This window comes from Arachis stenosperma, chromosome 1 (genome assembly GCF_014773155.1).
Source record: "Arachis stenosperma cultivar V10309 chromosome 1, arast.V10309.gnm1.PFL2, whole genome shotgun sequence".
NCBI classification, from domain to species: domain Eukaryota; kingdom Viridiplantae; phylum Streptophyta; class Magnoliopsida; order Fabales; family Fabaceae; genus Arachis; species Arachis stenosperma.
Window position 1 is genome coordinate 131,910,696 of NC_080377.1, and position 71,369 is coordinate 131,982,064.

At 32.5% G+C, this 71,369-nt stretch overlaps 7 protein-coding genes, 1 long non-coding RNA gene and 1 other non-coding gene across 12 annotated transcripts in view; 2 read left to right on the forward strand and 7 right to left on the reverse strand.

Annotated features, from left to right (window-relative positions):
* Positions 1–363: 363 nt before the first annotated feature.
* LOC130945506 (protein CHAPERONE-LIKE PROTEIN OF POR1, chloroplastic) lies at positions 364–3,137 on the reverse strand. The gene is made up of 5 exons (XM_057874216.1): positions 2,871–3,137; positions 2,689–2,774; positions 1,560–1,942; positions 868–944; positions 364–778 (listed from the first exon to the last, which is right to left on the reverse strand). Exons 1-5 carry the CDS (start codon positions 2,924–2,926, stop codon positions 628–630), a joined length of 753 nt encoding a protein of 250 aa, XP_057730199.1. The 5' UTR covers positions 2,927–3,137; the 3' UTR covers positions 364–627.
* Positions 3,138–24,942: 21,805 nt separating this feature from the next.
* LOC130946719 (protein STRICTOSIDINE SYNTHASE-LIKE 11-like) lies at positions 24,943–26,062 on the reverse strand. The gene is made up of 2 exons (XM_057875557.1): positions 25,551–26,062; positions 24,943–25,481 (listed from the first exon to the last, which is right to left on the reverse strand). Exons 1-2 carry the CDS (start codon positions 26,060–26,062, stop codon positions 24,992–24,994), a joined length of 1,002 nt encoding a protein of 333 aa, XP_057731540.1. The 3' UTR covers positions 24,943–24,991.
* A 1,340-nt stretch (positions 26,063–27,402) lies between these two features.
* LOC130935862 (phenylalanine--tRNA ligase beta subunit, cytoplasmic) lies at positions 27,403–35,094 on the reverse strand. Of its 2 annotated transcripts, none has more exons than XM_057865777.1 (20): positions 34,839–35,094; positions 34,693–34,748; positions 34,484–34,587; positions 34,210–34,339; positions 33,939–34,054; positions 33,544–33,610; positions 32,884–32,925; positions 32,657–32,698; positions 32,422–32,498; positions 31,568–31,694; positions 31,323–31,490; positions 30,775–30,903; positions 30,541–30,672; positions 30,263–30,397; positions 29,118–29,192; positions 28,896–29,003; positions 28,579–28,674; positions 28,378–28,461; positions 27,962–28,048; positions 27,403–27,783 (listed from the first exon to the last, which is right to left on the reverse strand). In XM_057865777.1, the coding sequence occupies exons 1-19, from the start codon at positions 34,894–34,896 to the stop codon at positions 27,980–27,982; spliced, it is 1,815 nt and encodes a 604-aa protein (XP_057721760.1). In that variant the 5' UTR covers positions 34,897–35,094; the 3' UTR covers positions 27,403–27,783; positions 27,962–27,979. The 2 variants fall into 2 exon arrangements, with proteins under 2 accessions (XP_057721760.1, XP_057721751.1); XM_057865768.1 differs by having other exon boundaries at positions 27,404–27,817.
* On the reverse strand, positions 29,709–29,851 carry LOC130954423 (small nucleolar RNA snoR135). Its single transcript, XR_009076304.1, has one exon. It is a non-coding gene; the product is annotated as a small nucleolar RNA snoR135 (small nucleolar RNA).
* A 461-nt stretch (positions 35,095–35,555) lies between the features above and the next one.
* On the forward strand, positions 35,556–36,751 carry LOC130935890 (H/ACA ribonucleoprotein complex subunit 2-like protein). The gene is made up of 4 exons (XM_057865804.1): positions 35,556–35,789; positions 36,007–36,076; positions 36,252–36,357; positions 36,484–36,751. Exons 1-4 carry the CDS (start codon positions 35,654–35,656, stop codon positions 36,643–36,645), a joined length of 474 nt encoding a protein of 157 aa, XP_057721787.1. The 5' UTR covers positions 35,556–35,653; the 3' UTR covers positions 36,646–36,751.
* Positions 36,752–37,038: 287 nt separating this feature from the next.
* Positions 37,039–43,691, reverse strand: LOC130935875 (inorganic pyrophosphatase TTM1). Of its 2 annotated transcripts, none has more exons than XM_057865793.1 (12): positions 43,385–43,691; positions 41,813–42,185; positions 40,496–40,610; positions 40,193–40,388; positions 39,949–40,062; positions 39,687–39,860; positions 39,092–39,286; positions 38,867–38,989; positions 38,697–38,797; positions 38,410–38,533; positions 37,770–38,036; positions 37,039–37,480 (listed from the first exon to the last, which is right to left on the reverse strand). In XM_057865793.1, the coding sequence occupies exons 2-12, from the start codon at positions 42,153–42,155 to the stop codon at positions 37,262–37,264; spliced, it is 1,971 nt and encodes a 656-aa protein (XP_057721776.1). In that variant the 5' UTR covers positions 42,156–42,185; positions 43,385–43,691; the 3' UTR covers positions 37,039–37,261. The 2 variants fall into 2 exon arrangements, with proteins under 2 accessions (XP_057721776.1, XP_057721770.1); XM_057865787.1 differs by having other exon boundaries at positions 37,041–37,480; positions 38,685–38,797; positions 43,385–43,690.
* A 13,874-nt stretch (positions 43,692–57,565) lies between these two features.
* Positions 57,566–60,605, forward strand: LOC130979847 (uncharacterized). Of its 2 annotated transcripts, none has more exons than XR_009086772.1 (2): positions 57,566–58,115; positions 58,199–60,605. It is a non-coding gene; the product is annotated as an uncharacterized LOC130979847 (long non-coding RNA). The 2 variants fall into 2 exon arrangements; XR_009086797.1 differs by having other exon boundaries at positions 58,202–60,605.
* A 789-nt stretch (positions 60,606–61,394) lies between these two features.
* On the reverse strand, positions 61,395–62,327 carry LOC130935086 (uncharacterized). Its single transcript, XM_057864654.1, has one exon. The coding sequence runs from the start codon at positions 62,325–62,327 to the stop codon at positions 61,395–61,397; it is 933 nt and encodes a 310-aa protein (XP_057720637.1).
* Positions 62,328–70,928: 8,601 nt separating this feature from the next.
* Positions 70,929–71,369, reverse strand: part of LOC130935927 (uncharacterized) — an 8,984-nt gene continuing 8,543 nt past the window's right edge. The window contains exon 14 of the mRNA XM_057865857.1: positions 70,929–71,369. This exon is cut by the window's right edge and continues 202 nt beyond it. Coding sequence (XP_057721840.1) covers positions 71,307–71,369 — 63 coding nt within the window. The 3' untranslated portion in view covers positions 70,929–71,306.

Here is a 71,369-nt window from a genome sequence, read left to right on the forward strand (position 1 = left end):
AAGAAAGCCACGGAAAATTAAAGCTAAAAGAATGCCTCTTTAATTCAGTTTGAAAAACAGTTTAATTAAAATCCTTTTAAAAAAATAACTTAAACAATAAATGACTATTAAAAATAGTTTATAAATAAGTTATTTTATATTTAAATTTTTAGTTTTAAAAATATTTATTTTATAAAAATGTGATAAAAAATAATAATATTATGAAAAAAATTATTTTTTTAACTTTCTCTATAAATTCTTAAATAGCTTCTTAAAAAACTGTAATTTAATTTTGAAAATTGCACCAATCATTAATACTTCTGTTTTTCATAAGTCAAAACTAAAAAAAATTACTTTTGAAAGTTTACAAACGGGCCTTAAGTCTTAACAAAAGTTACTTTTGGATTCATTAAACAGATTCGCATATTACTATACTCTCAAAACTAATGGCAAGAACAAAACATGATTCCAGAACATAACCAGAACTTTAAGCAAAGAATCAAGGTCTAAAAAATATCTATGCTAACAACCGCCTAGTCAAACTCTTGCTTTGATAAGCACACTCAGAAACCCAAAAGTTTTGATCACCTAGCAACTCATTAAAGAGTGCAAGACACTGACTGAAGCTATGTAAGAATTGTCTCCACTTCACTTGAGGAAAGTACAGGCGAGGAACAAGAACAAGTAAACGAATAATGATGTTAAGAGTTCGAGTGTCCAGGTTGGGCGCAGCAACATAGACGGAATGTTGGGTACCGCCAATGAACCAGAAATCCATCCGCCCACTAGGGCCCCAAACCTGTAATTGTGCAATGAAAAACAATGTTGATGGTGAATAAGAAAAAAGGGGATTAAGAAATGTTAGTTGATGCAAGATCTGCTATGTACCCAATAATGCAGGCTCTACCCAAGCTCTTTGTCTTTTCATTGAGAAAATATATGCAAGCAGCCAAAGAGATTGCGACCTGCATCAGAAGAACAATTTCGTTAGAGGAAGCAAGAAGTTGGGGTATGGAAATGAGAGACAACTGTATACATATCGGCACTGTCCTTTGATGTCTCCATTCTAATACATGAACCACACATGTAATAAATAGTTAGATAACATAATAAACCTACATAGAGTGATGAACAAACTAGAAAAAAGTAAGCATGTATCAATAAAAGGTAATATTGACATTTTATTCAAAAGAAAATTTGACTTAAAAGCATGTGTTGGCTCAATTAACCTGAAAGTCTTGTAGTTACAAAGCACAATCAGTGCAATGGCTGATCTAAGATTTCTATAATGATATATTTCTTCCTTTATCAAAAGAAAAGAAACATGTATAAGGATACTCAGACACAAGAAGTAGTCAATCAAGGTATAACACAAATCAAGAATAAGCCTAGGAAGCAAGACTATATTCAGAAAAATAATGGTACTCTTTTAAAGGATGAGGTATAGTTATGATTTTCAATTTTTTCCCCTCTATTTCAAAAATAAAATACATGTTTAGTTTGAAAAATAATCATCTGACTATATACCACACAGATATAAATAGCATAATAAAAAATAAATAAATAAATTCAAAGCAAACCTGAAAAGCAGGTCCCGTTTCAGCAGAATTCATGATACTCCAAGCACCCATGAAGGCGAAGAGAAATAATCTTCTGAGGATGACTTCAGTTGGTGGAAGCTCAACAAAATTGAGCAAGTTCTTAACCCATGGTGGAGACTCCTCTACTTTCTTCTTCAACCTGCTTTTCAAGTTGATTTTTGTTTTCTTCCTCTGTTTGAAACTAGCCATCAGTAGTTTTTCAAAAGCAGCCTCGATTGACTCTTCACTGGCCTCATGTCCAGAATATTGCTGCAACAGAAAATTTCTTGATCCCCAAATCTCTTCTTCAGATGCATCTCGACTAATACCAAGGCGTTTGTAAGGATCCCAAACGCTACGCCGAGGGAACTTTTGGACATTACCTACAAAGAAGATTTATATAAATACATAAATCAAATAGTTCAATAAGGTGGAACCAAAAAGACAGAGGAACACAGGGCACAAATGCAGAATTTATAAGCTCATATTCAGCTTTCATGTTAGGCAACAGAACAATCCAATATTCACTGAAAAGCTACCAGAAAAGAAAACAGTACTAGGGAAGTGGAAATTGCACAATAGATCAAATTACAATCTCTCATTTCAAAGAATGTAAACTTATAAAGTAATGATGCCAATCTACTCAGGCATAGCTGCAGCAACTCTCATCCTCCTTCATAAAGCAGTAGAGGCCTCCGTGCACGCACACTCACATAAAATGAAAGTAAACCTTAACAATGCTAACATAGCCTCCCTCTTAGATGCCCCTTTCTAAATTCCCCTTGTTATTGGTTTAGCTAAATCCATAGCTTGCCTTGTTCCACTTTAAGCACCACAACACCAACACAAAACAGGACCTAAAGGCTTACCAATCAAAAGGTTCCTACGAATAGAGCAGTGAGAAGAGATAGATTTTGCCCTAGGAACATGATAGATTCCCCAACCAAATGAAACCCAATCAAAGCTTAATTATCACACTATCAATTTTACTAAATGTCATCCAATCCTGCACAAGAGAAACATGTAATGTATACATAAAACCATGCACAACTAATCAGCAATTAGTGTAAACATAAGCACATATGCAAATGAATCCAAATTCGGATGTTAATTAAGAACACGAAGAAACCTCCATAAGGCGTATCAACCGCACATCTGGTACGAATTGGAACATAGCAAAACTTTGTCCGCTTCCCCGTATTTCCTCGCAGCAACCTGAACAAACCCAAAACGCACAAACATAAATTAAATTAGATTAAAAAATCAAAACTTTCTTTTCCAAGAAAAACAACACAGAGAGAGAGAAAGTACAATTTATTGTGGAGGAAGGAGGTGGAATTAGAAGGGGAAAGAGTAAGAGAGAGCATGGTTGCAAGTTGTGATGAAGAGGGAAAATGGATGGGCTAATTGAAATTGAAGAGCATGGTGGGAGGTGAAGGGGAGGGGCTAAACGGTAAATATGGAAAAGATGGAGCTTGGGCTTTTGCCGCTTTGGTTCGACCACCACCACAAGTGGTGTGTCCGTGTGTGTTTGGTTAGGTGGGTCGAAGAAGAACAAGACGGAAAGAGAAAGAAACGATAACAGATGACGACTCTTATTTTAGTTTGTGTGAAAGCTCGCTATCTGCTATGATGCGCACTAGGTGTATACTGCGTATATTACAATGTCTTTTTATTTATTATTATTATTATTATTTTGAAAAATATTCGGAATCTTAAATTATATTTTTAATATTAAATAAAGAAAATTTTTGAAACTTTTGATCTTTTTAATATTTTCAAACATTAAATATATACATAAATTCTTATCCATTTAAGAATTACAAGAGTAATTAGAAAATAATTAGAATTTTTAATCCCCTATTTTTAATTATCTCATTTTGTACTTATCACTCTTCATGTTCTTATAAAAAAGTATTATATGTATATTAAAAATTAATTATTATATATTTATGTACAAATATATATATTATTAAACTTATTTTTAATATGTATTTTATACTTTAATATATATTTTATATTAATAATTAATTTTAGTAGGTAATTTCAATATTCATATAGTATAATTTTTTTTTTATAATACTAATGTAAAAATAAGAAGGAAAAAAAATTATAATATTGATGGGCTTGTTTGGATGAAAAATTTTTTTTCGAGTTATTCTTTTTTAAAAGATTTTATAAAAAAATAAAAAAAATTATCTTTAGATATCTAATAAAAAGATCTTTTTATTTATTAATTATGTTTGAGTATAACAATATAAAGATATTTTTTGTTTATTTATTATATAAAAAATATTTTTTAAAAAAAATCTTTTAAAAAAGAATACAAATTATAACTTCTCAAAAAAAAATATTTTTTATTTTTTTAGTGTTTTTATTTAGAAATTTGCCAAACACGCTAAAAAATTTAAAAACAAATTTTTATTGAAAAAAAATATATTTTTTTATCAAGATAATATCGTCCAAACAAGCACTTATTCGATTGAATTTTTTTATATAATTTTAAACAAATTAATTTTTTAAAAAAATCTATAGTCATACTATATATATACCAAAACCAATTATTAAAATCAGATATTAGCATAAAATATATATATAAACATATAATAGTTAATTTTAGTGTACAAATAGTATTTTTGTAAATGCTTATACTATGTGTACATCAAAATCAACCACTAAAATCAGTCATTAAAACCAACTACTAATATAAAATAAATATTAAAATATAAATACATATTAAAAATAAATTAAATCACATATACATATATTTATATATAAATACATTAATAATTTATTTTAATATCCGAATAGCATTTTTGTTTTGTAAAACATAATTTCCATCACGATAAAATTGTACGAAGCTAAAAAAGTTTCATAAGAAAAGAAATGTATGAATTATAAAGTAATAGTAATAATAAAAATAATAATAACAAATATAATACATAAAAATTCATAACAATAAAATTGTTTAAAATTAAAAAAAAATCAATAAAAAAAATAGCATGCGTCAAAGAGAAGTAAACGATTAAAAAAATTACATGAATAAAAATTATTAAGAATTTCATAGAAAGATATCAAAACATACCTGAGAATCCAATAAAGAAAAAGAACATTAGAAAAAACACCATTCATCATGTGTATAAGATAAATACAAAAAAAGAATAATTTTAATTTTTAATATATATCGTAAATAATTTTATAGGATCATTTAATTAGATTTATATATTTAAATAATATGTTAGATAATAAATTTAAAAATAATTATTTTTATAATATAATAATATAGTTAATTATCTGTATAAAACTTTTTTAACTAATAATATACTAAAATTAAATTCCTAAATTAATTTGAGCTAACTTTTTTAACAAATGATAATTAACTTTCTGAATTTACTTTTTAATTCTAAAATCTAATTTATATATTTTATATTTTATATTTTATATTTTAGATTTTCTAAAAAATAAAGATAAAAAAGTTATAATAAAAAATTGACTAATATTAATTTATTAAAAGTTAATTAATTTTTTATACTTATTTTTTTTTAATATTAATTGATACAATGGGGATTGAAAAGTTAAAACTAATCAATAAGGTAGCATTTGTTTTAAGGTATTAAAACGGAAATAGAGAAATTGTATCATGTTTGTTAATTTAAAGATTGGTATCAAAATTTTAGTATCTGTTTTCAAAAGTTCAGTATTTCAGTATCTCTGAAAAGTAGAGACACAAAAAATTGAAATTTTTGTGAACCACAACTGAAACTTTAATAATATTTTATACTTAAATTATCCCATTTCAATTAATTAATTTCAACTTTACTCTTTGTACAAATTAAATTAAAGCTTAATTCTTATTTCAATCTCTGTCTTCCACTTGGCCACTTTACACCAAATATAATACTCAAACTTATTTCAATTTTTATCTCTTAATTTTAATGTTAGCCTCTCAATCTTTATCTTTCTTCCAAAAAAAGATGAAAACCCATATGTACGTCATTTTGTGAAATTGTTATTTAAAAATTATTAGATAATTTGATAAATTTAATTAAATTATTATTTAATAATTTTTAATTATTATTTTATATAAAAAATATATATGTGTGAATTTTTAACTAAAAGATAATGAAGAACTTAATTTTGATGCGGTACAATTTTGTTAGAGAATTAATAAAAGATGTAGTTAATTATATTTAACTAGTAATTAATTTTTTTATTTTTTTTTTAAATATAAATTCAAATGATTATGAAAATATTCAAAATCTAATAAAAAATATCAAAAATTTAAACAAAAATATCTAACCGTAATAATATATAATAAACATTTAAAATCATTGTAAAATTATTTTAAATATTTTAAAATTCATTTAAAATTCAAAATTAGTTTAGAAGTTTTAAAATTTATTTTAAAAATTCAAAATTATCTTAAAATTTTCAAGATTCATTTTAAAAATATTAATAAAAAGAAACACCCGAAATGTAACAAAAAAAGCATCTAAAAACCACACAAAAAAGATATATCCAAAATCATTTTAAAAATTAAAAGACCTAACAAAATAAGACATCTAAAAAATATTGAAAAAATTTAAAAATAAAAAAAACATCTAAACTTATTAAAAAAAATCCAAAGCTCAAAATAAAGAAATATAAAAAACATAAGAAAAAGCAAACATTCGTAATTTAAGAAAAAGAAGCATCCAAATCTAGCAAAAAAAATAATCCAAAACCAAATAGAAGAAAAAAAACATCTAAATCGTAACAAGACCTAACAAAAAAATAATATCCAAAAACTTTTAAAATTTTTTTGAAAAAATGTCAATTCAAATTATTCAAAAAAACCTCAAAAATCTAAAAATATCATCTAAAACTATTTAAAAAATTCAAAAATTCATTTTAACAATTCCAAATTTTATTTTAAAAATTAGATACATAACAGAACGAAACATACATCCAAATTTTTTGGATGCTAGCATAAAAACATCTAAAATTAAAGACAAAAAAATCCAAAAACATATACAACAACACGTTTGAAGAAGCGGCGACAGATGCGAGATGGAGAAAAAGAAGAAGGAGGAAGAAGAAGAAGAAAGTCATCGCCGACGACCAACGACTCACGCGAATGAAGGGGGACAGGCGGCTGCAACTCGCTTGGTGACGATGATGAGGTGGGGAATGTCGCTATGTGGACGACACGAGTGTCTTACTCACTGTTTCTTCCTTCGTGAACAGCAGTGAAGGCAGTGGCTGCAGCTGATTCCATCACGGAGGAAGGGCGACAGATCTCCGAACGATGCAGTGGTGGCTTTTTTCCCTTTGCGAAGGCTCCTGCGTCAACTATTACAAGAAAAACGCTAAATATCATCGAATTTACCCTCAGATTCATCAAATAAATCCATCGGTAATCAATTTATCGACAGACTTACCGTCCTCTTAGAGTTGACGGTATAAACGTCGCCAAGAACTTATTACTGGCAGATTTTTTTCGTCCGATATTAATTACCAGCGGATTTTCTGTCAGAATTTTCAATAAATTTATCAAGACTGGTTTGATGATTACCATTGAATTAATCCGATGAAAACTTTAGCACCATTACACGTGTTTCGACACCAAGTTACCATTGGATTTATCTGACGATAAATCTTACGGTAATATTTTTTATTTTTTTATTTTTTTGCACAGTTAGGCGATAATTAGTAGTCAAATTAAAACTCTTGCTAACAAAATTGCTAGCAGAAATCTAAAATTAGTTAAAATTAACAAATTATTTTATTAAAAATAAATTGTCTGAATATAAGCAAATGTCATAGAAGTAGAGTACAATGAAGCAAACAAAAAAAAAAAATAAAACCCTAACCCCTACAAACCCTAGTAATTGTAATTGTCATATTGATCCCTCTGTTAGGGCGGCGGAGTAGGAGCTGACGGCGGTGCCCTACCAGCAGCGTTATCGCTGAAATCAGCAATGTCGCTGCCTCCAGCGCGCATTTGCTGGTTGTACGCCTTCATCTACTCTTGCAACCGATCGAGGTACTCCAGCTTTTTCATTAGGTCCAAGCTGATTGTAACGGCTCCTCCCATGCATGCAAGAATGTCATGTACCTCTGCTCAGACAGCTCTATTGTTGGTGAAACTCCTGTGTTAGCTTCTACAACTCCTCCCTCAAGTTGAAAACTTGCTAGGGATCGGTAGGGTTGGTAGTAGAGGCAGAGGCAAAGAAAGTCGCCAACGCGAAGGAGCGGAAGCCACTGGCGAAGAATGACCCCAACCCAAAGCAGTGATTCTTGTGGGGTTCAAAGGCAGTCTCGCGCAAAACCCTATCAGGATCTACCACAGAGATCTCGGATTCAACTTTGTCGTTTCCACTAGGCGTCTGAGATTGCTGGGTCGCGGCCTCCAACTGTTGCGTGTAATCCTCCTGTGTCACACACATTGTGATTAGGATAATAGTTAATTGACTTTAAACCAAATAAATTTGAAACCTAGAATTAATTTAAACTCACATAATGGACCGCAGACCGCTCATTAGCAAATCTCTCGTTGTTGGCCTTCAAAATATGGGTTGAAGGTCTCTGCCAATGTTACTCCACGGTCCAACGACTTAGACTACAAATTAATATATCAACCAATAAAATAAATGAATAAATTAACTAACTAATTCAAGTAATTACTAAAAATTTAAATAATGACAAAATTCTTACCAGTCTACTTTTCCTCTTCATGAAGGTCGCCGACCCACCCGTATACTTTAACGACCTGGGTGAAGCCCTGTTAGCGATGTTCATCAGACGTTTGAACCCTTCAACATTGTTAAAATAGGCTTCTAGTTCCTTTTTTATGGCTGGAAGGATCCACGATGTTAGGTGGTCACGCCTCTTATAAACGTTGCTTATCATCTGCTGAAGTCGTTTAACTGCCCGGTGGTCGTAGATCTTCTTGATCATGAGATTATGTTTCACATCTCATATGAATTTTAACTGTACAAAGTGATTCAATAACATTAGTTAGTCAGAATAAAATACAGTTTAAATATAGTTAATTAATCTAACATTGTTGAGTTTTTACCACCCACTTCTAAAATCATCGATCTCTGGTCTCAGCCAGAATTTGCGTGTAGGTCGGTCACAGGTGGTCATTGACTTAATGACCTCGGAGATCTCCTGTGTACAAGCATTATTATTTGGTGCAGATCTATCAGAGAAAAAAAATCTAACATTAATAAACACATAGAAATGCATAAACTTAAGATTAACAAACTTAACCTTAAAAAACTGTATGTACTCATGCTTGCATGCCATCGCCAAATCCTCAACCGGATAATAGGCACTGGTGGAGGGGCATCCTATTAGGGGCATTGGAGGAATCACCCACCACAATCTCTATCAATGGATCTACAGAGGGCACAACAGAAGGAGGCACATAGTTCGAGTTTTGGACTATGATGAATTGCTGGTCCGCTGGACCCGCCTGTGACGTCATAAGGGTCGATGAGGTAGTTGGGGAAGAGGGTGAGGACTGAACAATCGCAGGAGATTCGATGGAAACTTTCCTTCTACCACGACCACGAGACCAACTAGGTCTACCTCTACTACTTGTCGTCATGTCTGCAAAAAGAATGTATTACTAGCACTAATCAAAACACAATTAAATTCACCAACTCTAAACGTATTAATACACTCAATACAGTAAACATATTAATAACATAAAAAATATATTAATAATATAACAAACACCAATAAATAATAATATAAGAAAAAACTCAAAAAATAACAAATAATTATAACAAAAATGAGAAAAAATATGAATAACAAATAATTATTTTAATTGTAAGTTAGGAAGTCAAACTTAAGTATGAATAATTCAATATTTAAGATTATATTGCAATGTTACAATCACACGAAGAAACTCAAGAAAGAAAATTGTACATGGACATAATCCAAAACACTTAAAAGAAGAATTTTAAGGAAGAACCAATTCATATCACAATTAATATAAATATTTATCAACCCTAAATATAATTTTAAAACTTTCAAAAATATAATTTTAATTTTTTAATTTTACTCAAAATCTTATTAAAATTTTAATAGAATCTCTCCTAAAATTTGGATTTTTCCACCCTTCAAGGGTTTCGTCTAAACCAAATATCCTTCCAAACTAATATAGAAGGGTTAAAATCCTAATTCACACACCAAACAAACCAATTATTCAAACCAATGAAATTTACGTCAAAAATTAAATCAAAAAATTTTCACAAAGCCCATGATTTTTCAATCTAACAAAAATAAGTAAAAACAAAACACAAATAATAATCAAATAAGTCAGAATAAATCGTAAATTATTATATGATAACCAAGACATAAATCCTAAATTAACATGACCAAAAATTAACATGATCCTAAATCATAAATTATAATTAAGCACGGTATGTTCTGATATTTTAATATAACAGTTAACACGCACAAACCTACAAACCAAGCATGATTCTTGAACCAACATTCTCAGATATCCTGATTCCTAAAAAAAATATATAATACTCCAACTAACTCATAATCATTCAACAACCACAACCCTCACTAATAAAATTCCTAACACTAATAGAATAACAAACTAACATGTAACTCATCAACAATTCAAGAAATTCTTTTTTTAAGATGGAGAGTGATGATGTACCTGAATCTTGAGCGGTGACGGTGTTGGAACGGCAACGAAGGGGCTGGGCTGGGTAGAGAGAAATGGAGAAGAGGTTTTGAGAGAGAGAGAGAGAGAGAGAGAGAGAGAGAGAGAGAGAGAGAGAGAGAGAGAGAGAGAGAGAGAGAGAGAGAGAGAGAGAGTTTTCGAAATGAAGGGGGAGAGGGTCCACACTCTCAATTTTAGAGCTAATTACCATCAAATTCCACCCAAAACGTAATGTTTAACTAAAATGTGTTACCGTCAGAACAATTCGACGGTAAATCTGACGAAAAAATTCGTGCCTATTCCATAGCTTTTTCCTCCAAATATTACCCATGAATTTACTGTCGAATACGTGAATCCATCAGTAATAATTTGACGTAACGAACTTCACAACAAACCTTCCATAAATCTGTTGGTAAACCGACGGTAACTCAAGACGCTAAAGTCGACAGTAAATTCAATGGTACTCGACATTTTTCTTGTAATGAATAGCAGTGGTTGCGATGGATTGTAACGAGGATGACAGATGACGAAATTTGGGAGGGTGTGACGACGATATGGTGGCAGTGCGACGAACATCCACGTGAAGGGGGTAGGATACAAGACAACACGTCGTGGGGGCTTGGGAGAGAAAGATTAGGATTTGTGTAGTGATTCTTTTACTGTGAGTGAGATTGTAATTAAAATTAGAGTAGTTTTTTAATAGTAGATTTTTGTTATAGTAGGCCGGCCTTTTTTACAATTAGTTGATTGTAGTTGTTGGCTGCACTTTTAATTAGTTTTTTATATTTTTTTTATATTCATAAAAATAAAAATAATTATACTGTATAAAATATTTTATATTAAATTAGACTCAGAATAAAATGACAAAGAATGGTATCACTTGTATATTTTTAATCATCATCTATTATCAAATTTAAAATAGAATGAATATTTAGTAAAATGTGGGTGATTATGATTTTTTCCTTCCACTTTTCGGTTACTTTATGGAATGAGAATGGAGTTTTGCTGGATTTTGTTAAGAAGAGATATTCTTTATCTCTTTCATATTTTTATTGGGTTCTATATTTAGTTGCCTCTATGAAAAAAAATGAATTTCAACATGTATCTATAGATATTATCTTTGAAAATTTTTAAAACAATTATAGAATAAAATAATGTAATATAATCTAACACAATTTAATATATAATTTAATTTACACTACTACAAGAAAAATGTTCAGAATCATCAGATGTACCGTCGAATTTAGAGTCAGACGTTAGCGGCGAGTTTTCTGTCGGATGTCCCATCGAATTTGGCAATAAATTTGTCACCATAAAATATTACCGTCAAAGTTGATGTTCAAACGATAATGTTGACGGTAAAATTTGGAGGAGAAAAAAAGAAATTTTAGCGCGCTAGTTACCGTCGGATGTACCGATGAGTAAATCCGACACCGAACCTTGTTTAGTGAAATGTTGTGTTTTGTTTACACGCACCACATTACCGTCGGATTAATCCGCCGATAAATCCGACAGTAATTGCATCTTAAATTCGAACCGCGAACCCTCTTCTCCTTCATTTCGAATTCATTTTCTCTCTCTAATTTTTCACCTCCCCCCCTCTCTCTCTCTCTCTCTCTCTCTCTCTCTCTCTCTCTCTCTCTCTCTCTAAATTCTCACCTCTCAGTTTCTCTCTAGCCCATGCCGCTGCTACAAAGGTCGCCACCGTTGCTCCAACCGCCTTTGCCGCCACTATTGCCCTACCTTGCCCCTGTTGGAAAGACCGCTGCTGCCGCTGCTTGAAATGCCTCTTTCTCTCTTGTCTGTTCTCGCCGCTGCTACCCTGCCGCCACTGGAAAGCCCGCCGCCACCGCTGCTTGAAATGCCAACTTCTGTCTCCTCTCTTTTAATTGCTTTGTATTTCAGGTTTTCATTGAATCTGTTTTTCTCTTTATCTAGTTTTTGTTTAGTTAATCTTAATTTCATTTAGTTTGTTAATTTTTAGTAATTATTTTACTTAAATTAATTTCTATTTTAGTGGATTTTAGGTGGTTAGAAATTTTCATTGAATCTGTTTTTTACGTTGTTTAATTTCTGCTTAGTTAATCTTAATTCATTTAGTTAATTAATTTTTAATAATTAGTTTAGGTAGATTAATTTAGTTGGTTTGGTTAGGATAATTTAGTTAGATTGATAGGTTCTGATCTCAACTCAATGTGTTTGGAACTATTATCTGAGATTGCTGATTCTTGTTGTTAGGATTATTTGAATTGGACTGAATTACTAATTTTGCGTTGTACTGTTAATTTGGTTGAGAAATTGTTGCTGAATTTGTTTGGACAATGCTTAATTATTTTGATGATTCACTGGTTGTTGTTGCTTTGTTAGGAAATTACTATTTTAATGCTTATTTTGCTAATTCATATTGCTACTGAAACTGTTGATTTGTGCTGATTAATTGTGGCGTTCTGCTGTATGCATTGCTAGTGATGTTTCATAATGTTAGTTTGTGCTTTTCTTGACTTTGAATTTCAAATTCTTTGGATTGTTAATTGTGGCGTTCTGTCGTATGCATTGCTAGTGATGTTTCATAATGTTAGTTTGTGCTTTCTTGACTTTGAATTTCAAATTCTTTGGATTGTTAAAATGCTTTGAAAAATTAGAATACTTTGAAAAATTGTTAGAATGCTTTGAAAGTTATAATGTTTTAAAATTTTTTAACAAAGTTAGAATGCTTTGAGTTAGAATGCTTTGTTAGAATGATTTGAGAGTTAGAATACTTTAAAATAGAAAATAAGATAGAAAAATAAGATAAAATAAAATTAGAATACTTTGAAAGTCTAATTTAATTATTTTGAAACTAAAATACTATATAATTTTCTTTTTTATTTACTAAACTAAACCACTTTTAAATTATTCGTTATTTCTTGGTTTCTTCTTATGTTATTATTTATTAGTATTATTATGTTATTAATATGTTATTAATATATTCGTCGTACAGACATGACAACAGGTGTAACAGCCCAGACCACCCGCTAGCACGATATTGTCCGCTTTGATACACAAGATCTCACGGTTTTGCCTTTGACGATAGAGATGATAGCCGAAACCCCCCACACTCACTCGCCAAAACGCGTTATGCTAGGGAGAGGTATCCACACCCTTATAAGGCATGCTTCGTTCCCCTCCCCAACCGATGTGGGACCTTACAATCCACTCCCTAAGGAAGTCCAACGCCCTCGCTGGCACATCGATCTGGGCTCTGGCTCTGATACCATCTGTAACAGCCCAGACCATCCGCTAGCATGATATTGTCTACTTTGGCACACAAGGCCTCACGGTTTTGCCTTTGACGATAGGGATGATAGCAGAAACCATCCACACTCACTCGACAAAACGCGTCATGCTAGGAAGATGTATCCACACCCTTATAAGGCATGCTTCGTTCCCCTCCCCAACCGATGTGGGACCTTACAACAGACAGCTGAGGTAGGTCGAGTGAGACACGTGGTCGTGGTAGAGGGCAGGTTTCCACCGAATCCCCCAGGGCTGCCCAGTCATCGCCCTCTATCCCGGCTATCTTGTCAACCCCTGTGACGTCACAGGCAGATCCATCAAACCAGCAATTTATCATGGTCCCAACCCCAAACTGGGTTCCTTCTTCTACTATGTCCCCTGCAGATATAGTGATGACATCGACAGATCCTTAGTAGGTGATACTTCTAATGCCCCCGAGTAGGATGCGCCTTCACCACCACTCATCATCTGGTTGAGAATTTTGCCTAATAGCATGAAGTCGTGAGTTTAATTTTTTAATATTAAATTTATTTATCTTGAGTTTGTTTATCTTATGAGTTTGTTAATGTGCACTTTTTTCTCTGATAGGTTTGCACCGAACACCAATGCTTGCACATAGGAGATATCCGAGGTCATTAAGTCCATGTACGACCATCCGTGACCGACTTACACGCAGATCTCGGCTGAGACCAGAAAGCGCTTGTTTTAGAAGTGGGCGCTAAGAACCCAATTTGGTTAGAATTAATTTACTGTATTTAAACTATATTTTATTCTAGATAACTAATGTTGGTGAATCACTATATGCAATTGAAATTCATGTGGGATGTAGAGCATAACCTCATGATCCAGAAGATCTATGACCACCGGGCAGCCAAATGTTTTTAGTAGATAATGAGCGATGTTCGTTAGAGGTAAGACTACCTGACATCGTGGATTTGTCCAAAATTCAAGCGTGACCTGGAGGCTCATTTTATTAGAGATAACGATGGGTTCAAGCGTTACCGTCTGACGAATATCGCCAACAGGGCTTCGCCTAGGTTGTTGAGGTATACGGGTAGGTTGGCCATCTTCATGAAGACGAAGATGAGACTGGTAATAATTTTGGCATTGTTTTATGTTATAGTAGTAAGTTGATTTAGTTTTTTAATTTGTTCAATTATTTTATAAGTTACTTGTGATGGTTTCAGTGGCTAAGAGAATGGGGGGGTTGAATCTTAGCCCCTTATTTACTTAGTAACACTTGCTTGTCTTTTAAGCAACTTCTGGTGATTTTTTGTCTCGTCCCTAGCCACGAGATTTTTTCTTTTTGTCTCATCACTTGACACGAGATATTTTGCAGTTTTATCTCCTGGGTAGCAGAAACAGAAAATGAAGTAGAAGAGAAGAAAAATAACACCCAGATATATCCTGGTTCAGCTGCTAAGTGCAGTGTAGCCTACATCCAGTCTCCATCACAAATATGATGGAATTTCACTATAATCATTCTTGATTACAAGCACCAATTCTCCCTAGGAACTACCTTTCCTATCTGGGACAAGTCCAGAATCTAATCCCAAACTGAACTTGACTTGGTCACTGCCAAGATTTCAACTGTAAAGTGCTAACCCAACTTACAAGGGGATTCTCACAGAATCATGAAACACAACACAGATGTACAAAGGAACTTTAAGGACATCTATGACTTTTTCTTTTAATTTTGCACTCTCTACCTTTTTCCGCTCTATGGATTTTTCATACAAACCTCACTGTTTGCCTTTTTCCATGAGACTCAAGACATGACAAAATTAAACATAAAAATTACAAAATAGAATACATTGAAGGAGAAGAAAAATCTGTTAGCTCAGGTAGCTCTGAGAATTCTGTGCCTTACACTCTCACACTTTCTCCTTGCTTCAAGACGTGGCTGTTCTCTCTTTTTATAGAAGGGGGAAGCCTCCACAGTTGAAACCAAAAACCAAGCCAACTTCTTCTTCTCTAAGAAACAGAACCGGTTCGGCCAGATAGAGAGAAGAGATAACTCATGCAAAATCCAATATGCAATTACCTCTAGTCCTTCCTTGGTCATCAATCTTCATCAATCCGAGCGCTCCATCCTTGGCTTGCTCTCCAAGATGAATTTCTAGCCCTTGATGCTTCATGATGATGATATCTGCTCCACTTTTTCTCCCTCCCTCACGTAGCCACCCTAGCTACCTTCTGTGATGAGTGAACCCAAAAGTAGAGACAAGCTATCCCAAAGATATTCTCCTTGCTGGTCGAAATCTTCCTTATCCATTTTTGGTATGGAGAAGCTGAGATCTCATCACCATATCTTTCCTTTCATGGTTGCAGATCTTAACCACTACATTTTTTATGTTTTCTTGCCATCAGCTCGATGGTCTTGATGCATGTAGCTCCTTCTTTCTTTTGGTAGCTCAACTTAGCTTCCATAGTTTCCTGTGATATGATCGAAAGGAAGAAAGAAATGATAGAGAGAGAAGAAAGAGTAGGAAGAAAAGTAATTAAGTGTGTTTGAATAAATTAAATAAAATGTGTTACTTTTACTTCCCTTTGATTTAAGTAGCGTGCCTTCATTAAGGCCAACCATCTAATCAATCATGATTTCTCTCTCATAGTTCTAAGAACTGCAATAACTCTTCTCAATAAAATTTTTGAGTTCCATCACATGATTAAAGAAGAGATCTGTTGGAAGCAATGAAACTTTGTTTTCTTTGCTTAATGGTTTCGGACCAATCATGCTTGCCTCCAAGCAATTTTAATTTTGGGCTTGTAACAACAAAATTCAATCTGGCCCAATTTTCTCTTGATTTCGGACCAATCTTCAATGGTCTAGTAACAAGTATTTAAGTTGGGCCTGTATCACAAAATCTGACCCAAATACCACAACAAATATTTAGCTATAGAATCAATTTAATTTTTATATCAATGCTGAATATGTTTTCAATATAGTTGGGCTTGTAACATTTTTCTTTTATTTCCGTCCCAAACATACCTGCATAGCAAAAATTAATTTATTAACATATGTGAATTAATATTTTTTGCTATTAATCAAAGTAATAATATTTAGTCATCACAAATATTAGCTTAGAGTTTTTCAAACTCATCAACTTGTTCTAAACTTTACCATTAGAGACTAACTGTGATCGATGCGAAATGCATGCTTCCATTTGGATTAAGTTAAAGGGTACTTCATTTTGTACCTTTATCTATATATGCTATACCTGCATGCAAATGGGTGTTGAATTCTTTGGATATGCATGGCTTAATTAGCATTTAATTGGTTCAACTGTATGGACTCTTGAAATATATTAAAAATATATATGATTTTTTTTTTCTATCCAATTGCATAGGCAGTCAAATAATGCACACTTAGGAAATAGTTTCTTTTTGATTCCGTGGTTTATTCTTCTTAAATGACTTGCATAACACATATTAGTATTTTACATGTAGAAGATCAAAGTTTGTGAGATTGAGGGATTGCCAATAGACTAAAATGTATTTATAGCTTCTCCTAACCTGATCAAGCATGGTGGGGCTACAGATTTAATATGGTTTAGGGTGTCAAGCCCATGAACCCCAAGGGAGAAGCTTACCAAATAATGCTATCAACTTTTTTTCTGCATGATAATGATGATGATTATGGCTATTTCTATTTTTGTATGAAAATAAGCAGGAAGAATTTTGTACTTTATGATGGAAATAATTGTCAAGGTTTGAGCTGATATTAAATGAAGTTTTGTAGTTGACTAATCTATCAATAGGTTATTGTTTCCCATAGAGATTGTGACAACTGCAGCTGAACTTGGGATAAAAATAAAAAAGCTAAACGCTACCAAAGTTGAAGAATCTGAACAAATGAAAACAAAAGTGGTTTACAACCCAGAGCTGAATCTGTCTTCTATAAAACCTGGCAAAGGTAACCTAAAATATTCCTTGTATTTCCCTTGCTACTTGCTTTAGGCAAGTTGAAATGTGGCATTCGAAACTTCATACTGATTAATTTCTTTTTGTAGATCTCTCGAATATGAATTTAGATGACCTTCAAAAATTTGCAAATATTATGAAGAGGAAATGATATTATGTGTTTTTCATCAGATCAGTCTTGTTGGAAAAGCTATTTTATTGATCCCTACTCTTTCTTTGTATTAGTTAGTTGGAATTTACCTTTGCAATACTAGGATTATTGTGAGCAATTCTGTGATACTTGAAATTAGGTTAAAAAATGAAATTACAAAGTTAAACATGTGTGACCAAGTGTCTATATATTGGAAATGTTGATTCCTTAACGATGGTACGAAGAAAACTATATTCATTTCAGAAAATTTATTTCTTTTTCTTAAACTAAATGCATTCAGTTTAGCTTGACCTTGTTATTGCTTTATAAAATGGTATAATCGTTAATTTTTATTCTAATAGTCCAATTTGTTAATATAAAAATTTGTTTGGATGCTATGATAATTATTAAGGATTAACCATTAAAAACGCTCCCGAATCATTCAAACGCTTTCAAAAATGTACTTGAATTTTACTATTGACAAAAATGTCTTTAAATAATTTAAAAACGCGACAAAAATGTCTGACCGTTTCAAAAAATGCCTTAGAAATTAAACTTTGATGTGGTTTTTGCAAGCATAATTAAAAAAATGAGATATTATTATTCTTAAAATTTAGTGATTTTTTTAAGTATATATTTATTTTGTGATTTTTTAAAAGTATTATTAGTTAAAAAAATTACAAAAAAATTATATACTTAATGAAAAATCACTAAATTTTAAGGATAATAATATTTTATTTTTTTAATTATGTTTGCAAAAATTATATCAAAATTCAATTTCTAATGTATTTTTACATATTTAATATTAGATAATCTTGCAAACAAATTAACATTAAATATGTATTTCTCAAAAAATACATTATAAATTAAATTTTGATGTGATTTTTTGCAAGTATGATTAAAAAAATGAGATATTATTATTCTTAAAATTTGATGATTTTTTGTTAAGTATATATTATTTTGTGATTTTTTTAAAAATATTATTAGTTGTTAACAAAAAAATTATAAAAAATATATACTTAACGAAAAATCACCAAATTTTAAGTATAATAATACTTGTAAAAATTTGCATCAAAATTCAAATTTTAAGGTATTTTTTAAAAATATATATTTACTGGTATTTTTGTTGTGTTTTAAAATTATTTAAAGACATTTTTGTTAATAGTAAAATTCGAATGTATTTTTGTCAATGTTTAAATTATTCGGAGGCATTTTTGGTGATTAATCCTAATTATTAATTAATTATATTGATAGTTGGTTTGTTCTTTGATGAAAAGAGTACCATTGTTCATGAAAATTTATAAAATTTGGGTCTCCAATTTTTATCATCACAACAAATGCATTTTAATTCCATCTGATTTGGTGATTCAAGAATTAAAAGTCTCAAATTGAATTAAAGAATATGACAATGATTAAAAATACATAAATTACTAATTTTTATAAAATATCTAGAACTGTCTTGCCATTTTAAAATTAAATTATTGTGCATTATTTTAATTAATTATTTTTAAAAAAGAATGCATAGTATAAATTTTGGAATGATAATTTTTGTAAATTTATAGAATAAAAAAATTATTGAAGTTGAAATTAACACACTATAAAAAGAGGAAATAAATAATAGTCTCTAAAAAATTCTTCCAAATTTGGGCTATAATTGTTCTTCGTATTGGCATAATTTTCCATAATTTTTATACATTTCTGATTCTTGGAAAACGACTTTTTTTTTTCACGTATTGAAGAACGTTTACGTGAAGGTGTTAGGTTTGCCAATGGTTTAAGTGTACACAGGTCTTCATCCAAAAAATTTAAACTGATTTTCAAATTCACCAAGAATCGAACTCTTGATTTTTCAGACTTAAAGTTCTTTTATCATGTCATGATATCATTCATCCCAAAAACTTCAGCTAATGAGAAAAAGTAACATTAATAATTATATCTCTAATATTTTTTAAATCTCTATTGTATACATTGTACAAACATTCTATTGGCTCCCTATACTTTCTCTTTTATTATATATTGAATGTTTGGCCCAATTGTTACCTTTTTTTTCACGCTGTATCGTTGGGTTTGCTGTTTTAAAAAAAATTTGTTTATTTTATTATATTGAATGCTTGACCCAATTGTTACCTTTTTTTTTTACGCTGCATCGTTGGGATTGCAGTTTTTTTTTTTTAAAAAAATCAAACTTATTATAAATTGCAAAATTTGTTTTGAGTGAGTGTTGAAATTGGATATTCCATTTTTTATCAAAATGTTTTAGCCACGGGACTATTAATGAATTATTGGTGATATATGTGCAAGAAAAAAGATTAGTGCAGAAATTTGGTAAAAGTAGACTATTAGTGATAAATGAGTAGTAAAAAGCAAGTTCATAAGAAGAAAGGAAAGAATTTTGCATCCCATTTTATAAAAAAAAAGGTGTATAATATTTCTTTTGCAATAAAAAAGGACACACAAAAGAGTGTCCAAAATTTAAAACTTGATTTGAGAAGAAATGTACTAACTTTTACAATTTTATTCTTTTAGTATGTTTTAAATCTAATTTTATTGAAATATGTTATGACACTTAGTGAATTGATTCTGGTACTAAAATTCATATTTTAAATATCATGCAGGATTTCATAAAAAAAAAAAAAAGAAAATCGATAGAAGGTGAACTACACATTTATATGAACAATCGGATGCGTTCACATGTGAAAACTGTTAGAACATTTAAGCTTGTATTAAGTATTGGTTATATTTTAGATTTAGAAATAATTTTTTATGTTCCAAATTCCTCTAAAAATTTGATTTTTTTTTTATCTAAACTTGTAAAACAAAAATTTTATATATATTTTTATGATGATACTGTTGATATTATACAAATTTTAATATTATTGAACGTGATACTTTAATTGGTGATTTATTCAATGTTCATTTAACTAATAATGTTCCATCAGGTTTAATGGTTATGCATGGCAATGTTATGAATGAAAAATTCTCCATATTATGACATCGTAGGTTGGGACACATCTCCATTAGTAGAATGAAAAAATTAGTAAATGATAGGATTCTTAAACCTCTAGACTTTATTAAATTTGATACTTGTGTGGATTGTATTAAGGAAAGCAAACCTAAAAGTCTAAAAAAGTGCTAAGAGAAATTCTGACATATTAGAAATAATTCACACTGACATATGTTGTCTTAATATGTCCTCAACTGGTCAGAAATACTTCATCTCTTTTATTGATGATTATTTATGATATGTGTATCTCTATATACTTCATAATAAATATGAGACATTTGACGCTTTTAAAGATTATAAAGTTGAACTAGAGAAATAATGTAAAAAGCAAATTAAGACCATGAGATAAGATAGAGGTGGAGAATTTTATGGGAAATATACTGAAAGTGGATAAGGACTTGATCCATTTGCAAAGTATCTTCAAGAATATGGTATTGTGGCACAATACACCATGTCTGACACACCAAATCAAAATGGTGTAGGTGAAAAAAGAAATAGGATTTTGTTGGATATGGTGAGAAGTATGTTTAGCAACTCTAATCTTCTTTTATCTTTGTGGAGTGAAGCCCTTAAGATAGCTGCATATATATTAAATAGAGTTCCAACCAAGGTAGTTGCTAAAATGTCATTTGAACTACGCAAAGGTTGAAAATCTAGTTTTAATCATATATGTATTTGGGGTTGTCCTGCTTAAGTTTGGGTTTATAATCCACAAAAAAAGAAGTTAGACCCAAGGACAATAAATGTTTATTTTATAGGTTATACAAAAAAATCTAAGGGTTATTGGTTTTATTGTCCCTCCCATTCAAGTAAAATAGTTAAAAACTATAAATGCAAGCTTTTTAGAGCATGATGTGAAAAGTGGGAGAAATCATTTTCTTAAAGGTTATTGAGAATAATAATATTTGTCAAACTTCTTTATATACAAGAGTGATTGTTCAATATAATGCCCATACAGATAGGGTCAATGTAGAATAACCTATTACTGATGTTTCATATTATGAAGATAATATTTTAGTAGATCATATAGTGAAAAATTAAACTCTATAATGAAAATGTTGTTCAAGAACACATTGTTCAAGAATAACTTCAAGAAGAGAGAGAACTTGTTATGCCACTATCTGTACAAGAGGTTGATGATGCAATATTAAAAAGATCAACTAGAATAAGACAACTTACAATTTCTAGTAACTATATAGTGTATCTTGTTGAATCTGACTATAATGTTTGTGATGAAAAAGATTCAATGACGTTTTTCACAAGCAATAAAAAGTCATAATTCCAATTTATAGCTAGATGTTATGAATGATGAAATGAATTTTATGGCAAATAATTAAATTTGGGATCTCGTAGAATTTCCTGATAGAAAAAAGACATTAGTTGTAAATGGGTCTTTAAGGCCAAAAAGAATTCATCAAACAATATTGAGTACTACAAGATTCAACTTGTTGCTAAAGGAATTACTCAAAGTGAAGGAGTTGACTACAAAAAAATATTTTTTCCTATTTATAAAAAAGACTCTTTTCACATCATTATATCATTGGTAGCACACTTTAGCATGAAATTGTATCTAATAGATGTGAAAACGATCTTCCTTAATGGAGATTTAGAAAAAGATGTCTATATAAGACAAGCTAAAGAGTTAATCTCAAGTGCTAGTAAGGAGTTAGTTTGCAAGTTTAACAGAGCAATATATGATCTTAAGCAGGTTTCTTGACAGTGGTATTTAAAGTTTTACAATGAGATTTCTTCATTTGGTTTCATTCAAAATATTTTTACTTAATGTATATACCACAAAATTAGTGGGAGTAAGATCATATTTCTCATCTTATATATAGATGATATTTTACTTGCAACAAATGACTTGGGATTGTTATATGAAGTGAAATAATTTCTCTTTAAACATTTTGATATGAAAAATATGGGTGACGCATCTTATGTCATTAGTATAAAGATTCATAGAGATAAACATAAAGGAATTTTAGATTTATCTCAAGAAACCTATATTAATAAAGTTTTTGAGAAGTTTAAAATATATAATTATTCACCAAGTGTTTGTACCTATTGTGAAAGGTGATAAGTTCTCCTTAGATCAATTTCCTAAAAATGAACTTGAAAAGGAATAGATAAAAAATATTTTATACTTTAGTCATTGGAAGACTAATGTATACTCAGGTCTGTACAAGCCCTGACATTGATTTTATTGTTGACATGTTAGGAAGATATCAAAATAATAAGGAATTATCCATTGGAGTGCTACAAAGAAGGTCTTAAGATATCTTCAAGGGACTAAGGACTTCATGTTTATATATAGAACATAGTTGTCAGAACCGAACCGGTCAAGTCATTGGGTCACTGGGTCACTGGTTCAACTAGTGGGTCACTGGTTGAACCGGTTGACTCGGTATTATGCAAATAAAAAATAAAAATAGTCAAAAACCTAAAATTAAATTTTGAAATACATATTTTTACTAACATTTTAAGAACAATTAAGTCGAATTCTATAAATAACTAATACAAAAATAGACATATAATTAGTTCATACTACTATATAATATCTTAATTAGACACAATAAGAATAACAATCTATGAATTATATCCAAAGAATAATTTTAAAGTCTAAATATTTTTATATAATTAAATAATTATATAAATTTTTTTTCTCAGAATAAATAATTTTTATTTAATTTTTATATTCATTAATATTTTTTATTTTAAAATTAATTAATCTGTACTTCAATCAAAAAATAATTAATTTAAAAAATATTGAGTTAAGTATTTCCATGTATATATATATATATATATATATATATATATATATATATATGTATTAGTTATAAAATATTGAAATATATATTATAAAAAGCATTAACAAGACTAAAGAAATGGGTTAGTGCAGTGGTTGTCAACTTGGTCTTCAATTCAAAAGACCCAAGTTCGACTTCTACTCCCCGCAATGTATTTTTTCAAATTTCACAACTCGCATGCTGACGTCATCGGCATGCGGGTTGACCGTTGACTGGATCGGTTCGTGTCGGTTTAAGAAGGTTTAATCGGTTCGTACCGGTTTTGACCGGTTCATTTCCTTAAATGGTCAATATACTAAACCGGACCGGTACAAAGTCCGGTTCATTGGTTTTTCGGTCGAACCGATCGGTCCAATCCGGTTTTTACAACTATGATATAGAAGAACTGACAATTTAAAAATTGTTGGAGACTCAGATTCAGACTTGGCGGAATGTGTTGATTCTAGAAAGTCAACGCCAGGATACATCTTTATACTTACTGATGGAGTAGCATTTTAGAAGATTGCAAAACAATCACTTGTAGTCACTTCTATCATGGAAGCCGAGTTTATTGGTTGGTTTGAGGCTGCATCACAAGGTGTTTGGTTAAACAATTTCATCTCTAAGTTTAAGATTATGGATTGTATCTCTAGGCCATTGTGAATATATTGTGACAATTCTGTTGCTGTATTTATGGCTAAAAATAATAGAAATAGTAGTCGAAGTAAGCACATCGACATTAAGTACTTAACCATTAAAGATCGAATTAGGTCTAATGAGATACATATAAAGCATATTAGTACTAAATATATGATAGCTGATCCTTTGACAAAAAATATGCCACTAAGATTGTTTAAGGATCATATTACTATTATGGATTTATGTTCGTTACTTATATGACTTATGTTGTATTATATGACATATTTAGATATGAAATTCTTCTTATTATTTATTTTTCAGTTGGCTAGTATATATGTACATATATGATTGAAAATGACAAATAAAATTTTGCGAAGGATCTAAAATAAGCATTGGACTTATTTATACAAAAATATCGTATGAAGAATTTATTCAATTAGAAAATGTTATATTGCAGTACATGAAAGATAATACTCAATTAATGAGAATCTACTGCTATAATTTGTGTAATTTATCTTAATTATTTAAGCATAGTATGTAATTATAGATTATATGTAACAAAGATTGGACTAAATAAAAAAATGTTAAAATTTTTATTTTATTTATAGTCTAATTTATTAATATAAAAATTAGTTTAAATTGTATTGACAGTAAAATTATTTTTTATGAAAAGAACATGTCTGTTGATAAAAATTTATAAAATTTGAATCTCCAACCAATTTTAATCATCACAATAAATAAACACATTCCGATTATATCGACTTAGTGATTCAAAAATTAAAAATCTCAAATTAAATTAATGAATATAACAATGGCTGAAAATACTTAAATTCCTGATTTTGATTTTTATAAAATATCTAACGTGGACCGGCATTAATTTATAAGTTGTTGTTGAGATCTATAAGTGACAATAAGAAGAGCAAGAGGTTTTTCAGTGCTACTCCTTGGATTCATCAAGATTTTCTTTTTTATTTATAAGAATTTTGCTCATACTTTTCATAATTAGGGTGTAAAAACGACAGCATAGGAAGCAAAGAGGGATCCTCCATAGAGCGTCCCATTAAACTCTTGAACTTCACTGACTGCTTGTGTACGATACTCATCTACAAGAGGCAGAATCTGTAAAGGAATCCCGGAATCGCTGATTCTGATTCCTGAGGCCATAAAAGGAGGCAGCGGAGGTGGAGGTGGTCCTAAGGGATTGTTAACTGCCACCCAAAACTGGTTCCTGGGGTTCCTCTTGATGTTATCTGGGCTTCCCGGAATTCGCGCAAATATATCCGATGTGTTTGCTCTTTGTCCTTTGAGCCAGAATCGCTGGATTCTTCTTCCCGAGAATTCAGTAACAAGGACAAATGATCCATCACCGCTCACTGCCACCCCGGCTGCAAAAGCAAGACCACGGAGCAACTCCGTGGTTTGGTTGGTGCTTGGGTCATATCTGAATAGGCTTCCAGAACTATCTCTGCTGTTTATCAATGCTGTCAAATTTCTGCAAAAATTACATGTCAATTTGAGAAATAATAAATCCTTCAACTTAAAGAATGAAGTAATTAATTACCTGATCTGAAAATTTGCACTAGACTGTGCAAAATAAACGATTCCAGTTTGAGGGTCGACGTCCAACGCGTCTGTAAAGCGAAGAGGAGTGCCTTGTACAGCATCAACAAGCTGGGTTGGAGGCCCTCCATTGGGACCAATCTTGACCAAACCAAAATAGGCATCAGCAACATACAATTCGTTTGTCTGATGATTGAAACCCAACCCCAAAGGCCTCCCACAGGTTGTTTGGAGGTCTGAGAAGTCAGTAAGGCCATCACATACTTGCTTGTTCCTCGTCGGGGAAGAGTAACCATATTCCACAAAACTACCATTTCGTGGTCCGGTAGCTACATATTTAAAAATCCTTCCATCAGAAGAACCAACATAAGGCCCTCCGCCGTTTCGATCAAATGCCAGGGACTCGGGGCCTCTCAACGGATTTGGTAGCTGGAGTTGGTTGAGTAAATAGGCTGCTGATGGGAAACACGTGAAAAATAGGAGGATCAAACTTGTTAAGATACCCATCACCATAGTAACGTTTGATGTGATTCACAGAGCCTTTGAAACCAGTAATATTTATAGGCATGCATGCAAATATGCAATGCTCTTACGTGAAACCTTAATAAGAGTAAGATTATGGACCCAACAAAAGCAACAACCTCGTGAAAAGAACACACAGGACAGCAAGAGATTCATGTAAGAAAAGATCATGGTTTGTTATGAGTTAGGAATTTTAGTTGGAGTAATATATGGGAAAAGTTCAAATGTACAATATGTGCATTATGGCAAAGAAGGAAAATGTGAATAATCAATGATAGGGATTATGGAGATTGGAGAGTAGAGAGTCAGCAGTAACAAGCTACTAGCTAGCTTGATTGAGACTTGCTCTTCAAGGAGGTTTCTCTTGTGACGCCCTCGCATGAATTGATCTTCGTCTTTAGAGTGTGAAAGCATGTTCAAATTTTCCAACATTTAATTGATATGACTTATTTTTGCAAAATATTATAACGAGATGTAATTGTTGCTTATATGCTAGCTAAAAACCTGCTGACAACATAAACTTTCTTTTTTCATAATATAAGACTAAATTATTGTTAATTTAAGTTGTCCCACGCCTATATGGGGAAGCTTCCAAAATCACCATAAATGTGACTATGTGAGTACACTTAATATAGGGCTGGCTGTGGCTGGTATTAATATTGCTTTTCATTATTTAAAATCTCAACAACTTAAAAGTTATCCCCATTCATTATTCAGTTTTGCAAAATTATGTAACTAATAACATGTTTTTGAGTGAAAAGGAAAAGAATGTTATATGCTCTGCTTTTGTGTATATCTTTCTTGTGTATTTTTCATTTTGTTAATAAGAAATTAAAAAAGAAAAATTGTTTTAGTGTATAACAATACAAAAAATGCGACCAATTGATGCCAATCCATTTACACTAGATTACTGTATACATAATATAATAATATAATAATATATAATGAGAATACAAAAGGATTTATAAAATACTTATCATTTTAACTAATTTTGACAATTGCTATTATTATGTATATTTAATAAATAGAATAATAAATTTATAATATTTGAATGCCTATTAATACACTGTTGTAAATAAAAGCGCAAATACAAAACATGTACCAGCATTTGGCCAAGTAATACCAAGATGCATGACATCATTACCCTCACGAGACTTGTCATTAATGTTGAGTAATACGATGTAAACGCTGTTAAGACCTTTCGAAAACATTTAATATGAAGCGAGAAGAAAAATCGGTTAACAAAAGTGTCTTCAACTTAATAATGATGATTAACAGGATTCATCTTCACTAAGTAAAAAGATGCCAAGGCATTGAGTTTAGCAATATTCCTCAATTATATTCCAAGGATATTATCATATTAAGCAATAATGAGAAAAAGTAACAGATTAATAAATGCTGTTGCATATGAGACATGACATGTGACTACTCACTCTGTATTAACAAGAATTTCAAACTCATCAAAATCTCGTCTTGGCTTCTAGGCCAACCATAATCTTTTCCAACAATCGCTCCATAATTCACAGTAGAAACTATCCCACCCAGTCATTTATAGCTTCTAATGTTAAACAATGAACTAAGAAACAAGAAAATGTTACAATTGTATAATTTAATCAGCAAGCCAAACTCAGTTCCCCATCAAGCAAGTGTAAGAAGCTGATGTCACTGAAGCACTTGAACTTATTGATTCCCAGTTTCAAAAGGAACAGTGCCTTCAAAAGAGAACACAGAAAATGGCAACTTAACCTACAAATATGTCAAAATATCAGCCAACCAAACTTTATCAGCGGGTGGAGATAATTTGATAGTGGGAACAGGGAAATGGGGGGAAACATGGGTCATGAACAGCATCATACAGACAACGATGAAATAGTTGTGGAAGACACTCACATTTGCTGTAAATGATCATTATAATAGGCTTTCAATGTTAAGTTCAACAAAGGAGCACGGATCAGGAATGTCAAAATTGTTCAATACCTGAAATAACGCATAACATGTAAACTCAATAGTATTAGAGGAATATAACTCCAAAATACATGTACATTTGTACGTCAGTTAGAAATATAAATATAAAGTGTATGATGCCAATTCAAAAACAAACTGAACAACTAAGCATCCATTGTGCAATTCTTATTTATTTATTTATTTTTGTGGTGATATAACAATCTAAAAATAGTTCCGTTGACCATTAGATAGGGTTGACATACACAATAAAATAATTAGCAAAACATTAACGGGAATGCAAAAGTTATGCCAACAACTGGAGATATTACGATCAAGATGACAATTTTAGGGATCACGGATACCTCTGGGTGGACAATGCCAAAAGTGCCAATGTGCTTTCCCTTGTAAATGATTCTAGCTTGTCTACCCGCAAGAAACTCAGGCTCCTTCAATAAGCAGTAAAAAAGCAATCCAAAGCAAGTTAATTTTCTTTAAAAGAAAAAGGGGCAGAACACATGCAAATACATACACAGAATGTATGCTGTAAACACCATTACACTTACATCTGATCGCTCAATATAGTAACCTGATTTATCACCGGATGAAACAAAGGGAACCCCATTCTTTTCCATTACTCTGTCCACCAAACCATGAACAACCTGCATAACATTGGGTGAAATATGAGGGGCAGTGACATTTGCTTTAGAATCTAGATATCAAACATTTATTACAGTTAAAAAGAAAGAAAGTATGATAAATCCTAAACCTTTTAGGAAAACAATTTAATTTACTCTCAAGTTTCATCAAACAACCAAAGACGACACATCCAATATTGTATGTTCAGAACTTATATTTAAAGAGCAAAGAGCCAAATCTGAACCTCAAATCCTGCATTAGCACCGCAGTATAGTGCAGCAAGTTGGCGAAGATTTTTTGCACCAACGTCATTGTTGTCATCTAAAACTGATATATCCCCTACTTCAAAAATCTGAACCAAAATGTTAAGATCTGAAGGTCACACTTCTATCATAGAAAACATGATTACCATAAGCTGGTGATACAAAAATCAAGGATCCACCATCGAAGGGAAGAAAAATAATACCTTTATGGGCTTTGGATGATCCTTGTTATGAGCCACAGTTTTCAAGATGCCAGGCATAAGACTGGTCCGTACAGCCTGAACATGTTACTATAAAAGTTAAAATTAATTGAACTTAAGAGAAAACCTTAACAACTAAATTGTCATATCACTCTAACGAAACAGACATCCAACCATATGCTTGAACTTTTTCTTTCCAAAAAGAAATTTGACATTGAAACCAAAGGAACAGATTAACAGATATAGACTTGGGAGCATGTTGGGTTTGGCTGCAACTCAAGTCCTACCTTATTACTTGTTGGCATTACACAATTCCAAGAAAGTAAGCAACTTGCTAAACTTAATAGTTTACTCTCAAGTAAATCTACTACTACCCGGAATGGCAATGTCAAATAATCATTAATGATGTGAAAACCAGTCAATCACAACAAGAAAAAAGGATCAGAAAACTTTGACAAACTTAGTTGTAGACTGGATGGTTTAATGCAGCAGCACTGCCATCTTGTCATTCAGTATGTGACTCTGATTTATTTCAATTCTTATATAATAAAATTTTGCATTATTGCATCTCTAAGTACAAAAGGAAAGGAAAGAAAATGTAGGGAAAATGATTGTTGAGATTATCAACAGGAAAAATGAACCACAACTGCCCATTTTCTCATAGTAATCTTGCAGGGAAATCTTTCAGAAGAGTGCATTGAATTCAGCACAGCCCTGATACACACAATCCCTGCACTCTCAACTGCTTTTGCTTCCAAATTAAGATCAAATAATCATAATTAAAATACAAAAACAAATTCACAAAAGAACTCGGGGATCATGAAAGAACCACAAAGTAAGCTATAGGCACGAGGGAAGTAGGAAAGCACAAGTATATATAAAATTAACAGCATTGTAACCAGACAAATCATGAAATAAATAATGAACAACGACAATTAATAGTGAGCAGAAGTAATAACAGAAATAAATGGCTATCTGAAGAGCTATGTATGAGAAACAGTGAAAACCATTAGTAGTTCACATAACTTCATGTGGATAGAGGACCATACAGATTACTAACATGTGGATCTATAATCGCAGTGAGATAAAATTGTCGTTATAATACTGAATAAAAACACTGTCAGTGAACAAGGATAAGGTGTATACACCTCAAAGTCTGAAGACCTAGGGTTTCCAATGATAACTGCTTTTGATGTATCATCTTTGCGGTTTAGCATGGCAAAGTTTTCCTTTTTCGAGCAAAGTATAAATGTCAAGACCTCTGTGAACCCAACCATTGCCACCTGAAAGAAGTTCAGAAATACAGGGACTCAGATAACAAGGCACTTTCGATAATTAACAAACATCATCCATAAATAATACTCTGATTTTATGTATTCTGACACTGATACAGTCACAGGTGTCAAGATGATATATTTATTCTAACCTCTTTTCTGATCAGATCACTAAGCTCATTCAGAGGAAGTAGCTTCAATGAAGCAGCCAATCTCTTTGAGCCCTTATTATCTACTATTGCTTTATCCTTGATAGCATTGAATCCATAAGCAATTGCAACATCCTATGCACAGAAAAACCAAAATAAAAAAGGTGTTCTAACTACATATACATGTAAAGGATCCAATTTTCATTCATGAATGATCAATACTATTATTGCCAATACCTCCATAACATCACACGGGTGAAGAATATCACTTCTAGTAGGGGGTACAGATACAACAAATTTAGCCTGCTTATTATCAGATGTAGACTGTTTGGCATGCAATTGCATCCTATTTAAGAGCTTAGTGACCTGAAGAAAAGGAAGAAAGATTAATGAAATTAGAAAAATTACTGAAATATCATTTGTTTCATTTGGAAAAAAATGAGAGCACTGAATATTGCATTAGAGAGGATACATTCGGATAAAAAGACCACCTATTAGAACTTAATTCATGACATCAACAACTGAAAAACTCAACCACATATAAGGTAAATGCATATATAGATAAAACAAGAGTATAAAATCATCACATAAAAGTATACTAACCTACAAAATAAAAAAATAGAAGCATTACAAGTACTCTTTGCGTGAGATAAGAGAGAAGTGTTAAAAAAAGCATTAAAGAATTGCCAATAATCAATTTGAAAGAGCAGCAGGAAGAAAACACTTTGTACGAGGCCCCAAATTTCTTGTAATATTTATATTAGCAAGTTACAGGAAATAACTACCTCTTCTGCTTCCAAGGATACCCCAATTAATCCATTGACATAAGGTAGAGAAACCTCCATATTATAGATGGATAAGTCAGGGTATATATGTGACTTTCCATCAGGATAAACCACTTCTACTGGTTCAATGACAAATTTATTTGCACAATATTCCGAGAAGGTTGTGACCTAAAAAAATAGTTGATCAGCAAACTCACAATTGTACATAAACAAAATGCAGAGAGTAGCATACAATAAAACTTTACCATTGTGTTTAAAACAATCTTTGCCTTTGTTAAGTCAGTAGCAGTACATTCAATAAATACATTCTTTGTCTCCAGAGTGATGGCCGAATGTGCACCGTTGATAATTGGAGGCAAAGATAAAACAGTTCTGTCAAAATATTATAGTATATCAAAAATTTAATTCAATAACGATAGGTTGGAAGAGCATATGAGCAACTTAAAAGGTTTGGTACCGTGAGTGTTATTCAAAGATAATCTATGAGATCACGTTCCTGTATAGACTATACACTTATACAGGCATCAAAGCCCAGCGTGGAAGATGTAAACCGGTCACCATAGTCTACCAGGAGATCTCACAGCAGTGCATTTGTTTCAGATTCTTAAAAAGATGATTTTATAACAAACATTTTTATACAGAATAAAATTCTAGAAACATTTCTCTGAAGCTACTGTTTAAGATACTATTTAAAACAGTTTTTCTTTTTCTTTCAAGATTATAAATATCTTTTTTTAAATTAAATAAGAAATATAGAGAAACATGAAAGAAGTTAATTTTTACAGCAAAAAATGTTTTGTCTAGTGTGTGTGTGTGTTTTGTTTTGTTTTGGGTGGGGGGGTGCTATCTTATGTGAATGAGTGACATTAAAATTAAAATGAATCAAGATGTGACAAATTCACTTTGCATATGGAGCTACGCATGTGTAACAGCATACTGAATGGAGATGAGAACTATAAATTTGTCATTATAACTATAAAAATCCCATAACATTGAAGACAAAACAACTTTGACAGGACTCAGCATTGGGGTACCCCAATATGAGCCAATAGATTTCAAATCTTTGTAAATTTAAAATGTCCTTATATAAAAGTAGTACCTGTTACGGTCATATATAACAGGAAAAACAGGGGAGTCCTCAATTATATGCAAGAATTTCTTCAGCTTCAAATCTGACTGTCAAACATGAACAACACATCTCGGAATAATCATGATCTAAAAGGAACCATGGATAATCAACATAGTTAAGTGGATGCCAATGCATAAACCAACTTGAGCTAGGTTTATAATATGTTTCAATGTATGCAGCAAGGAGATACTACACAAAAACTCACTTTGTAGAACTCCATCAGCTCATCAGCCCTGAAGCTCCTTTCCTAGCATGGAAAGAAAACTTTAATTATTAGTTGCCGTTGGTACTCAAAATTTTTAAGTATGCTTTCCATTAAATCATGCAAGTATAAACTAAATCATACACCTTTCCAATAAAGACGTGGTAAGAGTATTTGATTTCAAAACATGCTTACCAACAAATTGAATGCAAAAAAAAAAAAAAAAGTACCTGCTTCAGCGGGGTAAAATTTACACTTGACGGTGGTAAAGCCTGTAGAAACACATGTCTAAAGTCACTGATGCTACAGATATAATCAAAGTACATGAGAAAATAGTTATTAACTAATATTTCAGTTGGTCAACTGATTTTGTGAGAATTCAGACAGTTTTGGTATATAAACACCACATCACAACATGAAGAAGCAACCACCATGCTTCCTTTGATACCAACAAGCTTCAAAACATAGTGATGTGTTAACGATTCTAAAGAGATCACATTATGATGCAAGGTTAGGCTATATTCGGGAACGGAATTCACACCCATAAATCCACAACGACAGATCAATTCAGTAAAACATTTTCTTACACCTCACATTTATAATGATGAAGTAAGATGTGAGGTAACAATAATAATATTCCATTACATCACAAGAAAGAAAAACTAAGTTTTATTTGAAATTTTAAGCAGATTTTTGCAGAAGGCCCCTCCAAGAAAGCCCATGCCACAGCTGGATGTTTAATCACAAAAACCGACATACCCAAGTAACAAGTTCCTTTTCGAAAGGGCACAAGGTAGCTTCAAACTTAGCACCCAAACTATTAAATTCGTGAGTTGTCTATCAAGAGTACAATAAAATTTTCCTCGTTATATAATTTAATAGGTACCAACCTCATAGGTGAAAGGTTCTTTCAATGTATCCAGATCATGAGTGCCAATAGCAACAAGGGTTCTTCTCCTGAAAAATAGATGACGAAGATGAAAACAAAGCAACTGAAAATCGATTCTTAAGTTAGTGGTGCAGTCAAGTGAGAAGACCGAAACCTAAAACATAAAGATAAGCATGCAACCCAATAAAGAAAGAAACCACCAAAAGGTGAAAATCTAAGGTAATCCAACACAATCCCGAAACTTATATGAAAGCTAGCAACATAAAGAGAGTAAGACCAAGGAAGATATTACTATATTTAGAATACACATGCAACTTCAAGCAAACAAAGCAAGGAGAAAAAGGCCAGCACTTAAACTCACTCAAGCAAACAAATCTGTGAGTCAAACCATATTACCTACAAATGTTTTGGTGAAGCTTGTCTTGGAGATCGATAAAGCTGTTGTATCTTGCTTTATCAAAAGTAATACCTCTTAACACGGCACACACAATGTATGGACGAATCTGAGATGTCTGCAATAATTCAATAAACCATAAGAACTTAAGAGGCGTCACATTTTCAGCTCAGCAAAAAATGCCCAAGCTCAATCGTTTTTCCTTAGGGAAAAAGAAGAAAAAATAAAAAATAGTTAAGGACTAATTCATGCATAACATAACATAATAACTACCTCAGGCTTAACATGCATTTTGAGCATTGCATCTTTACTAACATCTGCCAATTTGTAAGTGGGGATCTGCTGACACTCACAGAATACTCGAAGGGCCTGTGCAAGCCCTTCAAGGCACAACAAATCATATCTGAACAATAGCCCCAAAAATTAAATAAACAAAAGCAAGTTATCACCAATTCTCAACTTCATGAATTAATTATTAATGAACAATTACAATCAACACTCTTGAGTAAAAACCTTTTCTTTTGTTCAAATTTGTTATGATATATACCTATTGGCGGGAACTTCAATTTTGTAGATGACTTCTTCATCCTCGTCAGCATCTTCTTCTGCTTCCAAATGCTTCTCTTTCCTCACAATCGCCTTCTCCGTCGTCTGATACAATCACACTGTGTTCATCAGATTACCATATTCATCACTAAAAAATCCAAAATTAACTCATAAAAAAAAGAAAACGACGCATTGCTCAAAGCTCCTTACGACGTCATCCAGCTCGATCCCAAAGCTGAAGCACAAGTCTTCGAATTCCTCTTGCGCTGGAAAAAAAAAAAGTGTCAGCGCTAATGCGAGCTATGATTTGAAAAAAAAAAAAAAGTGGTTTTTTTTTTGTCAAAATGGAGGCTCACTGTAGGTTCTTCCTAGAGCCGCAAACAGGCGATCCCGCCCCACACTGATGGTAGGCATTCTTACTTCCTAGTTCTCACTTCTTACTCTGCAAATGCGATGAGATGCCACACTCCTAGTCCTCTCGACGTAGACGAATCCCAAAAACACCGTGTGTTTAGGTTTTTCTTATATGGGCCGGGTCATGCCATCTCGGCCCATTGGGCCCTTGTTTATGGGCTTCGGTTAATCTCGTCTCGTTAATCAGTAAAAAAAAAGGATCGTTGGTCGGCCAGAATCCTCTGCTTTGGTTGTTCACTGGAATTTAGTAGCAATGGTGGGGATTCAATCAGAAGCCTTCAGCCTGCCATTGGAGAGCCAGAAGATCGGGAATTATCCTCAAGCTGTTGTCCTCAGAAGCAGAGTTCCCTTGGTTTATTCCCCTTCGCCGGCGCGAAGAATCAACCGCCGGAGTCTCCGAAGCGTCATGCGTCATGCGAGCAGCAGGAGGGAGAGGCGATGAGGCGCAACTTACGGGTAGTTTCGGCCTTTTCAGGGAGTGATTTTTTTTTTTTTTGGGCCTTAGGGAGTGATTTGAATTTCTGGTGTTGTTTTCGAGCGTGTTCGGTGCGGGTCGGTCATATCCGGCCCATACCCAGACCAAAAAAAAAGTTGGTCATGGTTACGCGCCAGGCGCGTGTTGTTTTGGTGTCAAACCCTAATTAAACCCTGACCTAGGAGGTTCTTTCTCTTTCACCTTCACTTCCACCATCGTCTTCGCGGCACAGAGAGAGAGAGAGAGAGAGAGAGAGAGAGAGAGAGAGAGAGAGAGAGAGAGATGGGGAGTGACAGCGAAGCAGAGAAGTCGGTGCATAAGGAGAAGGAGAGGAAGAAGATGCTTGCGCTTGCTCCTATTGCGAAGCCCCTTGCTGGCAAGAAGCTCTGCAAGCGAACCTTGAAGCTTGTTCGTAAGGGTATCGCTATGCTATGCTTAATGCTTTGTTGTGGTTCTTCTTTGATGCTGCTCTCTAAAATTTTAGCCCTTAGTAGGAAAAAATTAACATTTTTTCAGCTTCTACCGTATGTATCCCATCTTCTGTTATTAAAATGATGGAGAATGTGTGCTGTAAATTTTTTTCTGTTGTTGGAATCTGCAATGTAATGAAGATGCTGTTGGTTGATTGGTTTCAGCTGCTGAACATAAGTGCTTGAAGAGAGGAGTAAAGGAAGTTGTCAAAAGCATAAGGCGTGGTCATAAAGGGTAAGTTTGTTAGTATTACATTATTTCATGAACTTTCTCTTTTTCATAAAGGGAAGATAAAAAAAACACGTACTCAATCGGGTTATGTGAATTCTGGTTTTTCATTTTGTGGTTTTTCATTGAGCAAAAGGAATGTAGTTTGCCTAATTTTGATGTGTTTGTTCTGTGAGTGCAGAGTGTGTGTTATAGCTGGGAACATATCACCCATTGATGTGATCACTCACGTTCCTATCTTGTGTGAAGAGGCTGACATTCCCTATGTTTATGTCCCCTCCAAAGAAGTATGTACCTTACCCATACTTTTGTTTTTATGTCTTATAGATTATATTGTTATTGTTATTGGAATTATTACAACTATAGGAAGAAAAGAAGTGTTGTTCAAAGATGCTGTGTTCATGAATGTTCAGGATCTTGCAAGTGCTGGAGCAACAAAGAGGCCTACTTGCTGTGTGTTGGTGATGACCAAGCCTGCAAAGGGAGAACTGGAGAAAGGGGAGCAAGAGAAACTGAAGTCAGATTATGATCAAGTTGTAACTGAAATTAATGAGATTGCAGCTTCGCTTTTTTGAAATCAGTAATACATGTATTTATGCCCGCTGTACCAGTTGGCAGTTGGGTTAACGTTATCAGTAGTGTACCTTTTGCAATCAATTTATTTGGCGTCGTTTTTCTAGATGGGTTAATATCTGTGTGGATTGTAGATTCTACTTGCCACTATTTTTCCTTTTTATTTGGTTTGCTTTCTTTTTGCTTCTTTCAATGGATCAACTGAAGCCATGGTTATCGCCATTGAATTTGGTAAGGTTTTTGGTTCATTAAAACATCTTTTGACTGAAATACTTAACAATTTTTCATTAGCAAACCTGGAACGATACATTCGTATGGAATGAGCAATGAATTCTTGTACTTCTTGCTTACTCAGCAAACTTGGTAAGATCAAATGGGTAGTGTAAAGCCCATTAAGATGAAGTTTAATACTTGACTCCACAAAAAAAAGTTTATGAATTATTTTAAGAACAAATATATTGACAATCAAAATATACCACCATCATTCCCATTGTCGTTACACATAGATGGTTGTGTTTACTGTTTACAGACACATTTGGCATATACTTATTACTTATTAGGCTTCCTTCTCAACGTGTCAAGTAATGGGGAAAAATTACATATTTACGTATATCTGTATTATTTTTGGGATGTGAAACCCCTGAACAAGAAGACACCAACAGCACCAATGGCCAAAGTCAGAACCAGGGGGATGGCAATGGTTTCCACTTCGTGCATTCTGTTTGTCTGGTCTGTCCTTCCCTGTCGCGACCTTTCTCCGCAGTATTCGTGCAACAGAGTACTTAGAGAGTCTAGTTGATGTATAATTTGCCGCTGTCCTCGTGCAACAAGCAAAACCTATTAAACATTAAACGACAATAGAACAGTGTTTTATTGCTTCAAGTTGATGTTTTCAGCATAGCAGTTAGCGAAATGTTAAACCATGTCACTATGACTTAAAATCTAAACATCATCACGCCCATATATCCTATTATCCAACTCATATAATTCCCTTTCTATAAGTATTTTAAATAGACCAATATCATGCTCAAGAGATTATATAATGTTCTCATCTAGGTCTCATATGGCATCAGTTATAGAATGCATAAACTGCCATATGAATTTGTAAGGGTATATAGTGATCTACCTCTTCCATCAGGGGAGTATCCCTGGCTAATTGGGAAGACGATGAAGAATGAGGCAGCAATGATCTTGTCAATGAACCATTTCCCAATCCAGTTACAAAAAGAGAAGTGTGACCTGAGCCATTGCAGGCTTCAGCAGGCAAGGCTATGTTCTGTTGACTGGCTTTTCTGGATGCAAACTTTGAATTTAGCTCCTCAATACGATTCGTGAACTCATCCATTCTTTCAGTTAATGTGGATATTTGTTCAGAAAGCTGAGTGATGACTCCCTGAACAACTCAAAAGCAAATAGCAGCGTATGACTCAAAGATGTGGATAAAGAAAAATAGTCAAGAAACGATAATAACAATAACAACCAAGTCTCATTACACCAAGTTCGGTTAGTTACACAAAGCAAACAACACCAGTTTCCTAGTGTAATTTTGTCCACATGGATAGGAAAGTAAGAAACAGAAAAATAAGCCTTACTAATGATGGATTCCAGCTATTATATTTCTTTGCAACTTATCACAGAAAAAGGAAAATAAAAATAAACTTGATTAATTTCCCACGAAGTTCAATACAGTTTGCTACGCATACCATCTAAGGTTCATTGCCATTATGTAGTACAATTGCATGTCATTCGATATAAATATATCTTACTTGGTTGGCAACTGGCGCAGGTGATTCAAGAGCTCTCCCATCAAATCTTCTGTTATTTATGGCTAGTCTAGTCAACTTAGATAGATGCTTCTCTCTCTGAGTTGAAAATGAGTGAGAAATACCACTACAGAAGACAAACATGAGAAAAACATCACAAGGCCATACTTCAACTTTATTTCAGTAGGATTTATAGATTCTTATGATAAACAAGAAAAACAAGTAGATATATCAGTATTCTCTTCATGGCAACAAAAATATATAAAGAAATTAAGCACCGATTCAGATACTTCATTCTCCTATCAGCAGAAGCTCGAGAAAGGGCTTCTTTAGGGCTTGAAACCATATCATCATCAATGCTGAGCTTTGTCTTAAGATCCTCTGGCAGTGCCTGCACTTTGGATAAATCAGTATACAAGTATAGCTCGGGGGGAAACCAAATGTAGCAGAAGAATCATACCATTACATCATTAACAAGCTTTTCTAGCTGAATTTGTTCTATGTAAGTGCGAGGAACATATGAACCATCCAATCCCAGTTTCTCTGCAACAAGTTTAACATAGTTTCTATCTTTCCCTTGAACCTTCAAAACAAAACAAAATGAAACAACTATCAGAGTTGCCGACAAGAAAGTAGACAAAAACATGAGAACAGGTGTGAACATTTATACAATATCTTGTTATACCTGAACATATAGGCGGTTAACTTGTTCGAGCCAATCAGTTTTTACAGTCACCTTATCATCGGAAAAGACATGGCTGCTTCGTTTTAGTATAGCTGCAATTGTGTAACCCAATGCCATCAACCCTCCTAGAAGGCGCACACTGACCTCAAATGTTATTCTGGGTGATATTATGAATGGAATATCTGTGACCCATTCCTGAAAAGAAGAAATGTCTATTAATATAAAGGATATTCCTAACAGCGGGATCAAAGAAAACTACTTATCTTAAATCTGACAGCCAAATATTATCAAGGAAGCATTGCATTGCCAAATTAGTTTAAAAGAAAATAAAGTATACCTTCTTCAACATTGTCTCAACAATAATATAAGTATATAGAGATTAATTTTGATGTACTGACAAAGAGTAAATAGATTTGCACAGTCATCTAATAAGATTCGTGTGTTTATATGACTTTAAGTAATGAGTTTGAAAATTAGTTATTTTAACTAATGTGGCAATACACGATTGGTTGTATGTGTCTTACATAGTGCATGAAAATTGAATTTAAGTTTACAAATACAAGAATCCAAAAGGTTAAGTTTTCGATCACCAAACCTCAAACATGAGATTATACTTCCCATCGCGGTTTCTCATCCTCAGGTATGATTGACATGCTTCAGGGTCTTCCCCTGGGGGTAGAAGATATATGTCATATGTTTCCTCTCTCGTCTCAGTATGCTCAGCAGCAATAACTGACTTGATTTGATCCTCTGTCACAGCTTTTAGTGACTAAAGAAGTATTTTAAAAAATCAGGAATCGTCAACAAGACGCTTGAAAACAAAAACACCGGACTATGATAATATGGCATAGTTTCACCTTCAATATGTAGGTGGGATTCTGGAATCCAGAGAACGGATTAAACTTGTTAATAATTTTTATATGTGCTGTTTGAAGATCAGGCTCAATAAAAGCTTTATACATAGGATATACCTACAATAAAAAATGAATTAAAAAAAAGAAAAGTAAAAATCAAAGCAGATACCTCTTACTTCACAATCATGTTTTACAAAATACAATTAGAAAGAAAATAAAAATATCTAACATGGGATCAGTGTAAAACCGTTTCAGAGATTTGATGAATGATTTCTTCAGGCTCTTGACCAGCACGTTGAATGTCACGCAGCACACGCTTGACAAGGTCAAAGTGAACTCCCCCAGTGACCGAAACTCGAAGATCAAGCAAAGGTCGTAATTTTTCACTTAAGGCATAAATGCCTTCTATGATGACAATACGGGAACTAGGGACTTCAACAGTCCTGTAAGCAAAATATAACAAATGCAATCAACAAAGATATTAGTAGTATGATGAAAATACATTTGATTTAAAATATTCTATCAAAGAGGACATTCAAAGGTACACAACCTGTAACCTACGCGAGAACTAGTCTTGAAATCATATATTGGAACCTGTACTGCTTTCCCTTCTTTAAGACCCATTATATTTTCAAGCAAAGTATCATAATCCGTCAAACGAGGGTCTGTTTCAAAATATCATGACATTAGAAATATGGGTCATATCACATATGGCATCCCCTCCTAATTCTTGCTTATTAACTACAATAATAAACAAGTAAAAAGTATTTTAAGGCAAAAAGAAATGAGTATAGCATATGTAGATACTAAGGGAAACTCATGTATTGCATATACATATAGACATGCTTGTTACTCTGATTTTTTCCTAGGATATGTAAATGTATAGGTTATGGCATATAGATCATCCAATATTGGGTTCTGCAGAAAAAAAAATGATATCGAGGGATTCTTATTGTGGATCACACTTAATTTAACTAACTTGATTACATTATCAACTAATCACTAACTAACTAATTTAATCAATTAGTTAATTAAGGGTTTGTTTGGGTGAGCTTCTAAGAAAAGATCTTTTTTCAAAAGATCTTGTAAAAAAGTAAAAATAATTGTGTTTGGATATCTCATGCAAAAAGATCTTTTTTATTTATCAATTATGTTTGGGTATAACCATATAAAAGTACTTTGTTGTTTATTTATTACGTGAAAAATATCTTTTCTTTAAAGCAAAAAGATCTTTTAAAAAAAATGTAAATTGTAGCTTCCCAAAGAAAATGTTTTTTTTTTTCCCTAGTGCTTTTATTTTACTACTAGAAATTTACCAAATACGCTACAAAATAAAAAAAGATATTTTTTCATTGAAAAAATATCATTTTTTATCAACTTAATGGCGCCCAAATAAGCGCTAAGCTTGATCCACAATACTTCTACACCTATCAATAAATGCAGAGATTAGAAAGCTGCTCTATCTAAGTGCAGTGGCTTTAGGATTATCTTCTCGAATGCACGAAAGGGATGGCTAAGGAGAGTGTGGATGCTACGCTAGATAACAAAATGCTACTTTTAGCTAATAACCAAATAGCTTGAGATCAATCCATGGAAAACTAATAAAAACTTGCCTTTCTGGACAAGGAGAATTCAGAAAAGAAATTCATTGTGATCATTCGAGTCTTGCGTTTAGAATTTAAATATTACAAAAGGACAGAAAAAAATGATAACCTTATGCCCACCATGCAGTTATGCAAAAACCATGAAGGGAAAAGAAGTAATCCTTCTTTATAGTTTATGTTCAATCTTGATTTTATTCTCTTACTATGTTCACAATCAAAATTGTAATAAATTATACACAACAACGACAACAGAGAGACCTTACCATCAAAATTGCCATCTATGATTCGACTAGAATCGTTATAATTGTCCATTGTGATGACGGCTAAGCTTGGCATAAAATTGTTGACCTTCTCAGTGAAAACAGTTTTGCCTGCTCCAGAGGGACCTGCAAGTCCTACTAATATGATCCCATCATTCTTTTGAGCCAACAACTGGCATGCACGAATCACGATGAAAAATCCTTTCTCAAACGACAAGGAATCCTGGATTGGAACAATTTCATAGCGATCACAATCCTTTCTTTTAACCAGTTGAACTTGGTCCCGTAGTAGGCCATAACGCCTCGTACGAGGCGAATCAGCACCAGAAGCTGGGTCTTGGGCCATTAAGGAAACCAAGGATGTTCACTCCATATGCTGCAGAAAATGGAAGAGAGCAATGAAAAACTCAATGGCAGAGGCCGAAAAAAACAGGGACAAATTATGACTTGAAACTGCAAATTCCTATGGAATCAAGGGGTCACATTATCATATATCAAAGATATATTGTAGAAACAAAATATAATTTAATTCCCGCAGTGAATTTACAAAATCACCAGATCATAAACACTTTCCTGGTCCAAAATTCTGAATCCCTACAAAGAAAATAATTATAAGTTCATAACAACAATTTATTTGGGGAGGGTAGCCAAAAACACACACACACACACACACTAGAGTAATTGACCTGAATCAAAGGACTCATGAAGTCATAGTTATAAGAATCAAACCAGTAATTGACCCAGTCGATCACTGGTTCAACCGGTGGTCACTGATTCACCCGGTTGACTCGGTCATAATTAAATAAAAATGTAAAATTATAAAGTTAAAATTAAAATCAAAAGTTAAAACTTAAAATGCATGCCTTCACAAATATATTAATAACAATCAAGTATTAATTTTTAGACATAACTAATGATCCAAAAGGAGATAATCAACTAGTTACCAGTACAAAATACTTTCTCAATTCAAATGAATAAGAGAGGCCAAAAGATAACACAATCAGTAAATCAAATCCATGGGATGATCTCAAAGTCCACATCTATATCTTCATAAGACAAATTTGAAGCTTGACTAACATTTCTTTTATTTTGATTTGTATCTATATTTATATTTGTGTATTCTTCACAAAACAATACCAAGAATAATTCATAACAGCAACTGAGTTGTGATGAAACATTTTAAAAATTCTAGCAAAAAAAGAAAAACAAACAGAGAGCATGGGAACAACAATTTAACTGAACAATTTTGTTCTGAGTTGCAGAGAACATGAACCTCATTTTCAACAACAAATTCAACTATGATAATTTTCAGTAAAAAAGATTTAGCTCAAAAGATGATTTACAGCAACAAAAAATTTAGCTAAGTGATTATTTCAGCAAGACAACAACAGATTCAATCTTCAGTGATGATAGTCAATAACAAATTCAACTCTGTGATGATTTTCAGCCACAAAAAAATTAGTTCAATGATATTTTCAGCAACAAATACAACTTTCAGCACAAAATCAAGGTGCACAGATGAATTACAGCAACAAGATTGAGCATGAAAGAACAGGGTAATTTGTTGGAACTCACCAAATCGGGGACTATGGCGAGGCTCGAAGCAAGAAGACGACAACGATTACCGGCCCCGGGACGTGCTGCTTCTTCCGCCACCGGTGATGAGCGCAGGGAAGGCGCGCGACTGAGTGCGAGACGGTGACGAGACAAAGAGCGACTACGACGACCAACCCGGACCTGCAGCTTATGCAAAGTGCAAAGTTCGAATTCGAACCTTTGAAAAAGTGGAAAATTCGGAGAGATTGAACGGTGCTGTGCTGTGCAGAGTGGAAGATCCTTTTGATTTTTGTTTTGCTGTAAAAATTTCCGGCACCTGTCGGATTCTGCGATTTTCTTTTTCTTTTTTTTTTCTTTTCTTCAATTTTTTAAAGAGAATTAAAAAAGGACACGTGGAAAGAATTTATGGGTTAATACAAAACATCCGAAGGACTCGAGGTCAGAGGAGTCTTCCTGATCCTGATCGTCCCGACCAATCCAACAATGCCTTAATAATCTACTTAAGCTTTTACTTTTGGCTTTTTTTTTTTGTGTATCAAAAGTAAATAATAGAATTTGTGTTCTTTCTCTTGCGAGTTGAGAGTACTAAGCTTAATTAAGCTGCTTACAAACTGTAAAATAAGTGGAATAGTTTGGTGGTTAAGTGAAATGTAAAGAGAGACTTGAGATTAGAAAAGGAAACGAAGAATGTTTAACAATTTAAAAGTTGTAAATACAAAAAATTAAAAATTAATTAGTTATTACTTTAAAAATGCGTATTTCGTGTGTTAAAAAAATGATTACATATTGTGAAAAGATTAATATTTTAATAAAATATATTTAATTACTTATGGATTTAAATGTTTTAATAATTAATTATTTTGTTAAGAAAATATGTAAAATAATTTATATATATACATATATATATATATATATATATATATATATATATATATATATATATGCACAAAAGTATTAAAATTTTATTTTATCGTAATATTAAAATGGTATGATTATTTAAATGGTAGTCATTATCTTGCATTTACTTTTTTTTTTCATAAGACTTATGAAAATATATTTAACAAAATTAGTCTTTCCTAATTTTAATATTTGTTTTTTTGTTATGGTCCGGATTGGGTGGGCTGAAACCCAACCAAATCAGCATCCAACTATCTAATGCAGTCTTGCTCCATCCCATTACACCACGACCAGGATGGATTCATTCAATAAGCAGTGGAGGCAAGTGCCCAATAAGATTTATGACAAACCCAGAAATTAGTACCGCAACGAATTAGTCATTGACTTGTCAAATTGAAGAATACTGTAAAAAAAAGATTTATAAAGTTCTTGAGTAGTTTCTAATACTGTTAATTTATCCCATTATATTTGTTATAAAATAAATAAATAAATAAATATAAAATAAAAATATATAAATAAAAAACTCTAATATTAATATTCAATGAGATTATTATATTAATATAATTAAAGTTATTAATATATATTCACTAATATTATATATTGCAGCGTACATCAATATAAAAAAAAAGTGTTTTATATTGATCTTATGTATCATATCTCAAACTATGCTATTCTATTTATACACATATAAGTGACATTATTTTCAAACCTCATTAAATACAATTTCTTTCAATAATACGAGCCTCTCAATATTGAAAAATTCAGCTATCCATATTGAAAGAAGTCATGAACATCCATATCACAACACTCCCTCTTAAATATTCATTTAGGATTATGTCTCGTTAGAACTTTACTAAAGAAAAATCCAATGAGAAAAAACTTTAGTGAAAAAAAAGAGTATAATATCCTTTATGATGGGAACTGTCTCGTTAAAAATCTTGTCAAGAAAAATTCAATAAGAATAAAAACTTGACCAAAGAAAAAAGAGTACAACATCCCCCTCTTGTTGAAATTATTTAATATCTCAAAATCGGTACATCTCAATCTGATGTACCAATCTTTCAAAGAAGGATTTTGGAAGTGACTTTGTAAATAAATCTGTCAAATTATTACTTGAGCTGATCTGTTGGACATCAATTGTTCCTTGATTTTGAAGGTCATGAGTGAAGAAGAATTTGGAAGAAATATAATTTGTTCTATCACCTTTGATATATCTACCCTTAAGTTGAACAATGCATGCTGTATTATTTTCAAATAGAATACTTGGAGCTATTTTATGATCAATCAATCCACATGATAACATAATATATTGGATTAAACTTCTAAACTAAAAGCACTCGCGACTTGCTTCATGTATCGCTAGTATTTTAGCATGATTAGAGGATGTTGTTGCTATCGTCTGTTTTGTGGACCTCCATCATATAACTGTATCACAATATGTGAATAAGTATCCTATTTGAGATCTTTCTTTGTGTGGATCAGACAAGTAACTTGCATCTACATAGCCAACTAATTGTAACTTTGATTCATATGGATATAACAATCCCATATTAATTGTTCCATGAAGATATTGAAAGATTTGTTTGATTCTATTCCACTCTTTTGGTTAAAGAGGAACTATACCTTGCTAGTAAATTCATAGTAAATAATATATCAGGTCATGTATTATTAACAAGATGCATTATTAGTGCTCCAATAACACTGAGATATGGTACTTTAGGATCAAAGATATCTTCATTTTCTTCTTTCGGACAAAAGTGATCATTTTCCACATCCAAAAACCTACGACCATTGGGGTACTTAATAGATGTGATCTATCCATATAAAATCTCTTCAAGATCTTTTCTATGTATATTGTTTGATGAATAAAGATCTCATTTTTTATATGCTCGATCTGTAGGTCGAGACAAAATTTAGTCTTTCCAAGATTTTTCATTCAAACTCTTCTTTTAAAGTTTTTATAATTGTTAAAATTTCTTCAGGGGTTCCAATAATATTTAAATCGTTAACGTACACAGCAATTATAATGAATTCAGATACAGATTTCTTTATGAAAACACATGGGCAGATATCATCATTCTTGAATCCATTTTCGACCAGATACTCAGTAAGACGATTATACCACATTCGTTCAGATTGTTTTAGATCATATAAAGATCTTTACAATTTGACTGAGTGTAACCCCTACGAATATGCATTGGATGGTTTAGATATCTTTAGTCCTTCAGGAATTTTCATATAGATATCATGATCTAATAATCCGTATAAATAAGTTGTCACGACATCCATTAGATGCATGTGTAGTTTATGCTATGCAGATAAAGATTAAATAACGCAATGTTATTGCATCTACTACAGGAAAATATGTCTCTTCATAATCTATACCGAGTCTTTGTAAAAAACCCTGTGCCACAAGTTGAGCTTTATTTGTAGCGTATAACTTCATTTTTCTCGTTTTGTTTTTCTACAAATACCCATCTGTATCCAATAAGTTTTACATCTTTTGTTGTACGGACTACAGGTCCAAAGACTTCACGTTTTGCAAGTGAGTCTAACTCAGCCTTTATAGCTTCTTTCCATTTTGGCCAACCATTCCTTTGTCGACATTCTTCAACTGTTCTTGGCTCAAGATCCTTACTTTCATGCATGATGTGTAATGCCACATTATATGCAAATATTTCATTGACATTTATTTTATTTTAGTTCTATTTTTCTCCTGTAAAGACATAATTTATCAAGATCTCATCATTTTCACAATTTTTTTTTTGTTTTTGAGGTACCTGAACATCTTCTAGTTACATCAGAGTTTTGGACAACTGCAGGTGTCTTTACTATGTCTTTATTTTTTTCAACAGGAATAATATTCATCTCTTTTCTTTTTCGATAATTTTTATCTTCGGAACCGATAGGTCTACCATGCTTCTAGCGTGAATTTGTTTCGGTAACCATTTATCCAACTGAGACATCACTTTGAATTGGGACATTTTTAGGTGGTATATATGATATAGTTATCCTTTTCATATCAGAAAATGTATCAGGCAATTCATTTTCTATCATTTGCAAATGCATAATCTTTTGAACTTCTAGTTCACATTGCCCTGATCGAGGATCAAAATAGATCAAGGATGATGCATTTCAATCAAGTTCCTTTTCAATAAGCTTATTCTCTCCCGCCAATGTAAAAAATTTTGATCCATCAAAATGACAATCTTTAAATCGGGCTTTAAATATATCTCACTACAAGAAAAATGTTGAATAACGTCATATTTACCGTCAATTTAGCAGCGGATGTTAGCGGCGAGTTTAATGGCGGATTTACCGGCAGATGTGGCAATAAATTCGTCGAATAAAAAGGTTACCATCGGATTTGATATTCCGACAGTAAATTTATCAGTAATAATTGGAGGAAAAACAAGAAACTTTGGTGTTGAGATTACCGTGGGATTTACCATCGGATTTATCTGCCGATAAATCTCAATTAATGGAACGTTGCGTTTTGGTCATACACAATGCATTAGCGTCGGATTTATCCATCTATAAATTTGATGGTAAACCTGATCTAAATTAAAAATGCGCAGCCCCCTCCCCTCACTTTCAAAATCACCATTCTCTCTCCCCTATTCTCCCCTCTCTTCTCTTTCCCCTGTAACATCTTCCGGCAGCACCTCCGGTCACCCTCTACTAGCGCTGTCCACCTCCATTCTCCTCCAACGTCTACGTCAAGTTGTCTAGATCGTGTTTTGTTGCCTCAAACGAAGTTGCTACATTTGTCTCCGCCACCATTGGAAGAGCTAATGTTGCCGCTCCCTCTGTCGCCGGAGTTGTGTCTCTCCTTCGTCGTCTAGGTAGGTTGCCCTCATCCTTCTCCCTATTCCATTTGTTTTTTATTTTTTTTAATAAAAAACCGTAACCCCCTTTTTTACCCTAACCCCATTTTCATCTGCGGTTCCACCTCTCTCTTCCCCTCTCCGCGAACCATAGAATCACAACCGACAAGTCCTCCATTCTCTCCTATTTCTTCCTCTCGGTCCAAATCATCGCTACCGCTACCTTGCTTCTGCTGCACCCAACCTCACCGAGACCGACATCAGCAGAACACGGCCCTGCTTTCCTCTCTCTAGTGACCTCCCTATCACCGCAACCTTCACCAACAGCAGCTGTCACAGTGCAGCTGCTACCTCCTCTCTCCACTGTTTTCTTATTTGTTTGTTCTTCACTTAGGTTTTTCCCAAGTTCCTTCTAATTTTCTGTATTCCAATTAAGTAAGATTTATTTAGATTTCAATTTTTAGTTAGTAAATGGATTGCTTATGATTGTTTTCTACTGTTGCTAGGTTGCTTTAGAATAGGGTTAGTATTGGTTCATAGATAATTAATCATGCTATTAGGATTCTTGCATTTGAATTTCATTTGGTTTGAACTAGAATTGAGCCTTTAGTTAATTTTAAATTCTTGTGATTGAGTTGATTATACCTTTTTAAATTCTGTTATTTAATTTTACTTTCATTAACTTAATTGATTTCTAGTTTATTAATCATATTCTAATTTTCTGTTACTCTATTTAGGTGGTTATGTGATGTGTGAGTATCTTATACCCTTTTTCTTAGCATTTTCTAGTTGTTTTTAGTTATATTTTATTAAATTTATTGTATGTTTTAGTGCAAAATTCATCTTTGGATGCTACTTTGCGTTTTTGTTTTATTTCTATAATTTTAGGTGATTTTTGGACGAGTTTGGCATAATCTTGTTCAGAGACAAAGAAAGGATAGTAGATGTTGTCAATCCTAACCTCCGTACATTCCAACGAGCATATCATGAGTTACAGAGATTCAATTGATGCGGTCTTAACGGCTTTGGAAAGCTAACTTTCAGAGCTTTCCATCAATATATAATAGTCTATACTTTTCTTTTGAAATCAATGCCCAAAACAAGCGTTGAACGTCCACATCTAGCGTTTAATGCCCAAGAAGGATTGACCTCCCAAGTTGAACGCCCAAAACTAGCGTTCAACGCCATCCAGGGAGCAAAAGCCAGCGTGCTCACCCCCATCTCCACGTTTAACGCCCAGTTTCCAAGTTGAACGCCAGTCTTAAGCCCAAACACTCACCAAATTGGCTCCAAAGTGAATTTTAGCACTCCTTGGTTTATTTTATTTTCTTTTTATAATTTTTTTATGGGAATTAATATCTTTTTCAGTCTAGTAATTATTGGATTAGTATATATAGGAGTAGATCACCCATGTTTAGGATCTTCTTCCGAATCATCACATATTACTTTTCTTTTCTGTAAAGTTATGAGCAACTAAACCTCCTGGTTAAGGTTAGGAGCTCTGCTTATCTTTATGGATTAATATCATTACTATTCTATTTTAATATATGTTTGATTTAGTTCTAAGGTTTGTTTTTGTTCTTCATCTAAAAGAGACTGGAGGGAACGGACCCCCTTTTTTCTACATGAGTTCTTGTGATACTAGGAACAAGTCGCTTGAGCTACAGCTTGAAAACACTCCTTCTAGATCGAGATCATCTGGGCTAATTGGGATATATGACATATGATCTCGTCAGTTTTGGGTGATTGAGGTTTCTATGGCGCTAAACTAGTTTTCTGAACTTCACCTTCTGATCCGAAAGATCTGACCTTGTCTGTGGCGTTTTAAGTAGGATTGGGGGAGATTAATTTACTAAACGGATAGGTTTTAATCACTTACAGTTTGCCATAGAATGAATCATTCATTGTTAAAATAGTGGGTAAGAAATATTAATTCGGAAGGGTAATCATCTCCGAGACCTTAACTATTCTCTCATTATTATTCCTACACCAATTTTTTTACTGCTTTCTTTATTATTTTGTTTTATGCGAGTTCAACATTTACAACCTTTTCTCTATTCACCTAACTAAAATCTGTAGGACAATCATTGCTTGCTCAATCTAACAATTCTCGTGAGATCGACCTTCACTCATCTGAGGTATTACTTGTACGACTCGGTGCACTTGCCGGTTCAGTTGTTCTAATTTCGCGCACCATTAGGTTAGGATAATTTAGTTTACTTTAGATTCTTAGGTTTTGCATTGTTGATGGAAGTGTTTGAGATTATTCTGAGTTTGCTGATTTATGATGGATTCACTGATTGCTGTAAAATTGTTGCTTTATTCATTTGAACCAACTTGATTGAATTTATATTCAATTAATGGATATGTTGCTAGAAAGTGTTGAATTCTTGCTCTGCTTCTTGATTCTTACTGCTGGACTTATTGAATTGTTTTGAATTGCTCACTATGTTAATTTTGCTGAGAATTTGATGCTGACTTTTGGCATTCTGCTATTTTGGCTTTGTTTCTTGATTGATATTCATCGTTGGATTGAGATTGCAATTATAATTTGGTGCTGACTTTTGGCATTGCTTGATGATCTTGTGATTTATTGAACTGGAATTGCAAATTATATAGGAATTACTTTTTGGATCTTTAGCTTTATGATTTATCATTGTTTAGCTTCCATGTAAGCGGTAGATTCCATTCATGAATGAAGTAGTTTCAAAATGGAAGAAAAGAGATTAAAAAAATTGTTTAGTTCATCTTCTATATTTAAAATTCTTGTTTGTGAACTTCCAACTAAAAATTATAAACAAAATATTATAAGAAATTCTAAAACTTTAAATATTGTTAGTTTAGAAATTATTAAATTTAAATATTTAAAATTATATAGTGAATTTTCAAAAAAAATTTAAAATATTAAAATTTAAGTTTATCGTCGGATTTATTGAAAAAAATTCGACGATCACAAGCTCCAGAATTTTGTAATTAAAAGTTTATATCCACCGCTAAATTATCCGGTAATTAGCGGCGAACGAAAAAATCCGCCGATAAACAGTTACCGGCGAGATTTATATTTTAGATTTATTCCGCCACTAAATATGACGATATTCAGTGTTTTTCTTGTAGTGTCTCTAGTTTGTATCTCAAAATACCGCACTATAGAGGGAGAATCATATCCAACATATATCCCCAATTATCTTTGGGTCCCATTTTAGTGCAATAAGACAGGGCAATTGGAATATATATCGCACACCCGAATATTCTCAAATAGAAAATATTTGGCTGCTAGCCAAAAGCTAATTGTAGATGAGAGAATATATTAACTTGTTGGCCTTTAGTGAATAAATGCGGTAGCATGTAAAATGGCATGCCCCCAAGCAGAGATTGGGAGATTTGTTCTTATAAGTAAGGGTCTAATAATTAATTGGAGCCATTTAGTAAGTGACTCTGTTAGTCTATTTTGTGTATGAACATGAACTACTGGATATTTAATACTTATACCATTGGCCATATAATAAGCATCGAAAGGTTGAGAGGTGAATTCACCAGCATTATCAAGACAAATTATTTTGATTGGATTTTCTAGAAACTGTGCTTTTAATCGAATAATCTGAACAAGTAATCTCGCAAATGCTATATTGCGAGAAGACAATAAACATACATGTGACCATCTCGAGAATGTATCTAATAGGACTATAAAATATCTAAAAGATCCACATGATGAATTAATATGTCCACATATATCACCTTGAATCATTTCTAGGAATTCAAGAGACTCAAATCTAATCTTTACTGGTGATGACCTTAAAATTAACTTTCACTGAGGACATGCAGCACAATAAAATTCACTAGATTTAAGAATCTTCTGATTCTTTAATGAATGTCCATAAAATTTTCAATAATTCTCCGCATCATGGTTGTTTCAGGATGACCCAATCGATCATGTCAATTTATGAATTCATTTGGGCTAGTAAACTTCTGGTTTACAACGACATCTGATTCAATTGCATTAATTTTAGTATAATATAACCCAGATGAAAATGAGAATAACTTTTTCTAATGTAACATTTTTATTTGAATCATGAGTTGTGATATATAAGTACTCATGATTTTCCTCATTCATTATTTCTATATGATATCCATTTTAGCGAATATCTTTAAAACTCAATAAGTTCCTTAGAAACTTAGTAGATAATAGTGCATTATTTGTTATAAATTTGTTCCTCAAAAAAATATAATTATAGTTCTTTCAAAGCCTTCTATCATATTGTATGAGCCAATAATTGTATTAACACATTTTTCTTTTGGTACAAAATGAATAAAATATATATTATTTTTGACAATGATATGTGAACTTGTATTATCTGTAAGGCAAATATCTTCATTATATGTCCTTACCATTTTTTTCAGGGACAAATAATAATAATACGATCATAACATAAAATAAGTAAAGGTACATGCACAGTAAAATTATATTTCTAATTGGAACTGTTTGTCTAAATTAAATGACACTGTATATAAAAATAATATCATATGCTAAAAGTTTTACTATTATTATTGTTATTATTATTATTCTAGAACTTGACAAATTTAGTTATTTAGAAACTTTTAAACATAAATATTAATATTTTATTAAACATTATTTATATATATCATACTTAAAATTCAAATACATAAATGATAAAACTTAACAAAAAATTTCTTACAAAAGTAAACTTTAATTTCTTTTAATAACGAATAATTTTTTAATGATATTGTAAAAATTATTATATTATACTGTCTTAAAATAAGAATAAATAACCATTTTTGACTATGAAAGATTTTTTTTGGTAATTTGACCATAAAAAATTTGGATACTGACAAAACTTAAACTAAATAAATTTTATATTTATAAAAGATGAATTATGTTCGACAAAAATGTCTAATTATTAAATTTTTATTAATTATGCTTAAAAAACACATTAAATTTCAAAATTAACTCTACCACTAATCATCTTCAACCTTCAATCTTTTGCTATGCTTCCTCTTTCATTTTCTTCTTCTTCTTTTTTTATTACAGAAACAAAATGAAAAATAAAAGAACCTTAAATTAAAATTTATCTCTATTCTCACAAGGCTTTGCTTCCCAAATCAAATAACAAAGGGATGAAATTGAACAATTCCTCCAAACTCAGGTACGTACCAAATTATTCATTTTTTTAATTATTATTCTTTTTGTGGGATAAAAGTTCAAAACAACCACTCATAAGGCTTTCACGGTCAGCACCATCATTTTCATCAGTTCCAGTTTGCTCTAAACTCTCCTCATGGTCTCCATTTACTTTTGGCGACCGTTGATGCAAACGATTTTTCTCCTTATCTGAGTAGGGTTTAGGAGTTGCGGCGAGTATTGGCAAAGAAAAAGCAGAGGCACTACCTAGTGCTGTTGACTGCCGCGGAAGAGGTGGTGGCACAGTGGCTAAAGGATAAGGAGGCAGAGGTTAAGAAGGTCACATGACGGAACACTGAACTAGAGGCACGTGCCATGCAGCTTCCGACGAAGGCGCATGTCTGAATAATTGTGGACAGATTTGAAAAGGAAATAGATTTGGGTTTAGGGTTCTTTTGTTTTCTATTTTGTTTATGTAATGGAAGAAGAGGAAGAAGAAGAAGAAAAAATGAAGAAGGAGGCATATGTGGAGGTTGAAGGTTGAAGATAATTGGTGATATGGTTAATTTTAGAATTTAGTGTGATTTTTAAACAAAATTAATAAAAATTTAATAGTTGGATATTTTTGTTGAACATAATTATCTTTCGTGAATATAAAGTTTAATTAGTTCTTTCATAATCAGTTTTATCAGTGTCTAAATCTTTAATGGTCAAAAATGACTATTTATTACTTAAAATAATATGTTTTTAAATTAGAAGAAAAGTAAAAACAATCAAATATGACTAGTATTCACTTTGGAAATTAATATACCTCTTAAATACGTCTCTTGTTCATTTTCTTTCTTATTTGTTCTGGTTTTAGGCCACCAAACCCCTGTTATCTAAACAAAAATCTCTCATTACAAGATTTGTTTCGAATATTTTATTTTAGGATAATCATCTTTTTTTTAGCACTAGCTAGAATAAGAATTTTTAACTCTATTTAAAAGTAGACGCTCAAGTTCACACCAATCAAAGGAGTTAAACTCCAAATTAGTCTTTGAGATTTACGAAATGCATTAATTTGGCCTCTAACTTTCTAATTACACTACGTATATTTCCAAGATTGAATAAAATGCACCTAAGTGGTCCCTTACCTATTTTCCGGTGAAATTGCTTGCTGCCGAGAGTGGCCTGGCATATTGGATTGTCTAACGGTTATATGAGGTGGCAGTCGAAACTGTACAACCTAGTTTGGTCCCTTATCTCCTTTTCAACCCTAACTGCAGTAGTAGCTCATCACTTCTTCGTCTTCTTCTTCTTATTCTTCTTCTTCCCTGTGTGTTCATTTTTTTGTCGTTGTTGTGTTGTTTGGAACGATGGTTGGACGTGCAAATGAATGTTAGGGGGAGTTCTACTCGATCAACAACAGGGACGGAAAGTCGGAATAGAGCCTCTTGAGTGCCAGAGTGGTGTGGGTGTGGGTGCCGCCCTGTGCTCCAATAGTCTGGAATAAATACCCACCCAAATAAGCTTTTCTTTGGATGTCCGAATTACAACGTGAGCTTTTCTTTAAGAATTGTTATTGAGTTCTTGTATGCTAATTCATAAATTTGCTGCATACAAAATAGTGAAAAAAGATGGTGTGAATTTTTTTTATGGACAGACATTGTAAAATAAGATGATAATAGAAATTTTGAAGACACCAAAGCTAATAATAATGAACAAGTGAGCGTCAATCTAGCTTTCAGGATTGGAAATATTTGGAAGCTAAATTAAGTACCCATAAATGTATAATATAAATGTTAGGATTGTTGTTTTTTTTTTCTTGTTAGTTGTTATTTTAATTGTGATGGTAAAAATTTGACAATGTTATTTATGAATGATGAAAGTATTTGTTTATGAATGTATAGTCACTCTATCTTTTATTGGTGTGGTCTGTTTTGATAGATTACAAAACTAAAAACCAAAACTGAATAAATACAACAAGTAAATAAAAAATAGCAGTTTTTGATTATAATAAATAGACTGTAAATGTAACATATAAAGATAAACAACATAGAGCAGCTACCACAAAATAAACACAAGAAGATCTCTAAGTTTAAAGAGTCATTGTAAAGTATTTACTACAAAAAAAAACACCATACAGTCTGGTTATGTGCTATTCTTAAATGGAAATAACAAAAAAAAAAAATAACCAATGCCCTAATTCCATATATAATCAAACATCATCAGCAAGTGTATCCAATATCAGGTATTTTTTTTCCTTGGTGCTTTGAATCCTGGAGTTGGAACAAACTTCAGAAAACTGGCCAACCTAAAAGATGTTGCTACACTTGCTCCTTGCTTGGGATCAACACTACCGATGACTACTAGAGGTGAGGTCCTCCTTTTTGTTGGCAACTTATGTGGTCTTATTGGTGGTGGTTGTGGTGCCTAATTAAGGTTAGGAAACTTATTGTTAGTTTAGATTAGTGTAAATAAGGAGCTACGAGAAAAAATAAAAAACAAATTGGAGGAATAAACTGTACCTCATCTTGTGTTCCACCATAGTTTGGTTGAGATAAGTCAATCTCTGCAGCTTCGGGTGCAACCACTGGTGGTGGAAGATTTTCTATGATAGTAACAGCAACATGAGGAGGATTTTAGATACCTACATAAGGAGGAGTCTCAACCGCTTGTGGTGTTTCATTGGTAGTGTTGCTTGCTTCAGTTGCACTCTCAGTAGCAGTAGCTTTGGACTTGGCAGCCTCCGCAGCAGTCGCTGCAGCTGCAACCTCGTCAGCTATCTTCTTTGTACATCTCCTCTTGGTATGACCCTTTACTCCACAATATATGCATGTGAATGACTTCAGGTGTCTCTTTAGACTAACAGTTGGCTTAGCTTTCTTATTTCCATGAGTACCCTCATCAGCATCCTTCGTTTATTTGGTTGTGAGTTTTTCTGGCTTCCATTTAACGTTAGGAGCTTGTGGTTGATTATAGACTAATTTTTTTCACAGAGTTTGGCCTGGGAGAGGATTGATGTGATGTGCATATGACTTTTTTTATTCGCCCATGTAAGCGTAGCACAAGCATGAGCACAAGAAATACCTACAATTAATTAATTAAATCTAGACCGATTCACATTCTGTTTCAAGTAAAGCAAAAAAAAAAAATTAACAGTGAAAATAACCATGTTGTAAAAAAAAAAAAAAGGTCGCCTGTTAACATCTAGAACTGGCAGGTGCATAGTCTTTTGCCTAGATCCCCAACCATGTTTGTTGGGTGTCCATGCACCTCAAACTTTTTGTAACCTTCATCTCCAGTCTATATAGGGATCCAATCTTTGATTCTTTCCTAACTTTTTCTAACCAGTTCGAAACAATAGGAGGAAGTTTTCAACCATGGTTGTTCAACTTTACCTTGTTCTTTACAATTAATCTCATAACGAACATCCTTACCTCTTCAAGTAATGTGATGATTGGCTTGCTCCTATCCTCCTTGATCCGTTCATTGAAAATTTCACATGCATTATTGCAAATATTATCCAGCTTTGGCTTGTGGCTGAATTGAGACTTTGTCCATGATTGCTTCGGCCACTTGTTAAGATATGTCCATGCTTCCTCACTCACCTTCTTTATCTTGTCCATGTTGTCCATGGAGTCTTGGAATGTGGTTGACCTAGCACACTCCCAGAGGAGTCTCCTGTAAGACCCAAAACTTTTGAAAAGTCTTATTATAAACTAAGTTTAAATTATATATTTATTTACAATTTTAATTTCAGAAATTATTTTATTAAAAATAATTAAAGGCATTTTTGATTAATTAGATTTGAAGTAAAATAAGGTTTTATCCAAATTCTATAATTATGGATTATTTTTCTATTTACGATTTAAAGTTTTAAAAATTTGAAAATAATAAAGTTTGACTATTTAAATTATAATTTTATCTAATTTTATAATTTTTGAATTATTTTCTATATTTAAATTATAAAGTTAATAATCATGAAATAATAAAAATTTTATATAATATGATTTAAATAATTGATATTTTTATAATTTAATACTTTAAATTTTAGGAATAAAGAAAATTAATCTTATCATTTTATAATTTTAATTAAAATATTTGATTTCAAATTAATTAATATTTTGATACAACAAATAATATTTTTGAAATAATTTCAAGAATTTAATTAAATTCTAATTTATTACTCTATACCCTAATTTTATTAAAATTATCTTATTCTAATTAAATATAAAATCCCCAATTACAATACACAAAATTTAACCTTAACTTTTACCAAATTAAACCCTAATCCCCCCAAAACACGAACAGCAGCCGCAGCCCCCCCCCCCCCCCCCCCTTTTCCAATAAAACATACGCACACACATCAGAAAAAGTAAAAGAAAGAAAGAAGAAAGGGAAGAGAGGAGAGGGGAGCCGCGGGAAATGAAAGGAAGACGGGAAGAGGAAGGACGGCGCCGGCGGGCGTCACTGCCGCTGCGCCGCCGTGTTGCACAGAGGATGGAGAGAGCGCGAAGAGCAGAGGGAAGAGAGAAAAAGAACGCGCGCGAGGAAGTTTAGCCGTGGGAAAAGGAGGCGCGCGTTTGACCCGTCACCGCCGGTCCGTCCATCCCGACCTGTCATCGACGCGAGGAAGACCAGAATCGAGGGAGAGAGAGAGAGAGCCACACGAGGAGGAGAAGTCACCGTCGCCGTTTATCCTCCTCGCTGCCAGATGCCGTCGCCGTTTGCGAGAGGGAGAGAGACGCGCTACAAGGGAGCTGCCGCCGTGGAGTGTGTCGCCGTTGTGAAGCTGCCGCCACCAGATCCGCCGCTGCCGAAGCTTATGGTCGAGCCTTTGCCGCTGGATCTCCACCCTGCTGCTGTTGCCGCCAGAAACCGCCACTGAAGCCTGTGTCGTTTGGTAAGCTCTAACACTACTTCAGCTTTCTTATCCGTTAAGTTCACCTTTACCGTGAGAGTTGTTGCTGAGGCTGTTTGTGCTAGGAGTTTATCGCGAGTTGCCGCTGCCGGAGCCACCACCGGAGCTACTTCCGTTCAGTTCAGCTGTTCTTCCTTATTATAATAGGTATCTCTATTTCGAAACCCTTATCGCTAGTTATAAGAGTTTTCTGTTATGTTTGGTTATAAACTGGTTCTGGTAACGTAGGTTCCCCCTTTGTATCTTGCATGTCACTTTTAAGTTGCTGTGATTGCTGCGAAAGTGATCATGGACTGAGGTTTCGGGCCGAGAGAAAAGAGTTCCATTGACGTATTTGGTTTATGATTTTGACTTGTTGAGGTAGGGGCTTTATATAAAAACTAATTTATTTTAAATTGGAGATTTTTTATTGGTTTGGTTTTGAAATGATTTTAATACTTGAAAGTCTAAATTTCGTTTTATTGGAATCTGATTTGGTTTTGAACCCATTAGAAAGGGTTGAGGATTGGTTTGGTTGGGACCAAAAAGGGTGGCAAAGTCCAAGTTTTAAGGGAGGTGTTGCCAAATTTTCTATAAAATCTGAAACTTTTTTGAAATGTTATTTAGAAAAGTTTTGAATTTGAGAAATCGTATTATACGATTTATTAAGAAAATGGTTATGTTTCGAATTTAATTTATTTGAGAAAAACATATGTCTCGAGTTTGATTTATTCAGAAAAGAATTTCTTTACGATTTTAAATTACTTAAGAAAAGTATTATATTCTAATATCAATTTTATATAAACATGGCTTATATTTTGATTGAATGATGCCATTTTGTGATATTTTGGAAAAAGTTGAAAGAATTGGTTTCAAGAAAAAAATTTGGATTGGATCTTGGGATTTAAATTGTTTCGAAACTTCTAAATCATATGTTTTGGTTTTGATTTGGTTTAGAAACTTCCTTTAAAAAATTCAAATTAAGAGCACAATGATTTCTAAGAATCTTTACTAAATTTAAGAAAATAAGGTCGATTATTTTTTCCTAAAGTCTTGAGACCTTGTTGTGGATTTTAATTAATAACTTTTGATTTTAAAGTGATTGATCGAATGGTTTGAAAATGAATGATTTTGAGTATTTCATAAGAGATTTTGAATTTGGCATGGTTTTGAAGTTGTTTGGAAGTTTTGAAAAGAGGTTGCGGAAAGTGGCTTTGTTTTGAAAAAGAAAAATTTACTTGAGAAAAGTGGTTCTTTGCAAGATGTGAACTCAATACGTTTGTTATTGGATGTAAATGGGTCAAGAATGATTTTGATTATGGTATGAGCCTAATTGATTGTGTATATTACTGAGATTGTTGATAAGTCATTTGCACCTGGCAAGGACGGTGGTTAATCCCGCTTGTCGAGGTTGCGGCGCCGGCGTAAGGACGGTGGTTAATCCCACTTGTATGATGTGAAGTCGGAGGCAGAATATCCCACTCACATCCTTTCAGAATCACAAGAGTGTGCAGGCACTATATCCTGGACCATGTGCTGGGCACATTATCCCAGGGAATTCCCATTTATTCGTGACTGAAAGACGACATCTCCATAGGGATGTGTCGGGTTGGCAGTTGAACTGACATGTGATATCACAGCCAGTAGGACAGACATTCATCATTTTCATCTATGTGACATTTTTTGGGTGTGCATATTGTAATTGATTTGCTTATGTGAATACTTATGTTAACTGCTAACTGTTATATTCATTGTAATTGTTCTTGATTGTGCTTAAACTACATTAATTGTGATTGTGTTTGATTGATTAGTTTGTGATGAATTGGTTGATGATTGAGTTGTTTGGGCTGGGGGCTGTGTTGGTTTTGGATGGGAATGAGGCCGTGATTGGTATGTTTGAGGTCTAATTCTTTATAAAGTATCTGACTGGTTTATCATAGACTTAATGAACCTATGCTTGGAATAGGATGATCATTTATACTGCATAGGTAACTTCTTTTATATTCATGGTCTAGTAAAATATGAAAAATCAAAATCTTACGGCATAGACTTAATTGAACATATGCTTGGGACAGGTTGGTCATTCATATTGTCTAGGAAAACTTGAGGTTTTACCAGAAAGAAAAAAGGTTTTGAATTTTGAGGAATTAACAAAGTTCTCTTTTAAAAAGGATTTTTGGATTTTTAAATGTGAACCTAGATATTTGAGAAGATACATAAGACGAACAATGAATAACTGTACTTTAAAAATAGTTTTATTTTACGTATCTTATTATAGCAATTCTGTAATCCTATAGTGAACGATGTTCTCACTCCCCTACAGGTTTTTTCTTTTTCAAGATATGGGCGACGAAGCTTCAGAAGAGCTTATTCATTTTCTGTTTATTCGATATTTTTGTATTATCTTAGTTATTTTTTTCTCTCGCCTTTTTCTTTATTAATTTTGTAAGAGAGATAGGAATATGTGATATATATGTTTGTAAGTTATGGTTATATATATATATATATATATATTAAAGTATTGTATCTGGTCTGTATGTATATATATGTATATGTTTTCAACGAAAAAGCGTTTTTGAAAGGTTATGCGGTTTTAAGTTTAAGCAGGCTCCTATTTTAATATTAAATATGTTTAGAGTCATTGTAATATCCAATCTATCAGAATGGCGCAGCCGGAAGCATGATATTCTGATAGTGAGGGTGCTACATTTCCTCAGCTCAAGACCCTTCCACTGTTTGTTAAAACTTTTTCCATAGGTGCCATACACAGAAATAATGATGGAACTATAACATGACATCTTCGACAGCAAAAATAAAACCTTGCATATCACAGACACATGTATATCACATTACTTTAATGATGGAGAAATAGTCCCTAACTTATATAAAATAAACCAAACTAGTTTAACACTTTTGTTAATTTCATAAATTAAACATACAATTTAGTAGATATTTTGAAATAATCCATCTGCATCCTATTTTAACAACATCAGGCCAGTCTCATCCCAGAAATTTAAAGCAGAAACATAGTTCCACCATTTCTTTCCATTCATACCAATTTCAGTCTAGAAATTTTATGCAGATATCAATTAGTTAGAGTAGACAATAGCTACCTTCTGCATATTAGAAATAAAACACATCAATTAGTTAGAGTAGACAAATAGCTACCTTCTGCATATCAGAAATAAAACACCACCCGTTAGTCTTGTAGTCTCCTAAATCATTGTGGAGCAGCTCCAGAAATTATTTTCAGTTCTCCTTGTTTTCAATGTTAACTATAGCTCAAGCAATCACATAAATGTGATGATTTGCATCTTGTGCCATCGCTGATAATATTTGCCCACCAATTTGTGTCTCCAGAAATGCACCATCCAATCCAATTAATGGTCGACACCCTGCTTTAAACATGTTCTTGCAACCACTTAAGCAAACATACATCTTCTCAAACATAACCTGTCCATCAAGTAGTGGAGTCACCCCAATCTTTACTGTAGATTCCAGATTATTTTTCAGAAGAGTTTCAGCACAATCCCTTAACATGGCATATTGTGCCTTCTCATCCCGGTAAACAACATTCCTTGCATCTGTCAAGGCTCGAGCAATTGAATTCCTATGTAGAATCAGATCACACTTTGACTTAAAGTACACTACAGTCTCACATTGCTTGAAATTAGGGTACTTCCTAACCTTTTTAACTAACTTACTAGCCAGCCATGCTCTGTTTGTAGCCCTGTTTGAATTTTTTCTTGGACATATATGATCATCATAAAATGTCTTGATTTGCCAGCAACAATCCTCATGATCCCTTGAGGCATACACAATCCAACAACACTCATCCACTTGGCACACTGCCCGACACTTAACATTGTCTTGTTTTATGAACTTAATCCATCTTTCCTCTTGTATAGTAAACTCTTGCATGACATCTTTAAACTCTTGTTTGGTATTGAATTTCATTCCCACGTGAAGTTTCAGCTCACCAAATCTTTGACCCTCTTTGAGAATGGAAAATTCATCTGACTTCCCATTAGATTTCAATTCATCCTCATAATTAGGAGGAGTTTTCATTTCCTGTGAGTGCCAAGAGTTAGCCCCATCAGATTCTGTACTTAGGTCAAGAGCTTCAGACACAATTCCTTTCCCTGGATTCCTTATAAAACCTAGGTCCACCTCTACATATGAAATATCTTCAACAATTGCATCATCATCTTGCATAATAGTCTCCTTTCCTATCTTCTACTTTCTTTTAGCCATGGTTGTTGTGCTTTGAACCTTCTTGACCTCTTTCCTATTTGGTTTAGAAATTTTTTTAACTTATTCATCTTTATTGCTAGAGCTGGCCTGCTAGTACTGAACTTTCATCACCGCTACTTGATTCATTTGTAGTTAAATCCATATGAAGAACTTGCTTGCCTTTCTTAGCACTCCAACATCCTTTTGCCTGAGATATTACAATCTTTTTAGGTGGGTTAAATTTGGATTTGGGTTCGGTTTCAAAAGTAAACTTAGGCTTTGGTTGAGTTTTGTTGAGCTTCAGCTTTGGGTTGGGCTTTGTTGTTGGCTTTTGCTCATGGTTGACAATGGAAGTTGGATAGGGCTTCTTATTCGGTTTCAGAATTGGTCCATAATTGGGTTTGGGATTCTTAGGATTTGTCATAGAGTTTGGGTCATCATTGGTAGGATTTGAGGTTGGGGGGTTAGCAGTGGATTTGTTTAGGATAGGGTATGGAGTAGGAAGAATTGGGCTAGTAGTTGATTTGTCCTCTGGGGTTTGATTTGAGGTATCCACAGGGAGGTTCTTGCTAGTCTTTAAGTCACCACCTTCAAAAACCTCTCCTTCTTCATAATCCAGACACACTAAAGCTCTCTTCCCCTCCAACAATTCTAGTGTGAAAACTCCATGTTCAAAATAAACATCAACTACTCTATCATTCATCTATGCCTAAAAGCACATCTCTCTTAATTCATCATCACTGGGTAGAGCTCTCAGTTCAACCTCCCAGCTCCTCTCCGGAACCAGCCACCAACACTCAAGTACCTTGTCATATTCGAACTCCTTGAAATAGTTTCTAACGAAGAAAACATCGAGTGTATCCTCATCTAAATCTCCTAAGCAACTTCTATTGTCAGGTGAGTAAACCAATATTTCAGCAACATTTTTCTTAAATGTTCCACCATGATGGAACATGATATCCATCAATTTTTTCATCTGCACAAAAAAATACACAATTTTATCTAATGTAGTTTCACATTATTAACAATAGAGTCAGCAAATCACAATACAACACAAACCAAAATTGTTTGAAATAACTACATCATTGACATTGCCATTATGCAAATACCCTTATCTCCTGTGTGAAAACATATAAAAATCCCTACTTACAACAAACACAAAAACCCTAGCTAATAATCTAGTTTCAATGATTTTTCATCAACCTACACAAAATTCCGAAGTAAAATCCACAATCATGCATACCTTAATACTGTAAAAAAGGGAAAAAAATTTATCTATTGTATACCTACCTCTGTGTCAGGGAGTTTCACGAAGAAACCTTACTCATTCCTTCAGCGATTTCAAGCCAATGATAACCAGGGTTCCGATGAACTCCAAGTCACTTCACCACAATAACCCTCACAAGGATTCACGGATGCCAACATTTTCAGCAACGTCTTTTACGTTTGAAGAAGATAAAGAAGACAAAGTGATCTCTTTGCTATGGGGTTTGAACATCTTAACTCCCTCATAGTTAAAACGACGTCGTTTTAATATGGGTTTAGCGCCAAAATTAGTTCGATGTTTCAGGTTGTCCAACATGACAATCATTTGTCAAGTCACTCCTGGCGACAAGCAATTTTACTGGAAAATAGGTAAGGAACCACTTAGGTGCATTTTATTCAATCTCAAGAATATAAGTAGTGCAATTAAAAAGTTAGGAACCAAATCAATATATTTTGTGAATCTCATAAATTACTTTAGAGTTTAACTCCCAATCAAAGCAAATGAGACTTTTATTGTTGACCGAGTCCAACATCTCTATATTTCCATTACACGAGGGTGATTTGGCTCAGCCTCAGCTAACCCACCAAGAATTTAAATGTGCATCAACAAGCCCTGATCTGACACAATCACCTCTCTCCAGTACAACAACTCCCATGTGTTCAATTAGCAATGTAACAGAGAAAATTTTTGTATCTTTGTATCAAGTTACATCTATACCGTAATATTCACCATATATTATATATAAATTTATTAGTATACTTTTATCGTATCATTTATTACATATATAGCAATATTCATATGTAAAATAAAATAAGGCCTAAATCATTATCATCTCAAATCTTTTTATTGATAAATAGAAGTTTTAATAATTATAACACTTGAAAATTGTATTTCCTTATCCACTTTGTTTGACACCGTCAACAAGGATTGGAAAAGAAGATACCTGAAAAAATCGCACCTAATTACAACTGTCTACATTAAGAAACATGACACCATACTGAAGCTTTTTTACCGTATGAAAAATTTTTTAGTTCTCAATATACACACGGTTTGATTTTCCTTCTCAAATACGCACGGTCATTTTGCTTGGATCAGCCATGAAATGATTTTAGGCAACAAGTTAAGAATAGTGAACACGAAATAGTGCATTGCCACATCTTCTGCAGCAGACACAAAATGGACAACCTCGTCTATGACACACACACAAAATGGTAGAATTCGTGTATGAAGCACAAGAAATGAACGAACTCAATGCAGGCACACACGAAATGGGCAAAGCAGTAGAATACTTTACTGTAATTATGTTTTCAATTTTTATGTATTATTCAAAGACTTTTTTACAATGCAAATTATAATCATGTTTTACATTGGTAATAGTTTAACATAGATTCTATTTTCCCTCAAAATTTAAAAGTATCATTCTTTTGATTTTGATCGACATCTATTTTTTTATTAGCTTATAAATTTTCAATTTATTTTAGTTCCATGAATACTCTTTAATTTAGTATATTTTGGACTATAAATTTTTATTATTTATGACTCTTTTATTACATATAATTAGTATATAATAAAAATAAAAATAAAAATAAAGTACAGTAAAAAGTACAATAAAAATAAAAACAAAAACAAAAAATCATACAAATATAATATATAATAATTACAACTAATAATATATATCATATGAACAAAAAAATTATAATAAAAAGTAAATAAAATTTATATGAATAAAATCAAATAAAAAATAAAAAATTTTATACACAACATAAATATAGTACAATAAAAGATAGAAAAAAATAATTTATATAAAAAAATAAAATAAAAATTAATAAAAATAGAATTTATATCAATAATGGTTGTCATATAAATAAAAAAATACAATAAAAATTTAATAATAAAAAATTAAAAAAATAACATTAGAACACTAAATGTTCAGCATATGAAACAAATACATGATCTTCAAGAACATATTAAAAAAAAGACAGGCAGCTTATTGAGTTGTAGAAACAGGTAGGCTGCTTACATTGTGTGTTTTTGTTGTGTATTTTTATTTATTCATATTAACATTGATGAGATGCATCACCACTATCGTGCCCCCAATTCGTATCTGTTGTCCCTGATTTGGTCTATCCGTTTCGTTTCTGTCATGGTTAAAATGGGTTTCCCATTTCGTGCTTGTACTAAGTGAAATGGTCCTCCCATTTCGTGGCCACATGCTACGAATGGTGTGAAAATTTATTTCGTGCCCGCCATCCTAAAAATGGTCCGCTATATGGCCCTGCGCATTTTGAAAAACATTTTCACATATACGCATTCTGGGAATTAAAGAATTTTACATGCGCATTTAAGTAAAAAAGTTCCATACTGAGAACGGTAACGTATTTTGTGTTCAAAAGACCTGTATACATGATACAACAAATGTTATGGGATGGGGCATATATGCACATAGAATCTACATTGAAATACTACTTTTTGAAAGAGTAAATGCAACACAATTTAATTTGCAGCAGCAGTATAACAGTATCAAATGACTTGTTCATAGCTCAAAGATTAGAAATCATCAATATTCAATACTACGACAGTCCAATGACACAAGAAAATAACCACTATTATTCTCTGTTAGCAAGCAGTATGTTAGTCTAAAAAGACACTCTATTCAGATTCTTGGAGTTGTTAGCATTGAGAGAAAAACAAGAGAATATTAAAAAATTGATCATAAAATTCTATTATAAAATTAAGGCACATAATATTTGACATAACTACAAATTATTATTTACTAAACTTAGTCTACTCAAAAACTTACTTCAAACAATTAGAAGTCTCAAAAATAAATCAATCACGTCTTAAATACATATCCATCTAAAATTTTGTCCCGTAAACACTATAAATTAATTATCAAACACATAAATCTTATGAAAAACCAAACATTGATATAGGATGCATAAGAAACTCGAATATATCTAATAAATTTCTTCTACAAAATTTGTTGTATCTTTGTACACATGAACGGTGTCATCCACACCGAAAGTTCTCATGTTTTGATCCTGTTATTAAGAAAAAAAAATGTAAAAAGTTAGATGGATAAATAAATACTTTTTTAAATATAGTTAAGTTCACATTATACTAATTATCTCGGAAATTTGAAATACTCACTTTTAAGCTTCCCAATCCCTCCAAAGTGTAGCATACTAACTGATCGATCCAGCCTCTGTTTGTCTCCGACTCCGTTGTCTCGGTTCCGTTTACAGTGTGTTTGTGGTTATACTCGCCTTTTACATTAGTTCTATTTTACAGTGTGTTCTTTCTATTTAATTAAATTGTATTTGAAGTAATATTGATTATATTCATATAAATTATTGATTGATGCTAATATAATATTATGATGTGATTAGTTTTTAATTTTAATTTATTAATATAATATTATTATTTTAAGAAAAATATGGATCAAGAACCAAAATATAAGAACAAAATTAAAATTAATATAAAAGAAAATAATGATATTTTGGTCTTTGATGCGGTGCAAATAAATACCGAAAGAAAAGTAAAAATGATTGAAATTAATATGTACAGCAATAGTTTTTCCGTGCAACAAATTTATTTTAAAAATTCTTTAAAATTTTCATTTCATTCTTTTGTAACCAGTTTGGAATGTTACCCGAACACTATAAATGAGAAAGAATGTAAAATATTTATTTATAAATATTATGAATCAACTTTTACTAATTTTGAGTTTAATCAAGAAGGTTGGGACCAACTTAAAAAATATTTAAAAGATTTTACAAATATTTTAGCTTGTTTACAAGAGAGAAAAGAAAACACATGGAGAATTAAAAAAATAAAAATACTTTTGTGATACATCAAGGAAAAGGATACCTGACCGGTACAGAGTTATTTGCTTTTCAAAGAAGAACAAACAAGAAAACAAACTATTGAGCAATGAAAACCGTGCTATTGGTGCGCTTATTCCAACTGAAGATCCGAATTTAAATCTGCTTTTGCAACTTAAAGTATTCAAGAGATTTATGAAAGACAATAGGTGAGTTGATCAATTGATTTTAATTATTTTATTATTTTTATGTGAATTATTATTTTTATTGTTATATATATTATTTTTCTAAAAAAGAATTGCATTGGAAGTCAATTTTTCAACATCTATATTTTATAGGATGCAGAGATAAAATTTTTTATTTTTTGATGGTCCATAAACATATGTATAAAAATAATACCATAATAACAGACAAAAAAAATTAAGTGTTAAGTTGATTTTTTTTATTATCTCAAGAAAAAAAGACTTACATCTCAAGAAAGAAAATTTATATTTGGAGAATTGGGTGACTACTATGACGATTAGTTCTCCCAATATAAGTCTTTTTTTTTTTTGAGATATAGGTCCTCTTTCTTGAGATAATAAAAAAGCCAATCTGACACTTTATTTCTCTCTTCTGTTGTTATGGTGTTATTTTTATACAAATATTTATGGGTCATCAAAAATTAAAATATTTTGTCCCTGTATTCCATAAAACATGAACGTTGGAGAATGGACTCCTAATGTAATTCTTTTCTACAAAACAATATATGTAACAATAAAAATAATAATTTATATAAAATAATAAAATAATTAAAATCAATTGATCAACTTACTTATTGTCTCCCATAAATATCTTGAATAATTTAAGCTCCAAAGACAGATTTAAACTCAGATCATGCTTGAAATAAGAGTACCAATAGAACAATTTTCATTCTTTACTAGTTTGTTTTTCACTTGTTCCTTCTGTTTCAACAGGTGAGGTATCCTTTTTCTTGATGTATCACAGTATTGTTTTTATTTTGTAATCCTTCATATATAATTTCTTTTCTCTCTTGTAAATAAGTTAAGGATGCTTGCTATACATACAAGTTTTTTTTTGTTTACAAGTCTTATAAGTTGGCACAAACCCAACAAAATACACGTATTATATTCCCACATTTAAGAGTAAATAAACGCACGTTATTTAACCACTTCCTGTTTCTAAAGCGCGCTACTCACCATGCATTATGAACGACTCTTCTTCTTCCTCCATGAAAACGAGTTTCTTCCCAAATTTGAAGATAATGGAATTTCAGAAATACACCCAAAGGATTACAGAAATACATCCAAAGGATTTAAGAAATACACCCAAAATTCGTTGAAGTACACTTTATGCATAATTCAGAACTCTTTCTCTTTCTCCTCCTCGTCTTCTTCTTCAAAAACGATTTCAGATCTTGATGTCAAAAACCAATGGAAATCGAAAATAAGAAAGAAAAAAAACAGAGAGAGAAGCACCATAAATGAAGAAGGAGAAAGAGAGGGCAAGAAACGAAAGAAAAGAAGAAGAAAAACGTGCAGCAAAAAGAAGAAGAAGAACGTGCAGTAAAAACGTGCGATTCGAAACACGTTGATATAAATGACTTGTAAAAACTTGTATAAAAAAATGCATGTATATAGAGAATTATTCATAAGTTAAAGTATTTGTACAATTTTTTAAATATCTTTTAAGTTAGTCTCAATCTTCTTTATGAAACACAAAATTGGTAAAAGTTGATTCATAACATTTATAGATAAATATTCGACATTCTTTCTAATTAACAGTGTCCAGGTAGTATTCCAAACCAGTTAAAAAAAATGGAGGATAATTTTAAAGGATTTTTAAAACAAATTTGCTGCACAGAAAAATTATTACTGTGCATGTCAACTTTAATCATTTTTACTTTTCTTTCGATATTCATTTGTCACTGATTAATTTGAATATGAAAGTAAAGAACGTGTTACACTTGCGTATGGGGAGGAGGGGTGCTTCACCTCGTTGTGGGATTAGAGGAAGCAGAACTCGGACCCTGCGAGTTGTGAATTATCCAGAACAAGAAAAACGGAGGGTCCAAATTCCACGTTTCAGATTTCAAATTCCATCAGCTGCAAATCGGACCATGCGATTTGGGAAGTAAAATTTTATGACCAAAGAACTCGCATGGTCCGAGTTGTGTACTTTGAGTTTTTTTAATTTTTTTAACACAAATCGGACCCTCTGATTTGTGTACTCTGAATGTTTTTCAACTTTTAAAAAACACAAACAATTACCATGTTAAAGTATATCATTTATCTTATTTCCATATCAAAATTTTTTAGCCTTTATTGGTAGTGCATCAAAGACCGAAATATCATTATTTTTTTTATATTAATTTTAATTTTGTCTTTATATTTTAATTTTTTATTCATATTTTTTTAAAAATAATAATATTATATTAATAAATTAAAATTAAAAACTAACCACAGCATAGTATTAGTTTTACATTAGCATCAATCAATCATTTGTATAAATATAATCAATATTTCTTTAAATACAATTTAACTAAATAAAAGAAACACAAAAATAAAGTGATTGAAAAAAAAATTACCTCTACAACTGCAAAACCAAAACTAATATAAAAAGCGAGTACGGCTGCAAAGCACACTGCAGATGGAGCCGATGCGACCGGGTTGGAGACAAGCAGAGGCCGGATCGACGAAGATGAAGATGAGCTTGGTGAAGCACACCGGGGCAGCACACAGACGAGAGGAGCTGGAAACGAGGCAGTGACCGTGGAATGAGAGTGAGTGAGTTAGAAAGGTGAGGTAAAATAACTTGATGAACGAAGTTAGTGTGTTGCACTTTGGAAGGATTGGAAAGCTTAAAAAGTCCTTCAATTTTTCCTCCGCTTCTCTCAAATCAAAGATGCTCTTTATTACTCTTTTACCTTTCACTGAAGCTACTGATACAATGACATTGCTTGCAGATTTTTCCTTTCCTCTTTTATTTTCCTCTGCTTCTCTCAAACCAAAGATGGTCTTCATTGCTCTTTTTCTTTCTCTTGAAGTTACTGGTACAATGACGTTGTCCGCAGATCTGCACGATCAGAGATTTTTCCGATTTTTAAAAAATAGGCTAAACAATGGCGTTTTGGAATGAATTAATAAAAAAACAAAACAAAAACAGGGCCTAAATTTTATATTATTAAAAAAAACCTTAAATTTCTAAATTGAAAAATTGAATGGTGAGGGAAGTAGAAGGTGAAGGAAAGGGAGAGGTTCTTCTTCAGTGACGTATCGGCCATTAAAGACAGTGAGCATGTAATTGATGAGTAAAATAAAGAGCAGTTATCAGTTAAAGAAGAAGTGTTGCTCACACCACTAAACTTTTGCTGCTACTTTTACCGTTGCCGTGAATGGCTTAGTGGCAAATTAGGATTAATAATGTTGGCAAATTAGGATTAATAATGTTTGGCATTTGAGTTATGTTAGGTAACTAATGACTTTTTTAAACAACATAAACACCGGTTCCTAAATTATAAATCTTAACATTGAAAACTAAAATGAAATCAGAAGTTAGCACTACTCCAACTAAATTTTTTGCCTCTATATTATTCACCTTTCAGCGTACAAACTTTTAGGACTCCTTTCTCTAATTTGAATATTACAACCACTTAAGTATTAAATATCAAACAAAATTGGTATCTTCCCGCTAACAATCACCAACACACACTTTCTTTTCAAGAAGATTAACCTGCATCATTTCTGCTTCAACTCCTAAAGATTGGGCGGGAAGTGGAGAAAAGCAATCCCTTGAGGTCTTTAATGTGAAGTAGGGGCCCATGCATGTCTCAATTCGTTAACACAGTATCGAAGAAAGCCGAAGTTAAATTTATCTCCTCCTTTTCCTCCCTTTTCCTAGTTGTCCAGATTTGAAAGCATGTTCTTGTTCTTG

Coding starts and splice junctions, on each gene's coding strand:
- LOC130945506 (XM_057874216.1), bottom strand. CDS start 2,926: ATGCTCTCTCTTACTCTTTCCCCTTCTAATTCCACCTCCTTCCTCCAC. Junction 1,943..2,688: donor GGTTGATACGCCTTATGGAG/GTTTCTTCGTGT, acceptor TCTTCTTTGTAG/GTAATGTCCAAAAGTTCCCT. Junction 945..1,559: donor AAACGGGACCTGCTTTTCAG/GTTTGCTTTGAA, acceptor CTTCTGATGCAG/GTCGCAATCTCTTTGGCTGC.
- LOC130946719 (XM_057875557.1), bottom strand. CDS start 26,062: ATGGTGATGGGTATCTTAACAAGTTTGATCCTCCTATTTTTCACGTGT. Junction 25,482..25,550: donor AGTGCAAATTTTCAGATCAG/GTAATTAATTAC, acceptor TAATTTTTGCAG/AAATTTGACAGCATTGATAA.
- LOC130935862 (XM_057865777.1), bottom strand. CDS start 34,896: ATGCCTACCATCAGTGTGGGGCGGGATCGCCTGTTTGCGGCTCTAGGA. Junction 34,055..34,209: donor AAATGCATGTTAAGCCTGAG/GTAGTTATTATG, acceptor GAATTATTGCAG/ACATCTCAGATTCGTCCATA. Junction 31,491..31,567: donor AGATTGTTTTAAACACAATG/GTAAAGTTTTAT, acceptor CTATTTTTTTAG/GTCACAACCTTCTCGGAATA.
- LOC130935890 (XM_057865804.1), top strand. CDS start 35,654: ATGGGGAGTGACAGCGAAGCAGAGAAGTCGGTGCATAAGGAGAAGGAG. Junction 35,790..36,006: donor CTTGAAGCTTGTTCGTAAGG/GTATCGCTATGC, acceptor GATTGGTTTCAG/CTGCTGAACATAAGTGCTTG. Junction 36,077..36,251: donor ATAAGGCGTGGTCATAAAGG/GTAAGTTTGTTA, acceptor CTGTGAGTGCAG/AGTGTGTGTTATAGCTGGGA.
- LOC130935875 (XM_057865787.1), bottom strand. CDS start 42,155: ATGGCCCAAGACCCAGCTTCTGGTGCTGATTCGCCTCGTACGAGGCGT. Junction 38,534..38,684: donor AGAATGAAGTATCTGAATCG/GTGCTTAATTTC, acceptor TGTCTTCTGTAG/TGGTATTTCTCACTCATTTT. Junction 37,481..37,769: donor ATACTCCCCTGATGGAAGAG/GTAGATCACTAT, acceptor AATGTTTAATAG/GTTTTGCTTGTTGCACGAGG.
- LOC130935086 (XM_057864654.1), bottom strand. CDS start 62,327: ATGCAAGATGATGATGCAATTGTTGAAGATATTTCATATGTAGAGGTG.